This window comes from Theobroma cacao, chromosome 6, assembly GCF_053813885.1.
Source record: "Theobroma cacao isolate CCN51 chromosome 6, ASM5381388v1, whole genome shotgun sequence".
Taxonomy (NCBI): Eukaryota; Viridiplantae; Streptophyta; class Magnoliopsida; order Malvales; family Malvaceae; genus Theobroma; species Theobroma cacao.
In genome coordinates this window covers 2,050,631-2,122,719 of record NC_142644.1, presented here as the reverse complement: position 1 = coordinate 2,122,719, position 72,089 = coordinate 2,050,631, and the positions used below count along the sequence as shown (strand labels likewise).

Below are 72,089 nucleotides of genomic sequence, written 5' to 3'. Positions count from 1 at the left end.
ATGAACCCTTTTTGTTCCTTTTAATCTTATGAATTTTGTCATTCATATCAACAAAATTTTTTCTTTTATTGTACGAAACTGACTTGTTTGATTGTTTGTGTTCCATCACATGAAGTCTCAAGATTCTTTCCATTAGAATCCTTTTCTTTCATCTTGATAAACTTCTTCTTGTTTGCAATAATCTTTTTGTATTCAAAGATGATTACTAAGGTCTTCAAGAGACATTTCTTCTTTCTTATATTTTAGAGTTTTCTTAGTGTCTTTCCATGAGAAGGGGAAGTTTATCAATTATAAAAGACACTACAATAGCTTTATTCATGATAAGATTATATTACCTAAAGCTATTAAACATGCTTTCAAGCTCATCAAATTTGTTCATAATGAAATGATCATCTATGGATGTGACCAAACACTTCTTTCCAACCAATATGCATTTATTATGCATATTACATATAATATCATTCGTATCAAGTAAGGAAAGAAAACTTATCTTATAATTCAATGAAGCCCATTTTGCCACAAATGATTCTCATTCATAGATTCTTCTTTAAGGCAATCTAGCTTGACTATGTTGGTAGCCATCTCTTTTAGTGAAGTTATTTTAAATTTCAATCACACGAAAGATAAGTCTTAAAATTGTTGGTGCAAATGGGATTTAGATGGAATTCAAGAAATAAGCAAAATTAACTTCAAGACAAGCTTTTCAATAAATGTTATCTTTAAGACTTATTTCGACCTCACCACTAAGTATGCAAAGAGGAATAATGCAAATAGGGATACAATGAAGCCAACGTCTAATCTTTTCTTGCATTTTACAATAGTAGACTGTTAGATACACCCGAGGGTTTGTAAAGTTGTTTGACCTTAAAGCTTACTTTCTACAGTAAGTAAATTAAAAGGAATTTGATGTGAAATCTCACCTTGAGTAAGAGGATAAGTTAGGAAATCCTTAGGTGAGCGTATAGATTACATATTTTGAATATTAAACTTAGTTTTAACCTTTAAAAGAATTCATTTACACTTTTGGTTGTTTGCCACTTTTGAAGCAAACTTAGAAATTTGTGTGATTTTAATAGAACCCTTCTAAAAAAAAGATTGTTATAGTACAATCATTACCGTCATTTTTTTATTTTCAAAAGATTGTTCTATGAAAATCACATATTTTGACATTTTTAAGACTTAGAAAATTTTTTGCTTCAAAAGTGGCAAACAATCAAAAGTGTAAATGTATTCTTTTGAAGGTTAAAACTAAATTTGATATTCAAAATGTATAATCTATATGCTCACCTAAGGATTTCTTAATTTATCTTCTTACTCGAAGTGAGATTTCACATTTGGATTCCTTTGATAGATAATAAGAACTTAAGTATTTATATTTATCTTCAAAACATAACACTTCTATCTCTTTAATGTGTCTGCTCTTATTTTATTTGTTTTTTGTGTGTTAAAATAGTTGGTAGCAAATCATTTATATAGATTTGCAAGTGTTTCTTTTTAAAAACACATCCCTTTTATCAACGTATTTTTTTGTCTAAAAGACACCTTTACTTTTTACAAGATATAATTTTAAATAAATGTATTATTTCAATAATTATCTTGTGAAAAGATAATGACTCATTCTATAAGACACAATATGAAAAAATAACTTTTCATTTGAAAAAATAATTTTTTTATTTTGAAAATACTCCGACAATTTAGAAATGGATTATGCTACAAAGTGGATCATAGGGTGGCAACAACCTTTGATAGACGGCTGCTAGAGGTTCCGGATATGAAGAATTCAACTGGAAAGGACAAAGTAAAGTTATCTCTAGCCATTGCTTTTACACGTTGGAACATTTTGAATACCAGGAAAGAGGTTTTTGTGAAAAGAAAGAGTCCAGGTGTGATGACAACAATAAGAGAATCCAAGGAGCTACCGTAGAAATAAGGCGGAAATAATAAAGGAAGGAAGATAAATATAGAAGAGTAAACACAAGGGCATGCTAAGTGGAAAAGACCAAATGAAAGATGGGTCAAGATAAACAAATATGGTGCTTTTAAAAGAGATCCTCCAAAGGCTGCTATATGTAATTAGAGTAAGGGACAACAGGGGTAGTGTGCAAGGATAATGTCCACTAAGAAATGCAAATTGAAGCTTGGAAGTAGAAGCGATAGTAGCATAAAAAGGTATTAAGTTAGTTATCCTATGCACAACATCAAAATGGAAACAGATTCATAAGTATTTTACAAGAATTTGAAGACGAGTCAACAGTGCTCAGATTGGAGAATTTTACCACATGTGACAAACATCAACGCATGGCTTACAAATTTTAAAGGTATAGAACTAAGCTGTGTGCATAGGAAAGCCAATAAGGTGGCGACTGGGTAGCTAGCCCTATCAACTGAGTTGAAGCAATCCCATCCTCTTTAGTACACATTCTTAACAAGGTTGGACCTTCAGCTCCTCGTTACTGTTAGTAAAACAGGAGGGAACATAGAGGGGATAGAACTCCTCATTTTGTTACCCAAGTTGTCCAACAACAAACTATATGTTCTTCGTGTAATATACTGGATAAACAATGGAATATCTTTTTTGATTGACCAAAAAAAAACTTGCTCTTATTATTGTTTATGTGAATATAAATAAAATAAATAATTTTTTACAAAATTATTTGATTGAGCTAGTTTATGTTGTATTTATTTAACATATGTAAATAAATATGTGATTGAGTTAATTGAAATAATAATTTTATTAGATTAATTTTTAAATTTCATTAATGTAAAAAACTGAAATTTCTTTTTATTTAATAAATGACTTAATTGTCAAGAAATTATTTATAAATTTTAGATATATATATATATATATATAATTTCACTAAATAAAAGAATTTTTATTGATGTCATGATGGTTGTGGATAGCCTAAGATAAGGCAATAGCTTAAAAAATCACTTGTCTTATGGCCCATGAGAGTGGGCTTAGGCACATGGGAGTGGGCAAGCCCACTATACATCACAAGTTCCAAAATGAGTTGACACTTGAAAAATCTTCTTATAGCAGTCTCCGTGGATAGAGATTTGGTCATAGTCTTAATTGTGTGACGTGTGACCAAACTGGGCGTTCAAATGATTGATTGATGAAATAATTCAGTGGGTCGGACGTGATTATGCACCTCCATCAGAACTCTCAATTACATTTGTATTCCGAACTGGAGCTGATCTCCGTTTACAATTTATCACTATTTACTTATTACCATCTATACCAGACTTTATAGGTGTAATGTTAAAAGAAAATCTCTGTATTATTTAAAAAAAATTAAATAAATTTTAATTCTTTTATTACGTTCAATTAAATCTTTAAATTTTTATTTTGAATCAAATATGTTCTTATAACTAATTATTAACTAACTTTCATTAGTCAAAATATCTATTGTCATTTTATATTCACATACTATGAACATGACATTAATGTGAATGATGAAAAATACCTCATATCACATTAAATGTCACGTTATTATCAATTATAATATATCAATATAACATATCATGAATAATTATGATATGTTAACATGTTACATCACCGTTGCATGATATAGAATAATAAATAGTATTTTAATTAAGTCAATCATTAGTTATAAAGAGTTATTTGACTCTAAAAAAAATATAAAGACTCATTTGGTTCAAAATAAAAATATAAGTATTTAATTGAATGTAATAAAAATATAAATATATATTTAAATTTTTCACTAATTTAATGATTTTTTAAAATATTATACCGAATTTTTTTAAAAAGTTTTTTTTATTATTTCATTTCCTTTCCTTACCAGATGTTGAATCCTAGTCGTCAACTTAAGCATTTGGTTCAGTGATTAAGTACATATATCCCATTGTTTAAATCAAATCCTCTTTTCTAAACAAATAAAATAATTAAATTAATTACAACTCATAATTATGTGAAAAATAAATTAAACCCTTATATATATACTTAATGGAATTAATTGTCAAGTACTACTAGTCTTTGAAAATGAAACCAAAGAGTAGTAGCTAGAAAGTTGACGACCACAAATTTAAAGTTATCTAGATATGGTCGGAAAGTGGCTTAATATGTCAAAGGAAAAGGGCAAAGTGATCACTCAAAAGCTCCAAAAAGCTAAAGTAAAGATGGGGAGGTGGCCATTCTTGGTGACTTCGAAAGAATGAAAGAAATTCTGTCCCAGTAAAGCAACCATGCCTCTTAGTCCATCGTACGTGACTCTCTTTTCTATTGTTAATAGCATGTTGAATTTTCGTTTCACCCTTTTAGGCATAGAATATACACATGCTGAGAATGTGTTTGGTTTGATATATTGAAAATTGCTTTCTATAAATATGATTGTTAATAAAAAAATTAAAAGAAAATTATGAGATAAAAGACTGACAAGGTACAACAATAATTTAAACTAGATTAGTTTAAAGGTAATGGGACAACATATTCAAACCAACATTCTTTTACACATGTACTTAGTTGATGGTTCCTGGGGCTAAACTTATTGGAATCCATTCCTCGACTGCCAGTGTCATTGAACCAATCTCAATTGCAGTCAGTTATTAAAATGTTGATGGAAAGACTTGATCCAAGAAGAGAAGAGGAACATCAAGCTGAACAGTTCAAAGCCCTATCTAAGATTCAATCTCATATGTATATCCTGTAATCATGATTTGTATACTTATCAGATCATCATTTGTACCATAAAACCTTATATCATAATGAAAAATTTCAAGGCAGTTTTCATCAATTCATAGCTCTTTACTTGTTTTTTTATCTTAAACCAAAGTAGTATCAGATAAATAACTTGAATGTCTGCTGTTTTTTGGGTTAAATTTGCAAGAAAACCCTCTATAACTGTTTTTAAATGACAGCCATGACATGGTGAGAACATGAATCAACTAGGTTATTCACATGGTAACCAAGAGGCTTTTTTTTGAGTTATTAACATAGTTGATTAATGTTTGGTTAAAATATTTGAGAAGTCCCTATATTATGGTATTTTTTTCAATTTAGTCCCTCTATTAAAAATCGCAACATTTTAGTTTCTTGATTTTGAGAATTGTTTCAATTTAGTCGCTCTAAAATTTTTCATCTAAATTAACTGTTACGGTATTGATGTCAACATTGATATGGCACCAAATACTGACATGGCGTATGAAGTGGGTTTAGGTTGCTGATGTGACACTTTTATTCTTAAAGAGATGATGTGCTCTTTCTAAGGTTGAAACCCAAAGCCTCTTGCAACTATACCAAAGTCTTTACCACCACACTTAAGCCTTACTTATAACTATATTTTGCTTGTGTTTATTTTCTTCGTTTCTTCTCTTTTTCTTTCTTACTTTTTTCCTTTCTTTCCCCAAAATTACATTGTTTTGGAGCTTTTTTTTTTGGAGAAAAAGGCTCCAAAGAGTTTTTATAGCTAGGGTTTTTAAGAGTGTAAAAAGACTCTAAAACAACATAGATTTGGAGAAAGAGAGAAAAAAATAAGAAAAAAAAAGGCAAGAAAAGAATAAAAGAAACACAAGCAAAATATTATTAGATGTTAAAGTTTAGGCTTAATGGTAAAGACGTCGGTATATTTGCTAGAGGTCTTAAGTTTAAATCTCAATAAGAGCACATTAATTTTTCTAGAATAAGAGTACCATGTGTCAGCCACTTGATGTGCCATGTGACAATCTCTTGACATGCCACGTAATGCAATATAATTTTCAAAATTACCCATATTTATTAAAATGCAAGTTTAATATAGTTAAATTTTTTATTATTAATTTTTATATAATATCATCTCTTAAATATATTTTTAATGTCATTATTTTTTTTTATTATAATCTTATATATTTTATTTTTATTTCTTAATATAATTTTCTATATTATATATTTTACTATAATTTCTTTTTTCTTTAAAAGACAATATAAATTTTATTGACAGCCACCATGACTATTGAGAATAATAAAAAGATATCCTCAAAATCTATATTAAAAAAACAAATTATAACATTATAAAATATTTTTAATAAAGTAACAAAGTTAAAAGGTAAAAATATTTTTAAAAACATTGTAGACTGTAATGCAATCTGATTACATTGGTTTTGAACTGCAATAACATTACATTCATTGGTTGTAATGTGATTGCATTGCAATCTAACATTGCAGTGGTTTGTTACAAAACAAACACTACAATGTAATTTAATTGGACACATTGCAGGAAATGTGCTCTCACTTCCCTCATACCAAACGCTACCTTATACATTGACATGATAGTGTCATGTCAACAACCTAAACCCACATCAACGCCACGTCATCATTGACGTTAGTATCGCAACAGTCAATTTAGACAAAAAATGTTAGAAAGACTAAATTAAAGCAATTCCTAAAATCAATGGACTAAAATGTTATGATTTTAAATAGAAAAACTAAATTGAAGAAAATGTCCTATTATAAAGACTTCCTAAATGTTTTGACCATTAAGAGGCGTTTGGTATGGTGTAAATGGAAAACATTCCTTGCAATTTAAATGGCTGTAATCACTTAATAGCATTTGGTTGGTAAAAAGGTAATGTAATGTGCTTCCAATTGTAATCACATTAAAATGAGAGAAGGGAATGTCATTCCCTTTTCTCATGGAGGGAAAGTAACTTTCCCTCTACAAAGGGAAAGTTACATATTTTTTCTTTCCCAAACTGTCCATCTCACTTGACCCTCTTAACCTCCCAACCCTTATCTTCTCCTTTCAGCCTTATTCACTTTCTTCCTTCTTGCCTTCTTCTCCTTCTTCCTTCCTACCTTTTTCTCCTTCTTCTCACCTTACCTTATTCTCCTTCTTCTCACTGTCTGCAAGAAAGGTAGCTCGTCACCAACACATTTAAGTCAAATTTCACCACCAAATCTGAAAATAAGAGAGATTAAGACTTTGGGTTTTATGAAACTTTTATTCAAATTTTTAAGAAATTTGTAAGTGTTTGGAGAAAAATTTATGCTTTTGATGTCGAAAATTGAGAAAGAAACATTTAAATGGTTTAGAATCAAGAAAAGTTACTAAAGAATTGAGAGGATTTAAGAGGAAAATATGTATGGTGCCACGGTTATGAGAGAAAGAAAGCATCGGAACACTTAAAATTGATTATCTATTGATAGATGAAAACATCTATCGATAGATTAAGTTCAAACTTTTTACAACGGCTATTTATCTATCGATAGAATTTTCTATCTATCAATAGATTTGTCTTTGGATAATGTTTTTTATTTTTAATTTTTATAAGTTTAAGGTGAAAATAAATATTTAGTAATTTTACATATTTTAATATTTAAATAATTAAAATAAAAATATTATGTTATTTTTTAATGTTATTATTTATTATTTTAATTGCTTAAAGTTGAAAAGTCAAATTTTATATTAAAAATTATAAATTTATTCAACTTATATGTTTTTTATACATAAAGATAATTTTGTTAATTTACAATACATTCCCAGTAAAATACTTACAAAACTTTAATGTTTTATATTACACTACAATATAATCTTCTCAGCAATCGCATTCTCTGCAATCATCTTTTTCCCTTATTATACCAAATATTGTAAAATTATATTCTCAACAATTACATTCCTAGTAATCACATTCCCAATAATATACCAAACGCACACCTTAATATTTTCACCATGTCATCGCTTCATAGTACCACTCTTTTTCCAAGCTTTGAAACTAGCCTTGCAACACCCCATCCAATCCTTCACTTTTGCTTTCCAGTCAACAAACACCCGTCATAACCATCAATTCTGATGCTCACTTACCTGTAAAACTTACTCCTCAATCTCCTTCTTAGGGAACTCAATTCAAATCCCTCCTCATTGGCTATTAACTTATAGGTAATGTTGATGGTTCAACACCTTGCCCCCTACCATGACACATCTAAGGTATAAATCCTCCCATGCTTGTTTCTAATCCCTCATATGATTACTGCATTAGGTAAGACCAGCTGCTACTCCATGGGATTACCTCATCTGCCATGGTAAGTGTGGTTTCTTTCCTTGCTTTTACTGCAACTTCATTGGGTACCTAGAGAAAACACAACATACTCTAGCAATGCACATCCTTGTATGTGATTCAAGTCTTACAAACTTTCACATGTACCCATTTTTTTTTTGGTTAAGTCAACATGTGACATTTATAATTTCATAGATATAATTTTGCACTAATTATCATATGGCAGAAATCGAATTGATATGTATATATATATAAAGAATATTCTTTATTCAAAAGATTATAAAGTAATTTAATCTAAATTCATGCTGTCCATGTAGCTCTCCAAAATTGACAAAAAAAAAAGTTTTTTTTTTTTTTAGGATTTGAGGGAAAGAGATATTCGAATCCTGCTTTTGAAGTACGGATCATGCACCAATTAATTAGCCAAATGTTAAGTGTAAAAAAAAAAGTTTGATTCTTGGTAAACATATAAATTGATTGAGTAAAATTTTTAGGAATCATAATTAATTATAGCATCAACAATTGACTAATAACTTTTGAATCAGTAGAATATATTCATTATTTCAATATATATTTTAAAATGAGGAATGACTGAAATAATGACATATTTTTTACGTCAACCAAATGTGAGGCATGGAAATCCATGGTCGAAATTGATTCAATCCAGCTATTAGGGAGGCTTGGAGAGGATTCCTCCCAAGTCAATTATGTAGGGGATGGGCCAACACTCCTACACGTTAAAAAGATATATAGGATAGTAAGTCTAAATCATTTATATTTGTACTTCTTTTTAATATCAAAGAAATTATTTCTTCATGAATTTTAGATTTAATCCAAGTGATTTGGATGTATAATTAATATGAATGATGATGAAAATAAAGACTCTTCTAAATTTTCAACAAAAAAAATGTATTAAAATTGAATATAAGAACAAGTGAAGACGTAAATGAATTAAAGAAATCATTTATTCATAACATTCAAATAAATTGAAATGATATAAATTAGAGTAAAATTCACTCAGCATCCACAATCGTTTTGTAATTTTTTTTATTTATAATTAAAAATTTTTATTAAATCCATTAAAAACATCATATGAATATCACATAGATTTTCACACTATTTATATATATATATATATATATATATTAATTTCAATGCTGGAAATTAATATGGTTGAAAGTTTAAACAGTGATATGCCGGTGGTCGACTCGATTTCTTTGAATAACTTTTTTGTCGTTTAATTTCTTGCTCTTACTTTCAATTATTAGTTCTGCAATATACTTTGAATTTTAAAAAGAAAAATTAACAGATGCTTTATGTCTTTGGCTTTGTTGGAAAATATGGACCCATGTCTGATGCATAGCCGACTTAACTTTTTTGCCGGTTTCATATTAGTTGGGCCCGTGATTAACATTGCTGGGTTCACTCGGTTTAACAAACTACAGTATAGAGCTACTTGGTTAGTTTTCTCGTGTTATTTTCTGTTGATTAGTCATAGGAAAATATGGACCCATGTCTAATGTACGTAATTGTTGATTATTAAAAAATTATTAGAGTGATCATAAAGAAATTCCGTAACTGTTAAGTGGAAGATATTTTGAACACATAAATATATTAAGGATTACGTGACTTATTATCAATTGATTTTAAGTTTAATGTCTATTTTAAAAATTCAACATGATATTAGAACAAACGTTGTCTTTTTATTATCTTCTTAATATGGGTTCATTCCGTGATTGAGTTGTCATATGCTAAGTCCATTATGTCTGCATGTGAGAGAGTATTTGATTGGTGATAAAGAAATCTCACCTTTAGTAAGTTGGAAATATTATGTGCACATAAATATATAATATGAGTTACTCCAATTTTATCAATTAATTTTAAGTTAGATGTTTGTCTTAAAAATTTAACAAAAACATATAATGAAAATTATATAATATTGTTCGACATATTAAAATAAAGGTAAGAAAGTTTAATTTTATTGCATTCAAGCCAAATGAATCATTGGCATCTGACTATTTGGCTAATTAGTTGATATATGATCTACTGTTTAAAGAACAAAGTTCGATTCTCCCTTCCCTCAAATCCAAAAAAAAAAAAAAACTAAATGAATCAAGGGACCAAAAAAAATATATAAAATCTAAATGATAATTTGGAACCCTAATATAAGGACATCTTTTTCTTTTTCTTTTTTCTAATATCTGATTTTGAGCTAAGCGATTTTTTCCCTCGAATATCTAAACTCGAACTTGAAATTTTCAAATTAAAAATTAAAATCTCAACTATTGAAGTGCTTCTTCGAACACACGATCCAAAAATATTCTTGATATATAAACAAGTTGAATGCAACAGGACAAATATTCACTAATAAGTTGATTAATATAAACCATATGTTAATGTTGGGGTCTTGGAAGGTACAATGATAGTTTGATAAACATGCAAGGACAAGTCTTTATCTCCTAATTTATAAGTCGTAATTTTTATGTTTGGTATCTATGAGGATATAACACGTTGGCATATCAATGAAGGCCAAGTTTGCGAATGCAAAAGGCATTGCCATTGTGCTCTTCTTCATGACAGAATGTCGATTACCTTTATTGAGCTGTTCCCATTAATAATTTCCCCGTCTCTTTCTTTCTTTCTTTCTTTCTTTCTTTCCTTTTGATCGAATCATATCATTTTTGGTGCTTTCTTGCCTTGTTCTGTGGCTCTTGTTCTTTTCTCCATTTGTGTGCTAAGGGAAAAGATAGACTAATACTAATGTTTTTCAGCCTTCTCTCTCGTGAAGGTAACACGTTTTATACAATGCAATTTTTTTTTGGGGAAATATAATATTTCTCATTATTAAAAAAAAAATCGATACTGTCAATGACAAAAAACTTACAAATGATATAAGAAAAACACGTGACAATGGACGTGTCAAATAAACTGCAATAATAAAAAAATTAATATATGGTCAATCAATACGTGAAACAGGAGTTACCGACACATAAGATGTGTGAAACAAAAAATTGTTGAAGTGAATATTTGACTCAAAGTTTACATTTGAAGTATAGTGTATAAATTAATTCAATATATTATTAGTGAATCGAAAACTTTATTAATCAGTAAATTTTGGGAAATTATTAATTATAAAATTGAATAAAATAATCCAAAATCTTTAAATAAGAGGTTTAAATTGGGGTTTGAGCATATGTTTTCCCAAAAGCTTGCCGAAAAACAAGTTAAAGTCATGGACAGGCATGTGGAAGTGAAAAGGAAAGGGAAGATGCATAATTAAATACATAAATCCGAGATTTATTCTTGATTTCAATCTAGTCCCCTTCAGCTCTAAAGCTCGTATATTACTTATTAATGGCAAAGTAAAGCACTTCAAAGGTTGGAATCTTCTGCTTTTTTTTTCCCTTTATCTCGCCATGTGTTGTGAGTTAGATATACCTGTTCCAATAGGCAACAAAAGTTGTGCAATGCTTTCATTGTCCATACACAAAACTGTTGGAAAATAGTATATTTCATAAGGTTTAAATATCTTACATTGTCAAGATACATAAAAGGTGAATGTCTTATATATGAAAACCAACTATGGGCTTGTTGCAAGTAAGGAAAATGAAATGGACTCGCGCACACACAAGATTGAGCCAAACTTTTAAAAATTTTAGATTTCTCCCCCGCATGCGAATACACATTCGCTCACGTGGGCTGTGCCCAAGTGACTTTTTGTACCTTAGTATAAATGCTGACCAGATTTTTCTCAACTCCCTAATCTAGTGCAACGTTCACTTCACCCCATGCCCATAAATACAGTCTCACACCCTCACACACCAAAGCTTTTTCTCTCTTAAGCTTTCTCTACTAATTTCCTCTGCCTCCTTTCTTCTCTTAAGGTTTCTTTACTTCCTTTCTTTTCTAGCTGGGTTTTTTCCTTTTTGTTGTTCCTGTCATCCCTTAATAGTTTGTGCAAACTATAAGGAAGGGTCTGTTAAATCCTGGAGGATAACCACTACAGTCCTTTTGCATCGAGTTTTATACTCTGAAGAGGCGAAAATTATCCTTAAAGACAGTGATATCACGCCTCACACCAATTACTGTTTTTACTTGTTTTATATTCCTTTGTTGCTAATAATTTTTCTAACAAAAACAAACCCAAAAAAGTAAAAACAAAAAGAGAATGTGTTTTAATAATTTTAACAAGATTTATATTTGATGCAATGTCGTTATTTTATACACTATCGCTTAATCACATAATTTCATCTTTTTAATGACATAATTTAAGAATTTTTAAATGAAGCTAGTAGCATTTAAATCATTGAAAATGCATCAAAAATAAATTCTTTTAAATAAATTAATAAAACGATTCTCTCTTTTTTAAAAAAATTATTAAAGTGATGATTGGCACATGTTAAATTAAAAATCATTGGTATATAAATAAAAAATTTAACATGATACCAAAGTAGGTACTGCTCTCATTTTTTTATCCCTTCATGAATTTTTTTTCATTGGTTCAAATCATGTGATAGGTCCATGATCCTACACATGAGCCAGAGTATTAGCATGGTGATCATCGCATATTTATTAAATTAAGAATATCTCAAGCATATAAATACAATAAGGGTCTCTTCACTTATTATCAATTGATTTTAAATTGAATATCCATATTAAAATTTTAACATAAATATTCTTAGATTGGGTAACTTTTTACCGAGAACAAGAAATATATATATATATATATATATTATGTCAGCATTGAAAAAAAGAGAAATAAAAATAAAGAAACGGATAGGCTATGTCGAGTTTAGGTAGGATGAAACTCCAACTTACTTTTGAGCCAATTGGTGTAATACCAAGTATCAACTAAAATGCATATAAAAAGGAATGTCAATTGAATTGAGTGGTATTAGTCGACAACCTAATATAAAAGGAAGCTTCGATAAAGTTCTTCGACAATGTCACGTAGGTACATCAATAAAGAAATGTTGCAAGTCAAAAAAAGTAATTAAATTTTTTACGTGAGCCATCAAGAAAGAACTATTATAATATTTGGCCTTAAACAAGCCGCATCACCAGTGACCTATATGGGTGATGGGTCGTAATTAGCAAGATTTGCTAAGTCAAATTTTAGTAAAAGTAAAAAATAAAGGTGATAAAGGAACACAATTGGTGTACCAATGTTCCTGTCTCTAATTGTTCCTTTCTCAATTGTGAAGTCTCCTCCCTTCCCATCAAAACTTGAAAACCATGCTCTCTCAAACCAAAACCTTACCTGTTTCATTATTAAATAAAAACTCACAATTATTTTTTTATCCCATATTTTTCAATAACATAAAAAAAATTTGAAACTATTTAAAAAAATTTAAATAAATGCTTATAATTAATAATTAATTATTATTAATTAAAATATTAATTATTATTTTATACTAACATGATATTATTATTATTATTATATTTAATTTTTATGTATAAACGGAGACACAGGTATTCGATTCACCCTTTCATTATCTGAGTTCTGACTTCCATATTGCCAATATGTTCCTTCTTCGTTGGGGAGCCATACCTCGATTTAAGAGAGAAATAGTGGCTTTAATGCTTTATATTTGTAATAATTAATGTAATCCACATCTCCCGATTGAGAACCGAGTTCTCAACGTGTCATCTTCTCCTAAACACACTATAAATCTTCCCTTCAACGTTTTACCTTTCCCCAACGTCCACTTTTTCTCTTCATTCCTCACGTTACACCAAAAAGTCGTCATTTTCTTTTTCTTCTTCGCTCCAAACCAAACGCCCTGGAATCTAAAGAAGCCAAAGTTTAGACTTTAACGACAAGAAGAAGAGAAGGGTTGATAGTACAGGGGAATAAAATGAAAGCAGGTTTAGTTGTGGATGGCGAGTATATCTATGAAGAAGAGAAGCATCTCACTGTTCTCAAAACTTCTCTTTTTTTCGCCAACGATGGCTTCACTGTTTACGATTGCAAAGGTCAGTTAGTCTTCCGAGTCGACTCGTACGGCCCGGGCCCTCGTGATAAAGGTGAAGTCGTTCTCATGGATGCTCACGGAAGATGTCTACTCACTGTAAGAAGAAAGGTACATATTTTTCGTTCTTTTTTTTCAGCTTTTATGTTTAAACGAGTTGATTGAGTTTGAAAACTTTGTTTAGTGAAATGGCAAAGAATTGGGTTTGCTTTAATGGGTCTTCTTTTTTATGATCCGATTTGGATCAATGGGTATAGATTTGATTTCCACGTGATTTAAGAAAAATGTTGGTACGTAACTCTTTCATGGAGGGTTCTCACTTCTGAGTCAACTCGTCTGTGTTTTGATTCTCCCATTTATAGAAACAAACACAAAATCTAATTTAGAAAATCTAAATTTATGTGGCGTTTTACTTGCCATTTTAATTTATTTTTATTTAAAAGGAAAAATAAAAAGAAAAGAGAGACATTTTAGATCCCATTTTTACTGAGTTAACACAGTGGGTTGATAAAACTGTCTGAATTTTGCCTAAAACAGAGGCCGAGTTTGCATCACCGGTGGGAGGGCTTTCTAGGCGAAAGATCAGAGGGTCAGAAACCGATCTTCAGTTTGAAAAGATCATCGATAATCGGACGGTGTGGGATGACGGTAGAAGTGTTCAACAGTCCAGGTGAGGAGTACCAGATCGAAGGAAACTTCGGACAGCGCAGCTGCACGATCTTGAATGCAGGCAAGGAATTAGTGGCTGAGATCAAACGCAAAGTAGATGCTTCCACCAACGTGGTACTCGGTAAGGACGTTTTCTTGCTTTCCTTAAAACCTGGCTTTGATGGGGCCTTCGCTATGGGATTGGTGCTGGTTCTTGATCAGATCAACGGTGATGATTATGTTCAATATGATGGGGCTGAGATTTCCCCTACCGCAGAGGATTGATGTGCTGTGATATTTTTATTTTGGCATATAATTGTCCTTTTTTTTTTCCTTATCTAATAGGGATGAGGGAATCTTTGTTATTGGCCTTACAAAAATGAAATGAGGAAAAATGCTTGTATATGTTTACTCAAGCAATAAAATTTGCCCTTGATCATGTGAAAATGATTGAGAACTTCCTCCAATGAACACCAAAAAATTTTTATCATTTTTATCCCACCATTTTGCATTTGTTCTAATATCATTAAAGGTGACAATTGATTCGATTTGAGTCCGATTTGTCGTCAAATTTGATTTATTTCGAGTTCAAAGTGCTTTCAGTTGAAATCATCATAGATTCAAATTGTCTTAATTCAAATCATTTCGAATTTGGAACGTCTCGAGTTTGAACGGTTTTAGGTTATTTCGGAATTTATATGAACTAACAAATTGAAAATAAAAATATGATAAAATTTTAAAAAAGTGATAAATATTAATTAACCAAATTTAAATAACAAATCAATCTAAAGATTTCTCAAAATACCAATATATTGTTAAATATTTTGATAAATACATTAATATTCGTAATATATATATATATGTATATATGTATGTATTAAAATTCTAACTTACAATATTAAACATTTGACTTTTTAAAAGAATTTTCAAGTTGACTTTCCAGAACAAGCCTAAAACGTTTGACCATGTTAACTCAAAATTGCTCAATTGAGAGGAGAATACTTCCAAACGTTTGCCTTCTCCCTACCTTATATTTTTGCCTTTTAAGAGTTTGAATTTTGAATGCTGATTTGTTACAAATTTCAATTTAAAGCTAACCCCCAAATAATAATAATAATAATAATAATAAATTCCATTTACTATTTTTATGATTTCAACTTTTTTCGTAAGATACCAACTTCCTTCTCAATCAACATTTTGTGAATATCTTTTCACTCAATTTATATTATATGTATAATTTTCTGTTCTAACATAAGGTTTAGTTATTAATTAATTTTATTTAATAAATTATCAAAATATCCTCAATTTAAAGAACTAATCCATTTATTCACACTTAAAGGTAATTTTATAATTTTATGGAGAATATAGTAAGTGATAAGATCAATAAAAAAGTGTTTTATCCCCACTTGTTTGTCTATTAAGTATGTGCAACGTATTACCACAAAACAATGAGTGGATATAAGTGATAAATCAATAAACATCTTGCACAGCAAGTGGAACAATTAATTGAGTGCAATTAAGGTAACATTAAATGCAATTTAACAGAAAACTATAGCATGGGTTTTCTTCCTAATTGCTGACAAAGAAGGCTAGAATTTAAAGTCAAATGCATGGCTTTAAGAGGGATGAAGTTCGGTTTTTAGGTACAGTAAAAATATATATATAGTTTTAATATTATTACCCTATTCCAATGTAATATTTATTCTCCAATTATTGAAGGAAAAAAAAAAAACTTACCCTAAATTTTAGCATACCCAAAAAGAAAAGCTACTATAAATTTATCTTAATCAAGATTAATCATGATTGTATCGATATTATATATAAATATCATAATTTTGATGTTAATTAATATGCAAAATTGTAAAATTTGAAAGAAGTATTCTATTTAGTGAAAATTGTAAAAATTTTACTATTCAAGGTTGTATGGGGTTAGAAAAATAATTGCAAATATGTTGGAAATATTAAGAAGGGACATGTAATTGTGACCTTGGAAAGGAAGATGATCTTTTGGCCACAAAAAAAAATGTGAATAGGATTAGATATTTTCTTTTGCATTGAAAAATGTACAAATTGATAAGAATATGGATAGCAAATAATACTGACAAATTGGCCTCTCAATTCATCGGCTGCCAATCTTCCATCAAACACATCACCAAAATTCCGCACACTTGGGGCAAATTCCAATTCCACAATCCACATTACTTTGAAAATGATCCCTCAACCACTTTTTTTTCATCTTATCGTAAGTAAGACGTTAAGTGTTTCATAGAAAGTACATAAAGTGTTTCAATCCTGCATCGGGTAAGTAAGAAAATTTTAAAAATTTTATAAATATGGATACTACACGTCTCGTTAGATTAATTTTTTGAAAAAAAAATAATGAGTTTGTGATACAAACATCACGATGGTTGTACTTGAATGATATTTTAAGGTGAAAAATTTCAGCCGAAGCTTATAAAAAGTTTGAGTTTTTATTATTTAATACATTGTGTATATATTTTCTTATACTTTGTTATTGAACAAGACCTCTTAACTCTTGCAATAAATAAATTAGAAAATTGAAAAGCCTTTTTAAAAAGTAACAATGTCAAAATTTTAATTAACAAGACTATTAGATAAGACATTAAAATTATTATAATTAGATAATTATTGGATATTATCATTTAATATATTTGATTTTTCAAATTTCGTTTTAATTTAGTCAATTTTTAGTTGTGAATTTTACCAACTTCCTTTAAAAATTCAATCTTTGAGTTCTTTGGTCTTTGGTCCAATATTATTATATATAAGTTTTAGATTGGATATACTACTTGGGATGATAGATTAGTATTAACTTATACAGAACATATAGGGGGTTAAAACTAAAACATTTAATCAATTTCTCATATGAATTTATTGGCCCATTCTTTTTTCTTTTTTCTTTCCCCTTCAATGCAATTGGCCTTCTTGAATACCTAGAGCATTGCCATATTCCAATGGGTCTACAAGGAATTCCCACAGAATTTATGCACACCTTTCTTTTTCCCTCTGATATTTTATTCCTTGAGATATATCTCAGTCGATCTGATCCCCAATGGAATAATTAATATATAGAACATGGTACAAAGGCGACCACATGGGAACATGAGGTGCTCTGTCTTGTAAACATCAGAAAAGAATATTGTTTTTTCTAAGAAGAAAAGTTAATTAAGGATGCATCTCTTTTCGTTTGCTTTACCTTTATGATAGGAATCGATGGCATACATGTAATGAGAATTCTTAGCTCACACCTAGTAAAACTTTATGCTAAGAACAAAAAAAGGTAAAATAGTCAAAGACCTTTATTTTCTTTTTTTTTTTTTACCTTGAGTTGAGAGAATAATCAAAAATATTTTTTATTTTTTAAAAGAGTAACATTTGAATACCTTATTATCCTATAAAAAATTTTAAATAAATAAAAAAAACTCATGATATTATGATAATTTCTTCAACTAAACTCTTCACTTTTTATTATTCTGGAACAAATCCTTAAATGTAAATTTGTATCCAAACAAACATTTAAATACCCCAATGAAAAATAAAATGTCATTGTTATGAAATATAACTAAAATAACAACTATAAGAGAAATATAAGAAAAAGCATTTCGAGAGAGAGAAAGTATTTAGAGGGAATAAGAAAATCTTATTCATGTGTGTATTTACAAATGAAGTGAGTGACCTATTTATAAGCTAATAACCTCTTATCTAAATTTATTTACAAGATAAAGATAATACTAAGAGATTAGATGGATGGATTAAATCCTAATGTTGATTCAATCTAATTTACATCCAAATCTAGATATAGATAACATAAATGGATATTCACAAAAATATTCATGACACTCCCTTTGAGTATCCATTGTATCAAGAATATGCCTCGTTAAAACCTTACAAAGAAAAAACTTTATGAGGAAAAATTTGAGTAAAGGAAAAAGAGTATATAATTCCTTTGAAGAATACGCTTTTGAATTACTACCTCACTAAAAACCTTATCAAGAAAAACCTAGTGGAAAAAACCTCGATGAAAGAAAAGAGTACAGTACATATTTTACTCTCCCTTGCATTATTTAAGATCTTTAAAACAATATATTTCAATCTTTTATACCAACTTTTCAAATGAGAAGGGCTTTGGTGAACAAATTTATTAGATTGTCACTTGATCAAAGTTGTTGAATACTAATATCACCATTTTCTTGAAGATCATGAGTGAAAAAGAATTTTCACAAAATATGTTTTGTTCTATCGCTTTTAATGTATCTTTCATTTAACTGTGTTACGCAAGCAATATTATCCTCATATATTGTTGTTAGAATGTTCTTTTTGGTTGACAAGCCACATGTTTCTTGAATATGTTGAGTTACAAATCTTAACCAGACACATTCACAATTTGCCTCATGAATTGCTGAAATTTCTGCAAGTTTAGAAGAAGTAAAAACTATAATTTGTATTACAAAACGTAATGAAATAGTCATACCTCCATATATGAATAAGTAACATATTTGGGATCGAGCCTTATGTGGATCAGATAAATATTCTACATCTGCATAACTAATTAAATTTGATTTTAATGCATTTGAATAATATAAGCCCATACCCATTGTTCCACAGAGATATTGAAGTATAAGTTTAATTTCATTCCAATATTTTCGAGTTGGAGAAGAATTATATATTGCTAATAAATTCACAACAAATGATATATTAGGTCATGTATTGCTAAGAAGATACATTAGTACTCAAATTTATGGTACTTCAAGATCAAGAATTTTTCATTATTCTCACGAGGTTGGAAAGGGTCATTTTTCACATCTAGTGACCTTACAACCATTATTGAACTCAATATATGTGCTTTGTCCATATAAGATCATTTTAACACTTTTGCTATATAAATATATTGATGGACAAAATTTCATTTGTTAAATGTTCAATCTGAAGACTTAAACAAAATTTTATTTTTCCAAGATTTTTCATCTCAAATTTTTTCTTTTAGTAATTCACGACTTTTGATAACTCTTCAGGAATTCCAATGATATTTAGCTCATCAACATAAACATCAATTATTACAAATTCAAATCCCAATCTTTTTATAAAGACACATGAGCATATAGAATCATTTTTATAGCCTTCTTTCAATAAATATTCACTAAAGCGATTATACCATGTCCGTTCAGATTGTTTTAATTCATATAAAGATTTATCTAATTTAATCAAATAAATTTCTTGAGAATTCAAAATTTGTGCTTCAAGCAATTTAAATCCTCCAGGGATTTTTATATAGATATCATTATCAAATGAGCCATATAAATAAGTTGTAGCTACATTCATTAAACGTATTTCAATTTTCTTATTTATTGCCAAACTAGTTAATATAGAATTGTTGCATCCATCACAAAGAATATATCTCTTCATACTCATTACTAGGTTTTTGGATAAAACCTTGTGCTACAAGCCATGCTTTATATCTCATAATCTCATTTGTCTCATTCACATTCGCACAGATACTCATTTATATCCCACTAGCTTTACACCATTTGATGTACGAGCTACAAGTCCAAAAACTTCATGCTTTTTTAAGTGAATTCCAACTTGATTGCATCTTTCCACATTGGCCAACCATTTTTATTTCTACATTCTTCAATATAAGTAAGTTCAAGATCCTCATTTTCTTTTATAATATTGAGCGCTATATTATATGCAAAAATATCGTTAACATTTATTTCATTTTGATTTCATTTTTTCCCTTCATGACATAATTTATTAAGATCTCTCCATTTTCAATTATTTCAGGTAATTGAATTTCTTTTAGAATTTTATCAATTATGTCATGGATCCTTTCTAGAGTTTCTATTTCCTCTTTTTGACTATCTTGTATATTTACTCATTTTTTTTTTCGAGGATTTTATCTTTGGAACCGATTGTTCTCCCACGTTTTTGGCGTACCTTGTGTTATAAGGATATCAATTCTAATAAGAGTTTTTGCATATGGTACATAAGATTTAATTATTCTCTTTAAGTTAGTAAATACATTTGATAATTGATTTACTAAATATTTTGCAAAGAAAATTATATTTTGAACTTTCAGTTCACATTAATTTGTGTAATGATTAAAACTAGATAATGATAACATATTCAAAGATATTTCCTTTTCTAGTTGCTTATTTTCTCCCTCTAATATTGGAAAAATTATTTCATCAAAATGACAATAAGTAAACCTTACAGTGAATAAATCTCCTATTGATGGCTTTAGATATTTAATTATAAATGGAGATTCAAATCTAACATATATTCCTAACCTCCTTTGAAGACCCATCTTTGTGCATTGTGTTTTTGTCACGCCCCAGACCAGAGACATGACAGACGCCGCATACCTGTAAGGTATAATCCCACAGACATGCAAGGCTCTAAAATATATATCTTAAACCATTACTAAAAGAGACTAATATACTTGAAGAATTTAGTGATTTATAAACTATATCTGTTGACAGAATTTCCAAATATCATAATTTGACAATATTCAAAATTAAATCTCCAAAACCATAAAGCTACTGAGTCAAGATAAAAGTCTGAATACTAATTAAGATAGTACGATATTCATAATATTTAAATAAATCCTAGATAATTTAAGTGCTACTAAATTAAACATCACTCCCCAAAGTTCCCGCGTGGTTGACCAAATCACAACCTGAAAAAAAATTTGAAGGAAGGGGTGAGTCCAACTACTCAGCAAGTAACTAACATCCCTTCAGCCGGATTAAGCATGCTTAAAACATTCAGGGCAAAATATCATTTACAAATGCCAAGATAAAATATTGGGTAATCTTATTTGGAATCACATACTTCAAAATTTGCGCATTCAAATAACAGAACAAATATATTCACAATATTTAACTTTTAATGGTCTCCTGTAACATGCTACGACCACACTTAACCCCTGTGGCATAGGTCAGAAATAGAACCACAATTAACCCCAGTGGCATGGGTCAGAAGAAGCAACCATTGGCTGCACTGAACAGATATCACAAATACTACTATTCTGTAACCGATAGTGCGGTTGGGAGATCGATCTCTAATCACAGAATACATGTCGACATGGCCAACATTTAACCCCCATTGGCAGGGTCAGAGCATAGCCATACTAGGAGACAAAACAGAAATATATATATTTTTAGATTACCCAAAGTTCATAAACCAGTATATCAAATTTCTCAAGTATATCTCATACACCTCAAAAGCATATTCGTTTCAGACTAAATATTTATATTTATATTCGTGAAAACATATATGCATACATTATACAAAGTCATATCCAAATTTTCAATTCAGAAATCACGTTTTGCATAAACCACATTCTAAATCTAACATATAAACTTATATACATATACATTTTGCATGCTCAACCCAATTTTAATAAATCATAGGACAAAATATTATATCTCATGTACAAATTCAGATTGAAGCTAATTTTTAAGGTGTGAAAACACCGAAGGGATATCAGTCACTTACTTGATCTCGTAAATTTTACTTTCAAGTAGCAAATCCGAAAATCCTCTTAGTAGCCTAGTATTTCGAGAAACACAAAAATCAGAACTAAATTTGCAAACAGATCCTACAATGCGACTTTTCGTTGACCATCCTAAGCACTTAGGGTGTGTAGCGACTCCTATTACAATTTATGAACTTTTTTTTTTTTTTGTTAATAAGGTAATATATTATTATTATTTATATTTTTGAATTAAACAAAATTTCCAATAAGGTTGAGAATTAAACTTAAATCATAAAATCAGTAAGGACTTTAAATTTCAGATAGAGAAATAATACTAATTTCACTTGTAAAAATCATATTTGTAATTAATTTCATAAATTTTGATATTTTAATAAAATCTACTAATTTAAGAAATAAATTTATAAAATATAAAGATACATACTTCTTAACATAAAAATACAGTAGAAATCATATATCCAATATTTATGAAATTTACAATAGAATTTATCACATAATAATTAAAATCAAATTTTTAAAACAAATTTTTTTAAAAAAAAAAAGATTTTCTGTTTTCTGGAATTTCCAGAATCTGGATGACCATTTGGCTTACTTCAAGCTCTCATATCTTTTAACCCGAATTATTTCCAGTGATGAAATCAACACCAATTTAAAGTATGCATATCATACTACAAGACCAAAATTTGTTTCGATTAAAAAGACCACAAGATTCCTAAGTTTCGAAAGCCAAAATTCAAGAAATCATCACAGAAATACCCAGATTTCTGGGTTTCCAGTATCAATGAGCCTACTTTGAGGCTTTAATTCTCTTAACACAAGAAGCCTCTAACCAAGACATTGATGCCAAATTAAACATCTAATTTCATACTTCAAAAGCCCTCAAAGAAACGACCAAAAACGTCACCGGAATATGGAGTTCCGGTGACCCAAAGTCGGGCTGTCAAAACTGTTGAAAACCATATTTCTAATTAACTTCAAAAATTCATATATTCCTAACCATGAGGTCAAACAAAATGCTACAAAAACCATTGGAAAGATCTTTTCAAGACCTTTCCATTGGTACCCATCATGCTACCGGAAAGTCATCAGAAAAGTGCCGGATTTAAATAAAAAAATAAGAAAATATATCTAATTTAGGGTTTTTGTACCCAAATTATGAAAATATAATTCCCAAACTTACCTTAATCAGCAATCTCTTTCCCTCTCCTCTGTCTTTCTTCTTCCCTGATATTAAGCTTTTCTGACTGTCTGTTGTTTGAATCTGATGAATGAACTAACGTAAGTTGTTGTCTGTTCTTTTAAAACTTATAAACTACTTAACCCCACTAACTTAAATGGGATAAATAAACTGACCCTTAATCCCACTAACTTAAACGTGATAATAAAACTGACTTAATTAAACTTCTTCTTTTACTTAAAGACCCATTCTTCTATTTTTTTAATTATTAAGACACCCAAGGTCATAATTGTAAATAAATAAAATACTAAAATAATATCTACTTATTATTTTTATAAAACTATAGCTTAATAATTTTAATTTAATTTTTTTTTTATAATAAATACTTTGTGAGGGGTATTACAGTTTTTGCAATTGCAACATATGCTGCAAGTGCTGTTGCATACAAAATGGCATGCCCTCAAGCAGAAATTGAGACTTTAGATTTCATAAATAATGGTCTTGTAATCAATTTAAGGTGTTTAATAAACGATTTTTGCTAGACACTTTTGTGTATGAACATGAGTAACAAATTGTTGAATATTTATTCTAATTGACATGCAATATTCATTAAAAGCTTGAGACGTAAATTTACCAACATTGTTAAGATAAATTGTCTTAATTGCATAATCAGAAAAATGTGCTCGAAAAACTAATTATTTGTGCAAGTAATCTTACAAATGCCAAATTGCTAGGTGATAATAAGCATGCATGTGACTATCTTGTCGATACATTGATTAAAATCATAAAATATCTAAATGATCCACATGATGGATGTATGGATCCACATATATCATCTTGAATAAAAAATGTAAGAGATTCAGTCTCAACTTTAGCTAGTAATGGCCTTATAACTAATTTACTGCCAGAGCAAGCAGCACATGAAAATTCATTAGATTAAAAAATATTTTAGTTTTTCAATGGATGACTACATGTATTTTCAATAATTTTTCGCATCATTATTAATCCAGGATGGCCTAATCAGTTATGTCAAACATTAAAATTATTAATAAACTTCTAGTTTACTATAGCATGAGTTTTAATTATTCTAATATTTATACAATACAATCCAGAGAACAAAATGGGTAATTATTTTTATTCTTATATAATTCTTACCCGAGATAATAAATGCAATATAGAGATATCAATTGTTCATTTTATTTATTGTCTCAATATGATATCCATTCAAACAAATATATTTAAAACTTAATAAGTTTCTTTGAAACTTGGTAGAATATAATGCTTCTTTTATTATAAACTTTGTTCCTTCGAGTAATAAAATATTGGCTCTTCCAAAGCTTTCAATTAATCTTGTACTACCAAATATTGTATTGATATTAGCTTCTTCCATTTTTAAGTGAAAAAAATATTTATTGTCTTTAAATATAGAATATGTTATAACCATGTCTGCAAGATATATATTTACATCATGGTTCTTGAATCCAACAAGATGAATATCCATATTTTTAAAATAAGATATATGCAATAAAAAGCTTACAAGTTAACATAAAAAATTATTAAATATTAAAATACATATATAATAAGAACATATCATTTAAATATAATAAAAACATATTAATACATCTTCATAATATAATTAAACTAAAATATACCAACTACTATTAAGAAATTTCATTTTTGGATATTTTCATTACCAATCAAATGATCAATTCCTTTTTCCAGATAAGAAATCAACAATGGATATTTCCATTATTAATCATTTAATCAATTTCTCTTTTAGGTGGACAAACATCTTGATGTGTTATATCAACTTGGTCATGGTTAAAATCATCACAAAATGTTTTAGTTTTCAATGATGCTTGATAAAATTCAAGACATACAATAGGTACGTGACCAACGGTCTTTCATGCCACATCAATGATAATATGTTTTCCATATTTCTTTTGTTTCTTTCATTTTTGTCTTTTCATTATTCATCCACTTCTAAAGGATTAAAAATATCCATTCATTTTTTGTGGGTGACAAGTATCCATCCATTTCTTGGTGGGTTACAAGCATCCATGCACTTCTTGGTGGGTTATCCACTTTTTGTGGTAAAATTATCCTTAGAATTAAAATAGTGATAGTATAAATCATTATGGCAACCTCTTCCATGTCCATGATTGTAATTATTAAATGACACTTCAGGAAATGGATGAATTCATAACTATAATCATAATTATTAAAAGATGTCACATTCACTTCAAAGAATAGATGGATTTATGATTTTTATTAGTAGCTCATTTGTAGCATTCACTTTAGGAAATGGACATTCATGATTTTTTATTAATAACTATATAATAGTAAATTTACTTTCCAATCAAAGGATAAAATATAATATATATTACATGTCACGACCCGGGACTCCCATCAAGCCCATGACAACCGCCGCCAAACCTCGACAGACATTCTTCACCTCGAATGCTGATCGAAACCTCGCAAGGCTCTCGTATCAGCTTTCGCACTTCCCCGGTGAGCAATAGTTATCAAATATCATAATTCGAAGGATTACGAGTCATTTCCAAATCATAACATAACATATTGTTTTCTAGCTCATAAGGGCATTTTCGTCATTTTTCATCAAAAATCTCAAAACTTGCTAAAAATGTAGTAGGTAAGCAGAAAATATATATTTAGTGATTTAAAAACAAATTAAGTATCTAAAAAATTCATTTGAAGTGAAAATTTGACCATTTGAATATAATAAAAATATTCAATAAAATAAACTATTTTCTTGTAAAATAATTTTTATAAAGCTATCGGTAAATAATTCTTATAGCGTAAAAGTTAATTATATTCATATATACTATAAAACAAATAACCAAAGCATAAAATTACTTTTACAGCAACACGTGGGCCCCCAACTGACCAAGAAGGTGTAAAGCTACTAACCCTTACTTTCTAGGATGCAACTCCGAGATTAATTCTCGTCTTAATCAACTATCAACAAACTGTCCTTAGCCTGAAAAATGGATAGGAAGAGGGGTGAGATTACATAATCCCAGTGAGTAAACAATTACCATCAAAAGCATCTAAAGCCGAGTAGACTGAGATAATATAAAAACGTTATATCTCAATAATGTTCATAACGCAAAATTCGTTTCAGTTTATACCAAACAATTTCTTTTCATCAAAATTTTCCCGGCTTATGAGTTTCTTAAACTTGGCCCCTGCCAGAATCATTATCGCGGATACCTTCATCAAGGTATCCCACTGAGACCGCCAAGGCTGCTAAATGTCTCATACCTATAAACATGTTTTCGCATCTGACACACAGTCGTTCCTTGGCGTTGGTTGAGTCTCACTCTCACGTGGTGGCCCGAACGTGAGGTGCACTCAAATCTTACCTCAGGAGATACTTCATCCAACACCTCCCCCTCGGAGGTAAATATATAATTGGGTTACAGTGCCCCTCTCATAGGCAGTCCACGGAAACCCCTACCACTGTAGTGATTGTTTAATATACCATCAGACCTATAAAATTTTCAGTAGCATAATATGGCGAATAAAATTTAATCCAGTCTACCAAGACCAATCCAAAACTGTTCATATATTTCATGCAAATCTCAAAAATTTAACCATCATGCCACCATAGTGTCATAAGCCACAATTTCAATAACATATAAAATCATAAATTCAACACAGTCTCCATATACTCAATTTTTCCAAAATAATATTTGATTTCAAAACCAGTATAAATCTCAATTTTATAAAAAATATTTTAATTGAAAAACATAATATTTTATAATTTAAACTCACCATTCAAAAAAAGCATCAAACAAGTATAATTACTCTAGATATTTAAGACGATAAATTGTTCACTCACAATATTAGGAATGGAAATACTCCTATTTTTAGTCTGCGGGTACAGTCCTTTACCCGTATCCAATGGCTCACCACCTAGCCATAATCCATGACACATATTCCAATTAAATTGTGTCTAACAGTCATAAGCTATTTCAGGCTCGATATATATGCATGATAAGAAATGAAAAATGCACCGGTAGCCATCTAGACTCGGTATTGGCCTAAGTCGATTTTTCATCCAATAAATTGGCCAATGCGTCCAATTTCACTCCAACTTGCTCCATTTCTTTTCCAATCCCTCAATTCACCAAGCACAACTAATTAACACACAATTAGGTAAAATTTATCTTCACTTTTCTTCTTAGAACTTTCGGCCAACAATGGTACACTAACTCCGTGATTTTTCCTACTTAATTTTCTCTCCATAATTCATTAATTCCTACACCAAAAACTATTATTTCTTAATCAAATCACCTAGAATAACATCTCATTCTTCCTCATTATTCACTTAGAGAATTCGGCTATTGATGGGCACCAAACCTTTGGTGGTTTTCTTCACTTGTTTTCATGCTACACATCATTAATCACCTAAAAACACTAACATACCTAAAAATCAAACCAATCCATAATCATTCTCTCTCCATACCCATTTTGACCATCCATGAATTCACCATGAAAGCATGCTTTTCAACCATGGAAATTAAGGAAAAATGCATCAGAAAATAGTTCATAAACTAAAATCAAGAAATTTTACCTTTTTCCACTTGATTTCCTTAAAAATCCACACTTTTCTCTTGAATTTCTTTCCACCTTGGGTTTGTTCTTCCTTTCCCCTTTGTTTTCTTGCTATGGGCAGCCATAATGAAGAGAAAATGGTGGTGTGGGCTGATTTTTATAGTTAAATAATATAATAATTTAAACTTGCCACATGGCATTCCATGATTGGTCTATTTTTTAAGCTTTAAATCTCCACCACACATTATTCAAGGGTCAAAAATGATGATGGGTGAAGACCTTGTCCTGGAAAAATATTCTGGAGGTGCAAAATTACCGTTTTGCCCCTAGGGTGGTAAAATTACCATTTCACCCCTGTACTCCAAATTATATCGAAATTAAAATTTTTCACTTCTAAACCTCAAATCATACTCCAATAAGTCAAATGGGGCCAAAAAATCTTTTCTAAAAATTCTCATTTTGTCCCCAGGTGGCAAATGATCATTTTGCCCCTGAATAGCGAAAATTCCAGTTTGACTCCAAATTGATCTTCGAACTCCGAATTATCATTTTGAGTCATCCTTGGACCGTGAAACTCTTAAATACACCTTAAAATTCCTATTTGAACTAGTTCGAGGCTTAATCGACCTAATGGTACCATTAGAGGCAATATCGTCTTTTAACGATTCCTCGAACTTCCTAAATATGCAAACATTCTATTGAGCATGTAAATGACGTCGTAATTATTTTATAGAATAGGGTTTAACATTACATGATAGCAAAATTCATGTTAAGGTTGATTTTTAGATAATGAAAACACTAAAGATATATCAAGTTACTTACGTGATTTGTTACAATCAAAAATTAAAGACCAACCATTGAAATCCTTTTAAAGATTCGAGATATTGAAAATAAAATAATACCAACACTTATCTGATTTGCTAAAATTAGAAATCAAAATCTAATCATTGAAATCCTTTTAAAGTTTGAAGATGATGAAAATAAAATAATACAAAAACTTGAGAGATTAAATAATCGTGCTGATAACGTGATATAAAATATAACTGAAAGAACAACTATCAGATAAATATAAGAGAAAGTATTTAGAAGGAAATAAAGTATTTAAAGGAAGAAAGAAGATCTTATTCAAGTGTGTATTTATAAATGAAGTAAAGGGCACATTTATGGGCTAATAGTCCCTTATCTAGATAAAATTTACAAGATGAAAATAATACTAAAAGATTATATGAATGGATTAAATTATAATGTTGATCTAATCTAATTTACATCCAAATGATCTAGATATAGATAACATAAATATATATTTACAAAAATATTCATAACAGTCAAATTTAATGATAACTAACATTTTATGCCCATGTGATATATGACCTGACAAGTTGACGTAGTCACGTGACAGTTCATATTACGCGGTAGTTGACATAGCCGAATTGTACTAGATACATCAGTTTTAATTAACGGTAGATCTAACAATGTTTAATTTTTTATTAATATTAAAGAGTTTGCTCGGGTATAAATCAAACATTAGGAATTCGTTTGAAGACGATTTAGGAGAAAAAAAAATGATCCTGTTGTAGTAAAGCTAAGCCATTCTTTCCACTCATTGTCCTTTTCTTTTCTTTCATTTTCACCCTCTCTTTCTCCCAATCCTTTTCCAACTTATCACAAAAGGCTTTTAGAACCCATTTCCGGCCTGTCGATGTGTCGTTTTCTCTTTTAATTGTCTGCCCTTGGGTTCCACACGCACAACTAGTGTTATAATTCCCCATTTCTCATGCCATTAACCAACGTGTAGACTTTGCCAACAATCAAAAGTTGGAATGCATGTTTGAAATCTAAAGCAAACGTGAGTGTGACCGTTGCCCTGACTCCAAATAAACCACTCATTTGGCTACACTGTGTCTATGCCTTCAGTCCTTGCTGCCTTTTGTTTCTGTGTTCCTCATCTATGAGTAGGATGTTGTCAACGTTAGGTAGAACATTTCCTTCAAGTTGATTATTTCAAATAGAGAAACAACAGGTAGAGTATTCATTATTTTGAAATATCTTAATCCAAACATTATTATTTAATAGAATATCTAAATTTTATAAATACTCGATATCATCTTTGATTTCAAATAAAAATATCCGTCTTTAAGACCTTTTTTTCTAAGTATAATTAAGGACTCCGAAATTTGTTTTTGAGATATATATATATATTCACTAGATAGTCTTTTGTCCTCTCATAATTAGTCCGAACCCTCAGTTAGTTAAGGATCGATCAGTTCATAATTTTCGTTATACTATGTTTAGGGTTTAGGTGTACTACGTATACATGTAGTTTTAGCTTTTTATAATTCATGTAATAACTATAAGTGCCATAAAATTAGAAAATTAATTAATGATAGAAACTCCTCAACTTTGTTTTAAGTTATAAATTAATTAGTCAAGTACTCGAGAATTACTAGAGCTTGGGTTGGTGAATATTTATTTTTTTAATCAATATTCATAAAGATTGGGCATTTCTCGTATTGAATTAATTAAAAATTTAAAATATATTCAATATTTTTAATTATAATATATAATTAATATAATTTATATATTTTTTAAAATTTATTCACATTGTGTACTCATCAATCACAATTTGAGATTGTGTTTTGAATTTTAATTTTTTAAAAAAGTAAATTATTATATATATCTTACATTAATGAAGTACGTAACATTAAAACAAGTCTCATTAAATCAATTACAATTCAAGTTGACTATGGGTATCTCAAACCTAATTCAAACCCGAATTTCGAGCTTTACAATTTGAAATGAGCTCTATTGATAAATATATTTTGGGTAACTCACTTGATTCATTGCATATATGCTCATAATTTATTTTATAAAAATAAAAAGAAAAACTTTTATTGATCATCGTATGCTTATAACAAAGCAATATATATATTAGTACAAAATTTTCGAATGAAATGAATCACAACTTTATTCAATGATATACCCCCAATTGCTCACTAAGGAAATGAAGTAATGAGAAGAATGACATCCTCTCCCACTATCTTAGGCAATTAAACCCATAACAATGGCCAACATGGACAGCAACAAACTGGCTAAAACAGCAGAAGATGAAGAATTAGTATTGCCATTGGGGTCCGGTGCTGATCCCGAAGGAGTCGAGCCAGTGGGACCAGATGTAGGACAGGGGCTGTTAGGGGTGGTCGGAGTACTGGTGGGTGAAGGTGCTGGCAAAGGAGAGTCGGAAGAGCCAGAAACAGTAATGGCTAACTTTTGGCCAAATTGGCAGTGCTGGCCAAATGTGCAAATGAAGTAGTTTTCCCCGGCGGAGGTGAGGGTCACGTTGGCCGGTCCGACGGTGATAGTGCTTCCTATAGGGTTGTCGTTGCTGCATGCATCAAACGATGCCTTGGGGACTTGCAGCACGTCGTGTTCATTTGTTGCGAAATTGAACTCTGCGAAAATGTTAAGCCATGGAAATTAGATTGCCTGTAATTATAATGGTTAAAATAAACTCTTTCATCAAATTAAAAGATTATTATTAACATAGATATTATCCAAATGATATCGAGGATTTTATAGTATTTAAATTAAACATGATTATATTTTTTAAAAAAATCATATATATATATTAATAAAAAAAATACATAATACTAAAATAAGTCTTTAACTTAATGGAAACAGAAAACTTGTTTTCAGCCTTAAAGCACGTTGATCCTGTCATATCTCATGACCTCGCACCGTTGTTATACATTTATTTTTCTATATTATGTTTGTGGTTTTTTATTCATCTAATGATTAGTGACCTATTATTTTAAATATTTTTATTATTATTTTATACGTAAGAAGTAATTTAATTTTATAAATTTATATTCAATGTACTAATAACTTAATCTCCAAATTCTATTTGCTTATTTTATAAAAATTAGGTTTTACTAGTGTATTAAATTCTTTAAAAAATATGAAACAAATGTTGACTTTAATTGTTTTGCTGTGTCAAGTTTTTATGAAAATTACTTAAAAGAGAGAGCTTTCTTACCCAAAATATCTCCAACCATGAACCTCTTACCAGCCGCCCAAGTGCTGTATGCGGCGGCACCATTCTGGGGAACGGTCCATCCCATGTCGCCCCCCACCACATGCACCGTTTGCGCCGCCGCGCATTGCATTAGAGACACCGCGGCCACGATACCAACAACAGCCATGCACATGAACCTTGCCATTGATCTCTCGCAACTGTACTATCTCTCTAGCTATATCTCAATGTTAATTTTTAATGCTTTGAGTGATGAGATATACGAGAGGGTTGTAAGCCTATATAGAGAGAGCTAACGTAAACGCAGGGTTGACATGGAAGAAGAAGGAGATGATGGCGAGCACCAATGTAGACCAAAAGCATGAACGCCGGTCTGCTTTGTACGCGTGTGACCAAACTTAGAAAGTCTCAACCAAGACTAGTCTGCCATTAATTGTTAGACCCTCTCGCCATGACTTAGAACTTCTTCTGAAATTACAAGTGCTTTTCTTCATTGGAGAAATTATGCATGAATTATTGAGTCAAATAGAGGTAAAATTAGTAAAGAGGACGGTATGCAACGACTTTCCCCTAAACATACACATGTCCTGGTTAGAAAAATGTTAAACCAGGTCAAAGGCTTCAACTATGGAAGAAAAATTATAGTGTGTTGTATATTTTCCCTGTCATTTGGAGTCAATAAAATTTAAAAAAAATCAAATAAATTACTTGGAGTATTTTTATAAGTTTGAAACTTTCTCCGGTCATCTCAATCTCTCATTGTTTTTCTTCCTATAGCAAAGACTTTGTAGTACCGAACAAGGACGACTCTTTGCTCATAAATGGCAACGAATCTTCTTGGCTCTAACTGCATCTTGCCCCACTTTGACAATTCTTCTTCTTTGAAAAAGCATGTATTGTACTATTTTATTTATTTATTTTCCTTTACTTAATTCTTTGCATCGGATCTCAAGTCTTCAAAGTACCTGTTAAGTATAAGGTACCAGACTTTCAATTCAAAAAACATGTTTATTAGATAGAAAAACTATTACAGATGTAGGATCTATTGTATAGGAGGAGAAAAGTTTTTACATCTTTTACTTCATCGAGGATTCTCGTGACTTCAATCTTTCATTAATTGATTTTAAAAAAAAATTGTATTTGGATTCACTAAATATATGTGATTAAAATGTTTGAGATTATGAAACATTCAATCCAAATAGTGGATATCATATAGTTCTTTTTTTCTGTGCAATTGATTCTTCCTCTCTCTTTTTTTTTTCTTTTAATTTACAAGCTATATTGGTGATCAATTGCTGAAGATGTTAGAAAAGGGCATTAGCAATTTTGGGTCATCAATTAATTCAAGAATGATTGTTTATTACAAGAAGAAAAAAATTGAATTGGTTATTCTTGAATATTGCTATACAACAAGTCGTGTGACTATTTACAAGCCTAAACTCTGCAGTAGAACTACAGCCCAAGCCATGAAAAACCAACCTTGAACTGCAATATCCTGCAAGAAAAAACAATGTTGGGAAAATGAATTTGAGGAGGAAAATTCATTAAAAAAATGGGCAAAACATAACTCTGAACCCAGTCATGATTGATGAAATTGGAATGTTAGATAGGCAGTCAGAAGGAAAACCATACCTTAAAAGAGAGAAATGAGGAGGCTGCTGCAGAAGGTACAAGTCCAGTGAATCCAATATTATAGGCTATGCTTCCATCAGGCTTAAACAATCCAAAGTTTCTCTCAGAGGTTGGTCCCGGCTTGGAGTTTTCATTGAACAGGGCAAAAACATAAGCCCTCACAACCATCTTTGGCCTGAAGGGGGTACCCTTCTTTTTGGCTAGCCGTTTACGCAAATTCTTATTGTAAGTCTTTGCATTCTTAACTGTGGCACCTGCTTCATCTGGATCCCCACGAGAAGCCCAACCAGTTTCAGAAACAATGACCTCCATCTTTGGAAAACCAGCTTTTTCCAGTGCAGCATAAGCTGCATCAACCTGAGCTTCAAACATGTTATCATAGTGTAGCTTGGTCTTTGCATCATAAATGCCGGCATTATCTTTGAATAGGGCATAGTTAATGTCAATATGCTCAGGATCATTCTTATAGGCTAGAAATGGATATGCGTTTATATAAAATGGAGAACCAATCTGAGAGAAGAACTGCAGAAGTGGCCTCATGAATGGAAGAACATCAGGTCTGAAGATGCAGGCAGATGGTGGGAAGGAATTGGCAAATACAGCCTCTGAATGTGGACTTGAAACCTGAACAGTATCTTTTAAACCCAACCTGTAAAGAGCACTGTAAACATTCTTTGCTGCAGACAATAAAACCTCCCAAAGTTCTATAGGACCACTACCTAATATCTCATTTCCCACAGCTATTCCTCGAATACGAGTTCCCGGAAGGAATGCCTGTACATTTTCTTTTACCCAAATCATGGCTCGATCCTCCCCTATACTTATTTCTTTCAAATACTCATTGGGAAGTCCAACTATAATTTCTATACCAGACCCTTTAAAGGCCTGCAGAACTCCATGATCAGCATCATAGATTCGGACGTGATTTATCTTCGCAGCCTTTAGAAGGGTCACCACACTCTCGGGTGCCGGTAAATTGTTTGCTATTCTGCCATAATTTACTCCATAGGTCCATGTGGCTGAATGTGCTGCTGCAACTGCATGACATAACTGCACAGTCATTACAAAAGCTATTACTATTGGAAGGCAGAATCCTGCCTGCCTTCGTTTTAGGTTTGTACAAGACATCCAGATTAACCAAGAACAGATTTCATTAATGCTATCAGAACATTTCATGTGCATTACAATATAATTTTGAAAGAAGAAAAACAAGAATGATAGTGACAACAGAAGTACAAGATAATCAAAATAAAGCAATGATCCAACGACAAAAGAATGTCCAATACAACCCATGAAAGCCGGAGTAATTCATTAACTCAGCTGTAGCCTATATAAGTTATAATGAAAAGAGATTAACATACACTTTCCAAACGATATAATTAATGGAATAAATCAAAGCAACCTTGTTGGTGAACAAACTATATTATGATACTTACACCAATTATCTTAATTATTCAGTAAGTATTAACATAAGAAATCAAAAGAAAGGTACAAACCGGGAGAACATAAGACAGAGAAGATGAGGAGGAGCCAAAGAAAGAGAGTAGAACCCATGTGAGATGTAGCGAGGTAATGAAAGAAAGTGCATTCCATTTGTAGAAAGGAGGTGGGGATATATTCCAGTCTTTTGTGACTTAAAAGGCGGAAGCAAAAAGAATGCAATGCTTGTTCTGCAGGGATGCCCATAGACCACCCCGGAAAAGATTCTTAACCTTAGTTTAAAGATGATGTGCCAAACAGACCTGAGAAATGAAGAAGAAGATTCTTAACGTTAACCCAAAGATTAAAAAACTGATAGATTCTTACTTTACTCTCAAAGCATGCCTTTTTTTGCAGCTTTCTGTTCCTGGGTTTGTCTGTTCATAAACATGATGAGCTCTATACATGCAGATGGATAGTTGAATAACTATTGATGCATACCTTTCTTCGGAAAGGAGGAGAAGTGAATCATGCTTGATGACGGAAATAAGGTTGGCTTTTGCTTGTAGCTTTTGCATTATGGAGGTGAGGTGGCATGATTATTGAGCTGCTTAAGCTAGGAGAGGAATAGCTTTATAGGTGGATGCACCCGTTCGACAATGATATTTGAATATTCTAGTGATCATTAGAGCGATTATTTATCATATGGGGAAAAACTGACCCTTCGAATAGAGCAAAATGTAATTAAAAAATGCTGAGATCCTCTTCCTACTTAACGTCATCAGTTGCAGAAATCTTCAGCAGAAAGACCTAGTTCACTTCTTTTAAGGGCGTCATTAACCATGAACGTACCACTACGTATTGCTCTTGTGAAATCTTACCAATAATCTGTGTAGGGACTAATTTTTGTAAGAAATCGCAATTACGTCCATCAAAGATGGCGATGCTCAGGATCAAGGGGTTATCAACATTGTCTTTTTAACAATTATGTAAAAAGATCCTGAGAACAATAAGTCTGATTCTTACCCTTTCAACATGAGATTTAGAAAGGACCTAGCAGGAATATTGCCGGAGGGATACTTGTTACACGATTTACGCAGGAGGTTTCATAGCTGAATGTTTAAACAAGTGCAGAAAGATGAGACTGCACACGCCAGGAATGATGGAAATGATTCCCACAAGTCAGAACAGAGACAAAGACGATGTCACCTTCTTGCCACAGCCATTCTTTCTAGCACCATCGCTTATCCAGCTTTCTCCACATCCTATCTTTCCTTCTTCATAGTAATCATACTAAAATCTGCACAGCAAACATCTGCGCATATTGTCTAAACAGAAATATCTAAGTATACACGATGCTGTTAATCCATGCCACATTACATGTCATGTCCAACTTTAAACTTGAGCCACTAACCATAAGTTATGAGTTCCAGGTCCCTACTATCTAAGTTCTACACAACGTAACAAAAGCTGCACTGTTCAAAACCTACTTCTTACAGGGATATAGGTTGATTTCCCTACTTACAATCAAATCTAGCATCAACAGCATTAATGTTACAGTCATCCATGGAATCATAGAGGTTACACAGGGAAATACAAAAAAACAGTACCACAGGATAGCTACGATAATAGATGGTACATTTAGCAGCTTATGGCAGCAGGTCCCGGAGGCTGTGGGGCATCAGTTTGCCCAACCTTACCATTTTCAATCAACTCCCCATCCACTGCCTTGCCTTTCTCCTCTACCTGAACATTACACTTGCCAGAAACCTCCAGTACACCTTGTTTCTCTTTAGCCTCTCCCTCAGGTACAAAGGTTGCTCCATATGGATTCTCTTTCTCTACTCCCCCGTTAGCTTCCATTGTCACAGTTTCAGGGTTTTCAGATTGTTTCTCACATGTACCATTCTCTTTCTCTGCCTGAGTTTGTGGCACCTTTTCAATAGGGGCTTCGACCTTTTCTTCTTCAGTTGGAGTTCCATCAGTGCAACAAGCTTCTGCAGGTTTCTCTTGAAATTCCATTGACGTTGGGTTTTCTGCAGTACCAGCAGCTTCGCCCTTTTTGTCATCCTTTGCAGTATCTGGTATCTTAACATCTTTACCAGCTTCTTCTTCCCCAGGTTCCTCCATCTTGGCATCACTGTCCCCAGTCAGGTCAGCTGCTTTTGTTTTACCTCCATTCTCAACCTGTTTTACCTCCCCATCTTTTTCCTTTTCACCTTCTGCAGTTTCCTTCACAGTGGCTTGAGTATCTTGCTTTTCACTTCCTTTCTCACCCTCAGCTTTTTCAGGAACAGCCTCTGTTTCCTTGTTTTCCTTCTTTGCACTCAATGATCTTCGGCCTCGCTTCTTTGGGGGTTCCTTCTCTGGTGTTGGAGTAGCCTTAGCTTTTTCACTGATCCTTGCTGATCTTCTAGGGGTCTCACCAGTACCCCAATCAAACTCTGCAATGGGAGGATTACCTGGGTGTGATTTTAGATACTGCTCCAACTGTTTTCTGTTATTAATCTCCTCCCCAGTTGGTGCAACGAACATGATCTCAGTCTTCCTTGGTGAACCAACTTTCTTGGGAAAATACTGCAACAATGAGCAGGAAAAACATGTTATACAAGTAGGCACCACAGCCATCAATCAAATAAGATAAGAAGCACAATAACTTGAACACTGACATATGTAAATCAGAATGTGTCATAAGTCATATGTGTGTTTTATACCATATGGAGCAAGTGGAAGGCATGATTTGTTAAAGAAATGTTTTGAAGGGGACTGCAAAGACATGTCCTGCCAGATCTTCCATCCAAGTTCACTACAAAGCTATTTCCCCATTTTAAATCACAGCATACAATCAAATCATCACAAACTTCTAATAGCTCTCATTACTTCTCTAAAACTTCCCAGGATCCTTCAAAGTTTTTGTCTAAACTCCTGCTCTTATAACATCTAAAACTAAATGCGCTTTATGCTGCATTTTTTTCCTTAAATTCTCAAAACTGCCCAGTTGACTTATTGCTTCCATTAGTAATGCATTGCATGATCCTAATTGTATGGCAGAAACCATTCTAATATAACTGCTCAAGTGTCGGTTCATCTCTTGCACAATCAGCCCACAAAACCCACAATCGAGATTTCAATGAAGTCAACCCAATTTGCAGCAATAACTAATATCAAACCAAGTAGGACAACGAGAGAGAGCAATATGCATCTTACTAGCTAGCAACCTAGCATGACCACCAGCTGCAGCAATGAGCAAGGTCTCCCTAGTTCTCTTTTCCGTCGTCATCCTGATTTTGCCTCTTCTTTTTTCTCTCCTTGTTTGGGTTAACATCCAAACTCCAATTGCAACAAGCACCAAATATATCATATGAGTATAAATAAACTCTCCTAGAGTACATATCAAAAATATTTTGCAAATGTGACCCATGAAAGAAAAACAACTTTGCCTGCCAGCTGGTAGAAGTAAACACTAAACCGTCCAGTGATTGAAAAAACAAATCAACCCTAAACCAATCTGCTAATGTTTACTAAAAGGACCTTCCAATTGGTATGTGGTCCTTTATGAATGACAACTAACAATAAACAAAAGCAAGTTACAACATTAAAAAATCATAAACCAGGTACCCACATGAAACCGTAAATGTAAAACCACATATAAGTGCACAAGCTTTTGCCAACAATAATTAGAAAATAAAACACGAAAATAAGTCTTATATTCAGAAGGATAATTTCTCTAAAACCAATTGTTAATCTCACCCAATACCTGTTTAAAAATCCATGCCGAAAATACCTCTTAATTTTCGCAAGAGAGACATGCAAGTGGCTCAAAGGACATTTGCAAAGGTAAATAGGTTAAAACACAAGATACTAACCTAACAGTGATCATGAAGCAATTCAAAGCAGATGAAGCAGGGGACCATTAAATACAAAAATACCAGAAAAGGGTAGATTATTCAGACTCCATTTGGTTGATGTTTTTGTTAGTTGTCTTTTTTTTTTTTCTCTTTTTTTTTTATTTAATTTTTGTGAACAGAAAGCAAATCATAACAACATCAACCAAATGGAACCTCGGTGTCTAAACAAACAAACACACAGTGAAAAGATGTCAAAATTTTACATCAACTAACACCCTCAACCCTGGCCAAAAGTATAGACCACTGAATTACCAAATAGTAACTGTATTACATTACACTTTTAATATTATTTTCTTTCATACAATCTACATAAAACATGCAAAATATGAACAATTCACATCTAACGGATAGGATTTTAAGTATTGACAAGCTATATGTTGTAGCTAATAGGTTTAATAAGCATTATGTGCAAAGAGATGTGATGGAGCATTCTCACTATCTGAATATATCAGAATCAATATTGATTGGATATCAATAAAATTGCAACTAAAAGATGGCTCTAAAAGAGCAGTAATAACAGAGAATTACAAGTAAAGCTTCTTGATCTGTACACCATAAATTTTAAAGCTGAAAGAACAAAGGAAGCACCCCCACACCCCTTGTTTATCATTCTTTATGTTTACAAGACCATCTTAAAACTCAAGATTTACGTTTTGGAAAAACAAACTAAAACTCAGAATCAAAGAATGCTAACACAGGTCAAAATGTTGATCATTAAGAGAATAAACTTTAATGAGAGAACAAGGGAAGCAACCCCCACCCCCTTGTTTACCATTCTGTAAATTTACAAGACCATCTTCAAACTCAAAATTTAATTTTGAAAAAACAAACTAAAACTCAGAATCAAAGAAAGCTAAACACAGGTCAAAATGTTGATCATCAAGAGGATCTCCATACTTCATTGTACTCCAAGGGCTCCCTTCCTAACATATTGATTTTTCCTCATGTGGCTACATTATCAGCTATTTCACTACTTTATGGAAAATCTCCTAAGCAAGATGGCACAAGAGATGCATCAGCAGTAAGTGTAATTATTTCCATTTGATCCATGATGAACAGTAAACATGCTTAAAAATTAAAATCAGCAATTAGTCCAAGTAAAGAAGGTTGTAGCAGGGGCCAACTAGGTAGACTTCAGTTCAGTAAGTTCGAATACATGATAGCTCAAGAAAGATGACATATATTTTAAAGAAACCCATGAATTGGCTAAGTAAAAGAATTTTCTAACTCAATTCTTCATTAAAACAATGAACTTTCATTTTCATTGGACCATTAATACATGAAACACACATCAGGTTATAGACAGCACAACCAAACACTCAAAAGCACAGTTACAGCCACAATCCACTTTGTACAAACATGATTAAAAGTACAATTCATAAAGAAAGCCGGCTCACCGTTAAAATTCAAGACCTCTAACCCATGAAATAGCAAATTCATCACATTCTTAATAGGGGGTCATAGTTATCTCCAGCATTCAACAACAATAGGAGAACTTGGCGCATGCTTCCCAAGGAGAAAGAACAGGAGAACAAGTTTTGATAGATTGACTATTCAATCTCAAAAGCTAACACTTAACCCTCAGAAACATGATGAGAAAACTGTTCTTCCTTATGACTGGATCTAATGGCATCTAACCATACCATAGTTTGACTTAGAGAATACATGAACACACATCATGTTATAAACAACACAACCAACCACTTGAAAGCCCAGTGACATCCATAATCATCTTTGTACAAACATGATTAAAAGAAAGCCGTTTCACCATTTAAATTTAAGACCTCTACCCCATGAAATAGCAAATTCATCACCTTCCCGATAGGGGCTCATATTTATCTCCAGCATTCAACAACAATAGGAGATCTCAAAAGTTAACACTTAATGCTCAGAAACATTATGAGACACCTTTTCTTGCTTACGACTACATCTAAAGGCACCTGACCAAACTTTAGCTTGACTGAGAAAATAGATCCTCTGTCACCAAATAACCACTGTCAGCTCCATTTGAAACAAGATTCCTATACCAGAAACATTAAAGACTGGTGCCAAAGAATTGACATAGCAAAGGTTTAGAACATTTTTTTCTTTAGGCACAAGGCAGAACAAAACAACATCCCACTTTTAACTGAGTAGAAACAGCATAACCCAATCCACAATGGTGGTTCATCCCATCCAGTTAAAATATCTCAAAATCATAGTCCACACTTCAGAACCTTCTTTTTCCCTACAATCTTGATCGCTTAAAACTTCTAAAGTCAATCTCACGACATCCATGTCAATTTTTCAATTCCATATAAAAGTTTATCACCAATTCAAATTTTAGAGCTTTCTCCATTATTACGTATCTACTTCGCTTTTCTCAACAACTATTAAATAAGTACTCACAAAACATAATGCAGCAGAGTTCAGCTGGAAAACCACTGAAAACACTCATGAAGTTCATATATATTCCAAAATAGGACTCCCTTTCTTCAAAGAAATAACATTTTCTGTTTTGGAAAAATTATTCACCATGTAAGAACTAAACTTAACCCAAACATGGTTGAAAACATTAAAACTTTTACAAAGGAGCATAAAAACCCTAGCTTCAACTACCACCACCAAAACAAGGTAAAATCTTCAAAAATAACTCCAATGACAAAAATTACCACCATAAACACACAAAATCCACCTATAATACACAGAATAATCAATAAATTTCCAAATTATACCACAACACCAAAATAGCCCAAAATTTCAAGGAAAAAAGCAAACAGATTTAAAATTACACTTAGAAGCAAAATACTAAAGCAAGATACAAAATTTCCAAAGGAACAAGCAAATTAACGCACAAACAAAATGAACAAGAATTAAAACTTAGAAAAAAAAAGGGTACCATTTTCTTCCAAGAAGCAGGTGCTGGAAGCTCAACAGAAATAACCTCCAAACTCTCCATTGTTTCACCTGCAAATACACCAAATTTTTCTTTCAAAAAAGCAAAACAAAATTAAAAAAAAAAAAACCCCAACAACACTTTCTCTCTCTAAAATCTATTCCTTCAAAAAAGTTTGCTTCTTTGTTCTATGTTTTCTCGCTCTCTCTCTCAAATTTATGTGTTTTGTGTGGTAAGAAGAAGAGAGTCACAAAAACCGTTGAGGTTTTGGGATTATGTTCGGTTTTTTTTTTTTTTGGGGGTGGGCACAATCCAATGAGGGGAAGTGATAAAGTTACAGGTCGGGGTACGGAGAATTTCGTTGAGATTTGAAATGGTATCCAATGAGAAGGTGCCACCTGGTCTTTTAAAGTTGATTGTGCCTTGGTTCGAGTCGCTTCGATTCCCCGTTGAGTGTTAGCTTTCCACTTTTGGTTTTCAAAAAATAGTTTTACCTCTGATTTAAGGCTGACACGTGTCTTTCCCTCGAAGTTGGATTCGGGGTTTCAAAATATCCAGAGAGTACTGTTCGGTCCTCGTGCATCCTGACTAGTAAATTTGATCCACCCCCTAACGTAGCGCGTGGCGTACCGTAAAATTGATAATAAAAATTTTGTTTTTAGCTTTCTAATACTTATTACCACCTAATTTACATTTTTTATTATATTTAATTAAATTTTTATATTTTATTTTAAATTAATTATATATTTATAATAAATTATTATTAATCAAAATAATATTTATTATTTTTTATACCACGTGATAATTACTTGATTTAAAAATATTATATGATCATAACATCGTATTACATAATAATATCACATTACTATTCACTATGATATATTAACATATTTTGATTAATAACAATTGATTAAAATTTAATTATAAATACACATTTGACTCAAAATAAAAATAAAAAAAATTAATTGAAAATAATAAAATAATAATAATTTATTTTGAATTTGTTTAAATGATTATTTTTTAGGTATTATACCTTCTATTTTCAAATAAAACATTATGTTATGATATTTATTTATGAAATTAAAAGACATGAATATAAAATCTTTAATATAAATAAATTAGCATTTGTCTCAAAAAAATTAAATAATTTAATGATATTTTGGGCCAAGTCATAATTTTTTATTTATTCATTTCCTCATATGACAAATTCAATCAAGAAAGGGAAAATTAAAATTTTTTAAAAAAGATAAAGTCACAAAAAAAAGGAATTGTGCGTGCACGCGTTTAAATGAGAGAGTGAGGGTGAGGTGGTACAGGAAGGGGGAGGTGCCCCATCGCTCAGAACATGAAAAGTTGAGGATAACGTTTTATATTTAACTAAATTGGAATGTGAGTTTGGGGTCCGAAACCTGACGGCTACATGGCCACGTTTACATTTGTTAACCTTATTAACTAACTACCAACCGATGCTTACGCTTTGCATTATGTTTTTACCGTTTTACTGTACAAAACACTGTAAATGAAAATGATATTATTACTTGATTTCAGGGATAAGTAAATAGAGGAATTGAGTGATTTAGTACATCATATTTAAAGATCAAATAAATTAAATATTTTTAAAAAAAATCAAAATTAAAAGATCAAATCGACCAAATATCAAAAAAAATTCAATGGGTTTGATTTTATACCAATAGTTCAAATTTTTATTTTTTATTTTTACAAATTACAATATTTAAACTTATAAATTTCATTCATAATTATAAAATATACAAATAATCTAAATATAAAAAAACATGCATTTGTTCCTTCACTCACATAAGTATGTTTTTTTATAAAAACAGTTAAATTAACATTCAAGATTTAACATAATAAAAAATTAAAGATAATAAAATTAACATCCATAAAATAAAATTATTATGTTATAATGTTTTATATCAGAGTTTGTATAAATAATAATTAACTATAAACAATATATTGTAAAAATGAAAATGATAGTTAATAAAATTATTAAGTGTAATCATATAAATAAAGTCTATTATAAGTTATAATAATGTTTATGTATAAATTATATATATATATATATATGTATAATATATTATTTTATTATATACATACATATATGAAATTAATGACACAACTTAAATGTTATAATATTTTATATCAAAATTTGTATAAATAATAACTAATTATAAATAATATGTTATAAAAACTAAGGTGATAACTAATAAAGTTATTAAGTGTAACATATAAATAAAGTTTAATATAAGTTATAGTAATACTTATGTATAAATTAGCTATATGTATATATATAATAGATTTATACAATTATATATATTCATAATATTTTATATTACAAAATATTATTAAGGTGTAATAATTATAATATGTAAATATGTAAGATATTTACTATCATATATTATAATATTAACATATAAGTTATATTATTTAAAATATATAGCTTGTAATTTTATATTATTACATATTTATGAATAAATAATATATAATTAATATTAACTTGTTATGATTATAATTTGTATACGTACATATAATAAATTAATAATTTTTAAGTATATTATTAATTAAGTTTATTATGAATTTTTTAATATATATAAAAATATTATATATATTAATATATATAAAAATATTATATATATTAATATATATAAAAAATTAGTTTTATTTTTTGGATGGATTGGTTTAAAAATTTTAAAACCGAATCCAATCAAAAAATCATTTGAACTAAATATTTTGGATCAATTAACCCAATGGACCAATTAAATCGAACCGTTTTACGAAAATCCCATTTAATTTGAATAAGTAATCCCATTTAAAAAATATTAAAAATTGATGGACGGTGGTCGACCACTACCTTCTCTCCACCACTAGTTGAATTCTACCATAATAATGTCATAAAATTTGACCTTCAACATTAGATATTTAATAATAAATTTTAATTAATGATTTAAATTTAAATTTGTGACTTACAAACATAAATAGTAGGTAAGATCAGTCTTATTGTAGCCGTTCCCATAACTAAATGATTTATATAGTGAAATTTCACATACTTTTGACTTGCCAATGATGTTAATTAACGAGTTGCAGTTGTATCACACTAAGATAAAGATATAACAGTTAAATAGACGGACATAAATACAACAGTTAAGAAACGTTTAACTAGTAAGTTTTGTACATAATTAACTTATTTAAGTACGATCAATTTGTTTATAAGTGACATGAATAATCTATTTAAATTTAAATAATAAATTATTTTATATATTTTAAATGCTATAATAATTAAAGTTAAATGAGTCTGATATGTTGAATTATACGAATTAATCTATTAATAAGATTAATTAAATATTTAGTACTCATTGAAAAGAAAAAGGGTTTGGTTTGAAAGGTCCTTGGGTAGTTGTAACCAACAATCAAGTCAAGACAAAATGATTACCTCAACACCTTAAAGCCCAGAAATACCAACGCCCAAGTTTAAAAGGGCCCAACCCCAAGCCAAGCCTCTCCATGTGTAACTCCAAAGTTTCATCTTCTCCCTCGTCTGGCTGCCAAAACTCAAAATTGCAAGGCGGGGCAGACCAAAGGTGGTGGTGGTAGAAGGTAGTGGCCACCATCTCTCAGTGATTAATATTTACTATGAATCGAATTATTAACTTAATTTATGATTTTATATAATTACTTGTTTATTACCTTTTATACAAAATTTTAAATCCGCGTTTAACTATTTGTTTTACTGAAAACTTATGCTCAACATTAGGCTAGATTCCCCATAGCATCAGATTCTAGCTTTTAATGAAGGATTGTATGAGTGATTGGTAAATTCCAATCTTCATGCTTATCCTTTCTTTTTCTTCTTAATTTATAATATTTTTTCGTCATTAACGAGATAATACCATCGACAACTATTTCGTGACCGTTACATTTTTTTACCAAAATCCAACCAAAGAAATTCAAATTGTCAAGAAATGTACATCGAAATTCTAACAAAAAGAAACCATTCTTTTCCTCTTGCGTATTGATTTTGTGTATATCTATATATATATATATATATATTATATTTGCTTGTGCTTGTACGTTCGCCTCAATTCCGTACCACTAGTACTACAACATCAGGAGTGTTCATCGTAATAAGTCACATTTTGGGTGCTGAGATCAATGATTTTAAGCCCCAAACATCCGAATCCATCACTATCATATTTAGATATTTCAAAACCAAAGACTTTAATGGTTAGCGCAAGTCTGAGTAAGTCGCAGCTCATAACCACCCTGCTTGAGCCTTCTGGAGGTATTTAGACTCAGTCAAGTTTAAGTTTAAGTTCGATCTACTCTCTCTCTAACAAACGTCCAGATCTTTTTCATCATCTTGATGTAAACCTTACCTCCTTTATTTAAAGTGTTTGTCGTAACGTTTATCTTTTGATAAACGACGTCACTTAATTACGAGAATCGTAATTAATATGTTTCCTTTGTTTATCCTCAAATACGAATGCTTGAAATTAAAATAAAATTCCTTTTTTGTTTTTTTTCATCTAAACGTCATGCTGACGGCATGACTTCATTCGTACACAAATGGTTTCAATCAATCCTCTCCAAGATTAATCTCACACAACATATAAATTATAGCTTAAAGCTTAAACAAATGGTCTAAACATGTGTTTTTGCATTGCTTTTGGATAAAAACACTTTAATCATGAAATTATATTTAAGAGAAACACAGTGGGGGTTCACATTTATGTTTCGTGGTCATTAAGGTGGAAACGTAGATTTATGGTTTAAATGTGCTCACACTCCTTTAATATCTTAGTCATGTTTTCACTTGTCTGGGAAGAAAGTTTGGGAGTTGAATCGTCTCACAAAAGGACATTCCTACACCTTTCTTGGACCCTTCTCTAATAGCTACAGGTGGGAGGAGCAATTTACATATATATAAAAAAAAGAAATTTGAATTTTTTCTTTTTAAAAGAGATTATATACTATTTAATTAACCAAACATTCGAGTACAAGTGAAAGGAGTAGTTGTTTATGGAGCATAAACTCACCATTTAATTTTTTGTTTGTAAGATTATTTTTTTTAAGACCTTTCTAGAGCTTGAAGGTAACCATTTTTTGTCGTAATCAACGTGCTTTCATAAGGAAATTTTCTCCACCTGATAACTACTTAACAATAACATGATGAATCTCTTTGAAAGTTGATGGCTATACAAGTGCCATGGGAATAATTAAATTTTTAAAAATGGAGATGATGGATTTGATTCCTGGTAGATAGATTTTGCTTTCCTTTGTAAGGTGAATGGGGAATTAAAAAAAAAGAAAATAATGATTGCTTGATGAGGTTAATGGAGTGATGTTTATCGATTCTTTAATTAAGTGATAGTATATAAATATTATGTCGATGCATTTAATATATAATATAAATGAGTCGTTATATAATTTAGTTTAATGGAATGAAGAAAGGGCAATAGCCGCCTCTAGTGACAGGTCACTAACAAAAGCTCAGATTGGTTGTTAGCTCTTGACTTTATGTAACTGGATTTTGAGTTCAGACTACTTTTTCCTGTAGAAAATATGTCCCAACAAAGCATATTGTTTCTCAAATCCAAGAAGAACCCCCGAAGCAAGGTTGGTGGCTGTGTCTTGCAGTGGCATGTTGGGATGGGTTGTTTTCAATTTTTACGTTTACACCCAAAGATCTTTGTGAACTTCAATGATCAAAGGATCAGATCAGCTAGTTCAGGAAATAAATAATAAGGATATGGCAGAGCTAGAAATGTTTCTAAATTTCACTGGTCCAAAAGCAAAAATTTTGATTAATAGGGGGTTATGGAGGAACGGGGATTGACTCTGATGACCAACCTGCCAATGGGTGATGTAACACTTTCACCTAACAAAAGGATGCAGATGCTAAGAAGCCCCATCTTCTGATCTTCCCTTCTTCTCCACTCTCAGAGTTCACAACCACATGCCAAATGAAAGAATTTTTCTATTTATTAAAAAATAATTGAGGCAAAAAGACATCCCAATAAGAATATAATAAGTTGACAGTCAATAAAGGAAGAGATTTTACTACCGGCTCTGTCCCCCCCTGCCATCTCACTCTTCTCATCTCTACCCCCCAATTTCATACGGGAAACAGAAAATATGCTTGTATAGTTTCCATGTTGGGTTTTGCTTTCCAACTTCAAATCTTCTATCTTTTTAAGTCTACAAGAAGAAACCCAAGCACCCAACTTTGCCATACCAGCTGTTCTCGGACTGATCCAAAAAAATGAGGTTGGTCGTCTGTTGTTCCTGTCCTGGCTCATCTTTCCTTTCCTCTTCATCAGGCATCAAAGACTATTTGAAAGCTTTTATGGATTTCTAACCCTGCTGGTAAGTTGTTAGTACAGTGAAAACCCATCATTGGATCACTTACTATGCTATTTCATCTCTTTTTATTCTCAGAATGCTAATATAGTTTTGCTTTTGCTATTTGCTTTGCTTACATCGTTAGAGTGTTTGAATATCCGTACGTTTGTTCTTCCTTTAGCTAGTGTTGTCTACTGAATCGAAAGTGTCACACATCAAGCTCTTTAGCTTTTTTTCTCTTAAAATTTGTTATCCGTTTTCAGAATTGTAGATGTAAAGGGTTCCTGCTTTAACTAGGCAGCAAGCCCATTTTCCCACTATTACACTTCCATCTTGTAGGATATATACCCAATCCCAGAAAATCTTTCTTTTTTCTTTTTTTTTTTCTGTGTGTAGAGATCTTTTTAAGTTTTAACAATCTTCTGGTAGCTTGAGCAAAGTCTTCAAATATTTGTATTTACAGGAATTATGGGGTTGTTCAAAGCCAGAATCTTGTGCTTTTGTCTACTCCTTGCCTTCAAAGTCTGTATTGCTGTCGATCAACGTGTTGGCAAGATATATCCAGGATTCCGAGCATCTCAGATGCAATGGGTAGAACATGATGGCAGGTTCCTCTTATCCAAAAATAAAATATTTGGTTTTGGCTTCTATACCGGCCTGGATCCTCAAAGTTTTGTCCTGGTTATCATTCATCTTCAAACCTCCCAAGTTGTTTGGACTGCTAATAGAGGGGGCTTGTTGGTTGACAAATCTGATAAGTTTGTGTTTGATGATAATGGGAATGTTTATTTGGAAAGAAAAGATAAGGTTGCTTGGGCGACAAACACAACTGGGAAAAGGGCTACAGCGATGGAATTGCTGGACTCAGGTAACTTGGTACTTCATGGGGACAATGGAAGAACTCTTTGGCAGAGTTTTAGCTATCCCACCGATACCCTTTTATCTAACCAGGAGTTTGTGGAAGGAATGAGCCTTAAAAGTTTTCCCAGAAATTGTAAGAGTGACTATCTTGAATTTAAGTCTGGGGATTTGGTCTTGTACACGGGGTTTCAGACTCCACAAACCTATTGGTCCTTGTTAGACGAAATCCAGAAATTGAGTAAAAATTTCACTGGCAAGGTTCATTCTGCACGTTTAGTATTCAACTCATGGAATTTTTATGATCAAAATAAAGTCTTGCTATGGCAGTTTAACTTCTCTCAAAATTCTGATGTGAACGTGACATGGGCTGCCAAATTAGGAGCAGATGGAGCAATTGTGTTCTATAATCTTCGTCGGAGTAGAGTGATTGCTGAGGCAACAAAGATACCACAAAATCCCTGCGACATTCCTGATTATTGTCCCCCGTTGATGGTGTGCTATTTTGAAACTGTGTGTCAATGTCCTAAACATCTTCGTGTCCAAAACGACTGCAGACAACCAGTTGTCTCACACTGTGGTTCAGTAGATCTACTCTATGTTGGTCAGAGGCTCGATTATTCTGTGCTTCAGTTTGTCAAACCCTATTTGAATTCCGATATAGATGCTTGCAAGAAAGCTTGCCTTGGAAACTGCTCTTGTGCTGCACTGTTCTTTGAAAACAGTACTGGGAAGTGCTTTTTGTTTGACCACATAGCAGGTCTGAAGCGTGCTGAGCTGGGTTCTAGTGGTTTTGTTTCATATGTGAAGGTCTCAAAGAATGAAAATGGTGCCAATAATAGGCATGTTATAATTATTGTGATAATAGTAGTAGCAACAATCCTGGTTATTGCTGGTCTACTTTATGTGGGATTCTGTTATTACCGCAAACAGAAGCAATTGCTGGAATGTGCTCAAGAAAACTTGGAGGAGGATAATTTCCTGGACAGTTTTTCAGGGATGCCTGTTCGTTATTCTTATGGTGAACTTTGTAAGGCAACTAAAGACTTCTCTACAAAGGTTGGCCAAGGAGGATTTGGCTCAGTCTACCGAGGTGTCATGCCAGATGGCACTCCATTGGCTGTTAAAAAATTGGAGGGAATAGGACAAGGAAAAAAGGAGTTCAGAGCTGAAGTCAGAATCATTGGAAGTATCCATCATGTGCACCTGGTCAAGCTCAAAGGCTTCTGCTCTGAGGGTGTTCACCGGCTTCTTGTTTATGAGTTCATGGGCAAAGGATCTCTAGATAAATGGATATTCAAGAACAGTGAAGAAAGTAATATTTTGGATTGGGATACAAGATTCAATATTGCACTGGGTACAGCAAAGGGATTGGCTTATCTCCATGAGGAATGTGAATTGAAGATCGTGCACTGTGACATAAAACCTGAAAATGTTCTTCTTGATGATCATTTCAATGCCAAAGTTTCAGATTTTGGCTTGGCTAAGCTTATGAGCCGTGAAGAAAGCCTGGTATATACAACACTAAGAGGTACAAGGGGATACCTTGCACCAGAGTGGATCACCAACAACCCTATATCAGAGAAGAGTGATGTATACAGCTATGGTATGGTCTTGCTTGAGATCATCGGGGGTAGGAAGAGTTATGATCCTGGGGAAATTTCTGAGAAAGCTTATTTACCTGCTTTTGCCTTCAAGACGTTGGAAGAAGGAAATCTGAAAGAAATCCTTGATCCTAAGCTAGATGTTAATGGAAATGATGAAAGGTTTGTCACTGCGATAAAAGTTGCATTATGGTGTATACAAGAAGAAATGCGTTTAAGACCACCAATGACTAAAGTAGTTCAGATGCTTGAAGGTCTCTGTGATGTACCACAGCCCCCACTCTCCTCGCTTCCAGGTGTTCGGGCTTACTCAGGTTGTCTTAAGTGGAGCAGTGACGGGTGTTCTTCGTCAGGACAAACAGAGTACAATAGTGATGCATATTTGTCTGACGTTCGACTATCAGGTCCACGGTGAATGAAGCCATTATTGTAGTTGGAGATGTATCTACAAAGTACAACTCTTTAAAGTGTAAAAGATTCCAGTTTTGGCTCCAATTCATTGATTATTAGGCTTGAAATGCCCAGGTTCTTATGACTTTATAATTGTACATGTTCTCTTCAGTATGCATGTTAAGTCCAAGAGTTGCTCTGCTTTCTAAATAGTTTTCCTTCTTGTAAAGCTTTATACTTAAATGTCATGGCAATTTTTGTTTGGATTCTTCAAGATCCTGTGCATAATGGAACTAGAATTCATTGGATTGAATATATATATGAAGCTGGAGCATAGATCTGAGTTAAAATCTTTCAAGTTTTTGCATAGTGCTTATTCTGGACTTATATTTCCTTCTCTCCCAGCCCAGCATCAAGTTTAAATCATGTGATTTTCAAAAGTCTATACTTTACACTAAAGTTACTAGTAATGACTGACTTGATTTCTTAAATGTGTTTAATAAATCAAAGCGCATTCTCATCCAATCGAGACTTGCTTGGCCTTTAAGTAACGATCCTGACAAGGGCCTCGAACATTTAGCTTAGTGATTGATGCATAATCCTCTTGTTTAAAAAACAGAGATCAAACTTCCTTTCCTCTAAACAAAAAAAACAAGAGTATTGATCCTGGCAACTGATGGGATATTCTAAACAATGAGCTAATGTAATGTTAAACAATAATTCTCTGGGAAATCAGAGATTGGGGTTGTGAAAAGACTATAATTCTCTTCTGCTGTTAATGTTAAACAATGAATTCTATTGAAGATTGCAGGCAGAAATTGTGTACAAGCATGTTAAGGTGATGAAGGTGAAATGCAAGAATGAACTCCTTACTCTTTTGTGGAGTTAATAACAGCATGAGGTTTGGAGAACTCCTCATCCAATGCCAAAACTGATACTGCATCCTCAGCGAGGGTGACGAGTCATTGATCTTGAATTCATGTTCTTTATCAAGATTCTTTCTCCGATGTCCATTGTAGTTTTTCACCTATCTCTTGTATCAGACCTGATTATATAGGGTTTGGGTTTGGATATTTTTTTATTTGGATTTAGGATGAGTCCGGGTAAGAATTTTAGTACTTGTCACAAGTTCGGGTAAAGTACAAATATCAACCTTTGGATACAAAACACCTGAACTTGATTATATAAATATTTAGACAATATTAGGTACTCGATATCCTAAACCCTGATTTTATATATATTAATTTGTTAATTACTTTCAATAGTAATTAAATTATTAATAAATTGAATATTTTAGATATGAAATTTAATTTCTTTCTTCTTTGGGTTTGAGTTTGGATTACTTAATTGGATTTCTATGAACAAATTAAAAAAAAATTGACTTGTTTATTTAAGTAATTAACCAATGTGAGATTTAAGTGGTCGTATGAGTTGCATTTTCAAATTTTGTCTGAATAATTATAAAATTTGTATACACTATCATTTAATGGAGTTCGAGATTGTAGATGTCCAATTTTGGTTAATTATTATTTACAGTATTCTTGACAAGAAAATTATGTTTAAGGGTGTTTCAAGCGCAGAAACACCAAGAGCGTTCCAAGTGCAGAAGCGCCCAAAGGTGTTCCAAGCGCTGAAGCACGTGTTCCAAGCGTGGAAACGCCCAAGGAGAAGTGCCTAAGGAGTTCCAAGCGCGGAAGCACCTAGGGAGTTTTAAGCGTGGAAGCGCTCAAAGTTGTTTAAAACGTGGAAGCGCCCAAGGGCGTTTCAAGCCCAGAAAAGCCCAAAGGTGTTCCAAGCGTTGAAGCGCGTTTCAAGCGCAGAAGTGCCCAAAGAGCGCTACAAGCACAGAAGCACACAGGAAAAAGCATAAAATAGCTATTTGTACGGAGAAGTGAAAGTAACTCAGAATAAGTGACAGGGTTCATGAGTTACCTTAACGTTTGGGATGTTTTAGAAAATTTGGCTTGGTGACTCAGATATGAAGATAGTTAAGAGGATTTCCTCTTAACCTTTCCTTGAAGTACATGTGCTTTACCCTTTTCTCTTTCCTTACTCCTTAAAAATACATGTGACGCACTTTCAAATGTTACTGCTCCATTTACCCAAAACTTACGCCCACTACTTAATTACGTGATCATTCTTTTAATATCCTGTAAACTGTTCTTTAACTGTTTTTCCATGACAAACACGTCCTTGCATGATTGAACGTGCTCTCCTAAACAACTCTTAAGAGAGCGTTCCTACTCAATATAAATATAAGAACTTAAAAGGTAAATGGGATCTTTTGGGGGAGACCCAGCAGAGATTACTCTAAAAAGCTCTCTCCAGATTCCTTCAAGCATTCTTTCTTTTCAGCTTTTCTCATTCGCCATTATCCGCCACCTCTTCCATCTTTTCTCATCTTTCACCACCTGTCACCCAAAGCACTTCAAGGACTGCTCCAGTCTTCCTCTCTACTGCCTTTAGCGCATCCCTATTCACTCATTGCAGTACGTCCTCTTTCCCTAACCAAAAGAACCCTCTACAGAAACAAAGTATCTCAAAGTTGCTCACAATTATTTAAGCCAGTTACTTCATTCGGGTCCTGGCATTGTTAGAATAGGTAATAATTGCAATGTTTTCTGTCTCTTTTGATTAAGAGAGAGGCAATATTACATGAGAGATTCCTTTCAAGATGGAAATAAAAATGTTCTGTGTGACTATGATATCCAACCAACTCTTGTACTAATAATCCACTCAAAGACCTGTTCTTCCCTTGACAATTTTAGCCAATCGACCCTTCTTTTTTCCTGTTCAAGGTAAAAGTTTCTGGCCCTCCTGTTGGAAACCCTCTACAAACTTGGACTCACTCTGTACAAAGAAGAACAAATTGAACAATAAATGTTGGATAAGTTTCCAATGGGAAAGACTGTTGCTATGGTCATTTTGATACCCTAGGCCAGTTTAGTCCTGGTGGAGAGGTTTTATTTTCCCAATTTGACAGCAATATTTCACATTCAAGTGGGAGAGAAAATGGTTAATATACATAGTTGACAAGTTGGACTCTAGCTATACTTTTCTCCTGGCATGCAAGAGCAATAGTTCTTTCTTTTGGCCTGATCTGAAGCCAATAGCATATTAGATACATCTAAAAGAGCTGATAAACATCTGTAATACTGCAATATTAGATGGATCTTATTTAACATTTTTCTTGTTCTGGCCAATTCCCCTGGTACAATTCAATTGTTTCTTTGTTACAGAGAAGAAACCAATTTAACTTTCCCATGTGGAGATAAGGCATGATGATGGTCAGTCCCACCAATGGAGCCAATCTTGTAATCTGGAAAAACCAATTGCACAACAGATAAAAGGTAGTGTGATAAGATGGGTCCAAACTTTTAGATGATTCCAAGCATTGCAACAACCACTGTGAGGCACTGTTGAATCATGACATATTTGCCTCTGTTGCTCCATACTGAATAATAACTACAGACTGTGCCAAGGGACTAAAAGAAATATGATATATTAATGTATGTTATCAGCTTATCACTGCAATCTATGAAAGAGCTGGTCATCCATGTAAAGAGCAAAAGATAGAAAATAGATACCAGACATACAAGCCCCAAGCTAGGCAAGAATATCTCTCAAAAGGAGTTTTGATAGGAGCCCACTTACCTGACCTCCCCTGTTTTTTTCCTTTCTTCTTCTAGATATCATGCAGGATGATGTTAATCAAGATGCTAGGCATGTGCTATGTTATAATTTGGCTGAATGACTTGACATCTTGTGTATCCTAAGGTAGGTGGTACTGCCCAATCAATGGTCTTTGGGTCTCTTCCTCTAGTTTGAAAGTAATGAATTTCCCGGTATCCAGATTGAACCAGGAAACATGAGACGAGGAATCAAGGGTCTGAGAAGAACAACCCCAAATTGTGTAATTCATGTGGTAAGCTGAAACTTTTAGTATCAAACTAAAATACAGAAGGCAGAAACAAGTATATCATTCAAGATAAGCACTGTTTTTTGTGCTAAAGATGGCTGAAAAAAACTCTCTTAACCAAGTAAATCTTTGAGGTTACTACATAATGCTGAAAAGATTATTCATGAAAACACTTTAAGTGACATTCTTCTCTGGGCTGCAATTTAGCAATCGATGACTAAGAGTATGATCTATTCATAGTGAAATAAAAATTGACAACAAGCTAGTAGAGATACTTGTGCATAAAATATTTGTCATTCAGATCAACCATTACCCCTTTCCCCTATAGTTGGTTTGGAGGAAATCACCGTCTAATTTACACAAATTCTTCTTGTTTTGCATCCTTCTTGGTTTGAAATTAAATACCCAATCTGACCTTAAACTCAAACAGGAGTTACTCTGATCCATCATTTTCCCTTTCTCAACTAAACATATCCTTTTCAACTTTTTCTAAGTACAACATATGGGAAAGTAACACAAAAGACATCAAAAAGATCATTTCTTGTGCCTTGAGGAATACAGATACTCAACAAGCTCATAGCCTCATATTTCCAGAAAATATCCTCTTTTCACTAATACAAAAGTATACTTTTATTGTTTTTTTAGGCAGAACTATTCTTGCAAGATACAGTCGGGAAAAGAACAAAGATATCCGCATCTACTTCATTCTCTAGCTAACCTACTAAGTCAAAGCTTTTGTACATACATAAGTTAGGAAGCTGCAGTTATGGGAGGGTTGTGAGGAGGTCGAAGGAAGAAATCTGGATGAGATATACTGCTGTGCTCAGTTTCTTGTCTGCTCTGGTCATGCTCTTCTTCTTCCTCTTCTAGTTCTTCAGCATCCCAAAGAAATTTTGCATATGAAGCCAGGACAAAACTGCAGACAAAATTGAGGATCACACATTAAGTTTCAGCTGTATATAAGTGATTCTGAGTTCTAACAAATGAAATTAGAGCTGGTACAGATTAACTATAAAGACTTCTTTGTTGCGAAACATGGTTGATTTTACAAAATCCAGGAAAATTTATGACTAAGTTATAGATTCAAGGAATCCATCAAGGTAAACTTAGTAAAATTTCAGGCAACACATCAGTTTGATAAAAACAATTGGTTGTTTGATACAGAACAAAACTAGATACAACAAATGTAGCCATAAAAGTTAAACCTTTATTTGAACGCAAAGAATGTTGATAAGTTAGCACTTGGTATTTTACCAGTCATCCGGGGCAGTTTTAACAGCTCGATCAAAGTAACTTTTGGCTCTATGAGCATCCTTTTGGTTTTGCCAAATTAGATCAGCATAGAGAGACAAAACATTCCCATCATCTGGATTCATCAGAATTGCTCTTCCGCAGTACTCCTCTGCTTTCGCAAAATCTCCTCTAATCTGTGAACAAACAAAAGATCAATCAGTTATGTTCTAACTAAATCAAAAGAGAAAATAAATTGATCAGATTAGTCCTCTTCAGAGTAGTTTTCCATGCCTACCAGGAACTAGAAAAATCGATGCAAAAATATAATGTAACAGGTGAAATTTTACCAGATAAAGGAAAGGTCAAAAGGTTTCCTTATGTAAGGAAGCAATATAAAATAGTTACATTAGGTTAAATTGAGTGGCAAACATTAAACGTTGTGAAACATTAGACTTTTCACTGCCTCAGCAATGACAGAATTATCATCTCTTTCCCTTCCTCCAGTACTTCTACACCAATAGAGAATTGCAAAAAGTAGCTAACAGTTCTAAAAATAGCAAGCTAACTATCTTGTCTTAAGAGTTTATTACTCACCTCTTTTAAAAACTTGGCATAATTCCCAAGCAAAAGCGGATTGCCAGGATTTGCTTCAATCATCTTCTGATAGTAGACATCAGTGCTATCACTCCCATGATTATTGCTCTCAAAGCACCCTGAGACACCGCCATCATCTCCAGCGTCTGACCCTCCTCCTCTTCCACCACCACCACAGATTTTACCACCATCATTTCCTGCTCCACCACCCATCACTGGTGTCTGCATCACAATACTGTCTTCGCCATCTTCATCCACTATTTTTTCTCCCAACCCAGAACTTGAAAACAGTCTTCGGATTGAGCAAGAGTTGGGTTTTGACTCTTTGACTTGATCACTTTCTTGCTTTGCATGTTTGTCAACAGAGTGAGATGTTGGTATTATGGCTTTGTCCTTCTTTTTTCTTGGTTTCGGTGTACCATTTTGGATACTGATATCAGCCAAGGTTTGTGTTAGTTTTTGCTTGTGGTCATCTAAGGGAGAAGGAGAGTAGACTGATCTGTTTCTTTGGAGATTTGGAAAGTCTGGCTCTGGTGATGAACAGTCTTTCGAGTGAGGTAACCACGAGTTTAAGATTGGTGTTGATGAGCTTCTCAGCAGCATTTTCATATGTTTTTTAGAATCACAAGTCCAACTAACCAAAAGAACAGAACAGAAGTAAAGAAAATCTGTGCAGAAAGTAAAGAAGGTAAGAGTTTTGTAGCAGATTGAAAAATTATACTTGTAGAAGTATCGGTTTCAAAAAGAGAACCTTTTGACAGGGAGGTCAGAGGACGAAGAAACTCCCCCACTAGAAGCAGTAATGAGCTAAATGGGGATTTAAAGAAGAGCAAAGAAAACTTCCAATGAATGAATCTGGCCCGTCGGATAAGCTTAATTCATAAACGACAAAGATCCCAACAAGGGCATACATAGTTTTGGGTGTGTTGGATTCACCACAAAAGTCCACGGATGCAATTGGCATCGGCACTTGTAAGCTTAAAGGCCTCTAAGGCAGAGACACATGGACGGTCCTGGATCCATTGTGGCACCGATAGCAATGGCATCAGCAGCAGCAGCAGACGCATTGTCATCTTAGCCTTTGCCTACGTTTTCCACCAAACCAACATTGACGCGTGCTTTGCTTTGGAGAGAGAACGAGACACAGAGAGAGTGGTGACACCATTTTTTTAACTTGTTTCGAGGGGACTGTCACTCACCGCTGAACATTAATGCAGCCAAAATGCCAAGATTAAGAAGGGAAATGAAATAAAGGAGATGTGCATTGATGCAACCTTCCAATCAATGGCATCGTTATTATTATTATAATTAATACAAAGTGATATCCTCACCGTCTACCTTCATTCTTTTGTTGAGTTCACTTTCTCACGATAGACAGGTGAAGGCAAGTGTACCCTCCTCTTTCGTCTTCTGATCCAACTTAAATCAATTCATCACGGAAAAGACGTAGTTATATTATAAGATCAAGATACCCATTTAATAAATTAGAGATATTTTTAATAATTAAATATTTTTTTAGATCCTACAATAATATTATGTTGGATATTAAAACAATTATCCAATATCAAACCAAATTGATTATAAACAAAGGGAGACTCTGATTCAATTATTCGTGCAGATACCTAAGACGTTAAAAATTTTTTTATCACCATTGTAATATCAACCATTCATTAATAGATAGACTGAAAAAAAAAATCAAAGTCTTAAAACTTTATAATATGGCATTTGATCAAGTTGTAGCGTTAATCAAAATGGTTTTTATATTAGTATACTTAACTTTCTAAGTGTTCAAATATACACCACTTTCTTGATTGCATTTTGATCTTCTAATCTATTCAACAAAATTTCGATCCTTGTCTGTTTCCTCATATTCTTAAAGGGTGGATGTCAATGGAAGAGTCGAAATTTACCATGTCAACCACTGTTTTTAACCAAACCTTATAGTTTTGGTACTGAAAGCCATTTTCCCCACAATACTTGTTATATTTTGTCACTAAAGCTATTTCACCATAACTTCAATGCTAAACTACCCAAATCTACAGCATTCTCTTTATCTTTTACCTTTTTTTTCTGGGTGCTATTACAAGCAAAACACAAACCGACAATAGATATTTTTGCTGGTTCTCTTCAAGGGTTTTCTGCAAACTTCAATAAGGCCAAAAATGTCCCAGATTAAATTTTAATTAAGTCAATTCAATGTCTTGTTCAGTAGAACAGGGTTGAAGCCTTACTGCCTATACCTTCAAGGCAAATTGAAGCCACAAATTAATTTTGGACATCATACTGGCTCTTCACTGTCATTTTCTTCACAATATTATTTTTGGACATCAGGCTGTTTTGACAACAAAAGAAAAATCTAAACATCTCATGGTCTCCACACTCCTTGCTCTTCCAAAAGCAAGGAGAAAAGGAAGTGAAATTCAAGCCTGTTTTTCGATATAGCTATAGTCTACTACAGAAAGTCGTTTATAAGCTTTCTATGGAAAAGTTCAGTTTTCAGATTCTTAAGTCAGTCCAAAGTCCAAACACCATTGATCTATAGACCAGATTCTTTGGTCAGCTAAAGTATCTGAATTGGCGACGTAACTTTGCAGAACCTAGTTTCACGCCTCTAGTTTTGAGGAAATGAAACAAATTCAAGTGATCTTACCTCTTTGAACCAAAAGGTGGAGATGAGAAAGAAGTCTCAGCCAAAGTTGATTTTTTTTCTCAATATCTGACTGGAGCAAAAGATTTGCTTTTTTTTTTTTTTCAAACCAAAGCTGAAAATCGTCTATTACTCCAGGACCACCTAATAATCACAATTCAACGAACTGACACCACCCCAACAATTCTCTGATTGAACATGAAACAAACATCAATTCTCTGAAATTGACGACGGCCCACCTCCTACCAATAATTGAATCTAATTAATTGTATGAGTATCTCGTCCGATGTACAAAAATGTTGCATAAATAAAATTTTCTTATCCAAAAGTACAAAACTTATTTGGCCCGATTAAAACTACACTAAATGCACATTTGGTACAGGGAATAGTTGTCTATTCCCATGTGTTTGCTTTACCTCTGTTTGGTAAGCAATGTCACAGGGAATAGTTATTATCTAGTAATAAATATTCTTTATGACAAGAGAAAAACTCAGGCTTAACTACATCCAAGCTTCTTCATGGATTTTGCTATTCCATGACTGAAAGGATATTCTTAAAATATGATAAAACTAAAATGCTCCTCATAACTTAAAAATATTACAATCCTAGACTTATAAATATTTTTTTTTTCATTTTCCCTTATTCTTTCTCTCTTCTCACGTTCTTTCCTCTCTCATTCTCTCCCTAACTTGCATTCATCACCGGAGATAATGTTGGCGGCAGCGACGACGATGGTTTCACGATCGCATATGGTTGAAAAGCGTCAATCTAGTCCTTTTCGACAAGATTCAACCGAGATCTAGCCAGATCTGACCACGAAAAGCACCTGATCTAGTGCTTCTCGACCAGATCCCGTGACTGGATCTGGCACTCCACGACCAAATCCAGTCGCGGGAAGCATCGATCTGGCACTCTAGTGGCTAGATCCGATCATATGGTGTACCAGATCGACGTTTCATTAGACCAATCACCTTTCCGGTGGCTGGCCCATGGAGAAAAAGAAAGGAAAAAATAAAAAAAATTATTTATAAATTTTAAAATATTAATATTTATATATTTTTTAAATATTATTAATATTAATATGATTAAAATATTATAATATAAATATTTTAAAATATTAATGTTTTACTTATTAAATTATTAATATATTAAAATTTTAATGATATTAAATAAAAAATAAAAAATTATTAATATTTTAATTAAATTATAAATTATTAATATTTAAAAATAAAATAAAAATAAATAATTATATATATAATAAAAAATATTTTTATCTTTTTATTTCTTTTTTATTTCAAAGTTATTGTTACCAACCAAACACTGCAATAAGTCATAATAATTATTTATACTCTATTCCATTCGTCATACCAAATTATATAATATATATTCTATTCTATTCTCATCTCATTCTATTTTTACGTAATAATTATTCTATTCTATTCTTATTTATTCCGTGAATCAAACATGCTATAAAAATATGTTGAAATACAGATTTTTGAAAAGTATTGTTAGAATTAATACTATTTGCAAAATGAAGAAATTTTTTTGTTCATTTAAAATTTTATTACAGAAGCCTATCAACTTCTTGTCGTCGTTCTTTTCAACTTTAATTTGGAGTTCCAAATATTAGCCTCCAGAAACTTTCTCCATCTTCACAGAAACTAAAATGGAAAAACTATTCTTCCAAACTCGAGGTAGCCCATACCTAGTTTTCTAGAATAGAGAAGCTACTCAAGAAGTTGGGCCATAAGAACTTATTAGCAACCATACTCCAATATTATGCAAGAAAGACAACAAAGTATATCAATTCAAAAACTGGGTTAGATATATACTACATTTTCCTATTATACTAATGGGCATTAATCAATACTAGATATTGTCGTAACATGCGGATCCGAGAACCCAATCACTAGATGTGAAAAAAATTAAGAGTTGCCACAATCTTTTTCTAAGTGTGATTGGTCACCTATTGACTTAATTATAATAAACGAGATCTTAAATTAATTTTAAGTTTGTCGAGAGAACATTAAACTGGTTTATGATTTTTAGGATTAGGTTCGAGAGTACAGTTACGTCCGGAGAAGAATTAGCACCCCATGACATCCATTCCACGAATGATATCATTTAATTATAGATTATCCTATCGAAGCCCTAATTCTTAAATTTATTATGTTTCTTTAGTTATTATTCATTTGTTTTATTTTTTATTTTATTAAAATATTTTATTTGACCTTACGAGTGTGAGGTGTACATGATGCATTCGTGAAATGTATGGCATAAAATTCAAATAATGTCAGACGAAAAACTTTTTATTGAGGATATTTCCTAGATTCGCCCATCATACTAGTGAGATCCGAAATATTCTCTCACCTAGAGAATTATCCAGGAAACTTATCTTTGCAAATTTGATGAATAAATCCCATCCTCGGAGTTATCGTATGTGTTTTAGCAAAAATAATATTTTCGTGAATGCAGACCTATTACGAGCAAAAGCCTTTTTATTAAAGATATTCTCTGAGTCTTCCCGTCGTACTGGTGGGACTTAGAGATATCTTTTCACCTAGGAAACTTTTCGAAGAAAACTCGCCTTGGCAAGATCCTTCGGAAACTCCCATCATCGGGACTTATACTCGTTTATATAAATATCTACATGCCATGACATTTACAATGCAATAGTGATGTGTGATATGCTCATGAAATTTTTTTTTTTTCTAAGTCCTCTTATATCTTCTTTGTTATTTCTTTAAAATTTTCCTTTTTTATCGTTTCTTGTTATAAATATGTATATTATGAATTATATATTTTTCTATGTTATTTAGATGTATATCTATTTTACTATATAAATTTTCTTTTTACTCAAACTCTATAGTCTTTAAGCAAGATATCCTATTTCATAATTGTATATATTTTGATTCGACTTTTTCCTCTTTTTACTATCTATCCTATTCTGTTTTTATAACACTTATAAATTTATTATTATATATATTTTATATAACTAAATATTTAACTTTTATACTTTAAATGTATTAATCATTATGAATTTCCCATCATTGAGTATTTATTTATTTATATATTGTCATGAGTATTATATTTTTTTCAAAAGTTTATATTTATATTTTGACACCTTAAATGAATATATGACATTTGTTCTTTTATATTTATTATATTTATATTTATATATTGACTAATTTATTATATAATAATTTTTATTTATTAAAAATTAAGAATATCGAAATTTTAAAATTAAAACCCTCTTACCGTACTGGTGGAGTTTTAAAGTTCTAAGTCATGTCGAAGTACCAGTCATAGATTTCTTTGACCAAGTGACACGGAATATCAACCCAGCTCCCTTTATCTTAGTCGAGACCTTCAAATCGTTAAATTATTGTCGACGCAAAGGTGAAAGACGTCCTATCGAGTGTGCTCAGCTTCTCATTATATAGATCAAAAGTCACTTTGAGTGTAAAGTGAGTAAATTTTGAAAGCCTTTTTTATCTACAAGTTGTCCAACCTTTGAATTCTATGAGAGTGAATGGTCAGTTTGCAAGAGAAAGGAAGAGTGGATTGTCAAGCTTAGAAACTTGATTAAGTGTCGAGGTGACTTAGAGAGTCCCTTGGATGCCCAAAATGCAAGTAATGTATAAATACGGAGATAAGCCATGGGTACCACTAATGGGATCTTGGGGGTAATTAGTTACGTCCCGATAATGATACGAAGGCAATTTGGGTCCGAGCAATTTGTGCCCATGACTCACTGACTCAATCAATTAGAATTCGCATACGGGGAGCCAAGAACTTTGAAGAAAATCTAAGAAATTGTACAAGATTGGAAAAAGACAAGTAGAGTAGATCAAAGAAGATTGACCGATGAGATTACCACGAGATATCTAGCATGGCATGCTCAGAGGGTGAAGGATGTTATATATCCTCTAGAAAATGCATAGAAACTCCCAGTAAATCTAGAACTCAAAAATGTCCTCTTAGAGAGTGAATTGGTTAGGAAGAAACTCGAGAAAGAAATGGCAAAAATGAAACGAAAATATGAAGATGAGTTAGAGGAGGTGAAGAAAGAAACAAGAAGAAAATTACGAAGGACCATGGAAGAGCGAGATGAATGGAAAAACAAGTTCGAGGGATCCAATGCAACAAATTCTTCCTTGATGGCCAAAATTCAAGAGATTCAAAACATTAATGGTACTCTGCAAAACCAAATACAAAGGCAAAAGCAAACTATACAAAGGCTGAAGAATGACTATAATTTAATGGAGACCGCCATGGAAGGTTATAAAGGACAATATGAAGCTGTTAGGCGGGAATATTTTCAAATAAGAGAAAAAAGTAACTTGTGTGAACAAAATCTTCAAAGAAAGAAAGCTGAAATGAAAGGTATAATAAGGCAAATGAGAGAAACAACTTTCAAGGCAAGAGAAATGACGAACAAGACAGAAAAGCTTTGCCAAGAGATCTTTCCGAATGACGAGTTGAGTGAGCTACTGATCAATCATCTTAAGATGGTGCGAGATCAGTATGATAACGTTGGTTTTTCCTTTTGAAACGCAATGATGTCAATGTTTTGAACATGGATGTAATCAGATATTCAGTTTTATAGATACGGATTTCTTATGGTAATTGTTGTTGGATGGCCAATATTTTTCTTATTTTTCTTTTCAATACTTTTCACTTGTAGTACAATCACATGATTCATTTAATAAAGGCATATAATAATAATAATAATAATATGTATTTGTCAATATTTATTTAATCAAATAAAATTCTAACTTATGTAAATGAATGATTATAAAGAACAAAATTTTAAAAAATCAAATCCTTCACTGATACAACACGAGAGCCCACTCAAAGGTCATGGGAAACGAATACTCAGAAAGGATGGACAAAATTGAAAAGAAGTAAGAGGAAATCATGGGTCAATTAGCTAAGATTTTGAAATTAATATCAACTGATAAAGAAAAAAGAGTGATGGGGAGTTTCAGTACGCCAAAAGAGGTACAACCTTCAGAGGCCAATGCAAAGCCTACACATCCGTCAAGGTTTACTCCACCACCAGCAAGAAATGCTTCAGTCCCTATGTCACAAGTGAGTCCATATCCATTCTTCGGAATATCTTTACCTACGAGACCACCTCCGACCTATGTTCAACCAAGGTCGATTAGAGGGACGAGTCCTTCAGATCCTATCTTTGTGCCTGATTTGGATGATCCAAAAGAAGAAGAAAAACTTAAATTTGGTTTCGTTGAATCAAAAGATAACCCTGATACCCATCAGAAGTTCGACCTGTTGGAAGAAAGGTTACGTATGGTAGAAGGGATGAGTACGTACTGTTCCATGGACGCAATAGAACTTTGTCTTGTACTAGATGTGGTCATCCCTCCCAAATTCAAAATTCTAGATTTTGAAAAATATGATGATACCAAATGTCCGATCACGCATATCACTGTGTCGTAACGTGCAGGTCCGAGAACCCGACCACTAGACGCAAGTGAAAACTCTAAAAATTAGGAGTCACCACCAATTTTTTTTACTAGGTGCGATTGGCCACCTATTGACTCGATTCTAATCGATGAAGCTTTAAATTAATTTTAAGCCCACCGAAAAGAATCCTAAACTGGTCTACGTTTATCTAAATCTAAGTTCGGGAGTACAGTTACGCTCGGGAAAGGATTAGCACCCTTGAGACGCCCGTTCCATGAATGGTACCATTTTTAAATTATCCTATTAGGCTTTAATTTTTAATTTCACTATATTTTCTTAATTATTATTCTCTTATTTTACCTTCTATTTAACCTAAAATGGAATGCAAATGTGAGGCAAGATGAAATGCATGGCGTGAGATGAAAATATGTCGAACGAATAACCTTTTATCGAGGACATTCTCCCAAATTCGCCCATCATACTGGTGAGATCTGGGGTGTTCTCTCACCTAAGGAATTATTCGAGAAATTCGCCTTAGCAAATTCGACGAATATATCCCGTCATCGGGGTCACCGTACGTTTTTCTTTAAAAATAACGTTTTCGTGCATAATGAACCTAATTCGGGTAAAAGCTTTTTATTAAAGATATTTCTCGAGCCCTCCCATCATACTGGTGGGACCCGATGACATCTTTTCAACTAGAAAACTTTTCAAGGAATACCCGCCTTCTCAAGACCCTCGGAAGATCCCATCATTAAGGCTTAAACTCGAAAACAGAAATATTTATATGCAATGATATGCATGATGCAACATATATATATGTTATGCTAATGCAATTATCTATTTTTTCTCATTTATTATTATTTAATTATTATTTTTTATTATCATATTTTCTATTCTTATTCCTTATTATTATTTTTTCATACTTTACATTTTTTATTCTAAGTTCTTATATTTTCCTTTTATAATTAGATAAATTGTTTATAATTCCATGTTATTTTAGTGAACAAAATTTTATTTTTCTTTTACATAACATTTTATTAATCTATAGTTTATACCATTAGATATTTAATACTCAATTTTAAATTACTTATTGTTTTGGATTTTTTATTTATTTGTCTATTTATTTAATGTCATGTATATTACATTTTCACAAATTAATTATTTATTATATATTTGAATCATTTTTTTTATTTTTTTATATTTATTTTTTTATTTATTTAAAATTAAAATCTCGAAACTCCAAAATCGAGGCCCTCCCATCATATTGGTGGAGCCTTGATTAGAATTCCGAACCTAGGGAATATGGCTCGGGATTGTGACTTCTCGCATCTCAACCAATCATCCCATCATCGGTATTAAATTAATCAATTATTTTATTAATAATTATTTATCTTATCATATTTTCATTCCCTCTCTCTTTGTGCCCATTCTCATTCTTTTTCATTTATGAAGCTATCTTTTTAAATACTTTGACAATTGCACATTTTATTCTACTATATTTTCTATTTTTATCATTTTATTATTTTTTTCAAGTTCTTTTCCATTCATGATTTCCCCATATAGACTCTCTTAGTTAAGTGTATTATTATTATGTCTCACATTTCAACTCTTCCTACATTTTATATTTTCTCTTACCCATATTCTTAATCTAGTCATATATTTCCTTTTTTATGTGTATATTAAATAAATCCATTCATATCACTAAATGCTTACTTTTCCATGTACAATGTCCCGCTAAACCTATTTACTATATTATTAATTTTTAATTAAATGTTCATTTATTTTCCTACATATTTTTATTCTTGGATCTATTTTTATAACTAAATAATCTTTCTACCTAATTATGCTATTATTTATTTTCATATAATTGCACATATATTTTATATATTTTCTTATCTATTCCAATCTCTCTCTTTTTCTTCACATTTTTACATTTTTAAACATCTCTATTATTATTATTTTTTATTTACATATTTTTGTATTTTTTTATTTTTTATTATATTTTTTCCTAATATGTTTTAAAATTCATTCTACAACATTAATATACTTTATTTATATTATTTTACTACCCTTAACATAAAGCTACATAAAAAAAATTCTAACTTAAACAATCAACACAAATACTACAATCATAACCCAATAAATCAACGATCCAAAACTTACCCCAAAGCTTTAGCGTAACCCGGCTCAAGGTGAATCGGGCTGACCCGAAAAGCTTGTAAGCCTGCTTCAAGAATTCAGCTCCCTGGTGTCCAAAACGGTACCATTTCACATGCCCCAACTCTTAGCTATTTAAACTTAATTTTCTTCCTTTTTTCCCATTTTCTCCTTTTTGTCTCTCTCTCTCTCTCTCTAGGACCCAAATCCTCTCCCTTTTCTCTACCAAACTGCCAGCCAACCCCAAATCGGGCTCTCCCTCTACCGATCTCTTCCCACCTCCAGCCAATAGCCCACGCCGGACCTCCCTCTGCCGATCGCCTAGATCTGCTCTCCCTTTGCCCAAATCGAGCTCTCCCTCCACCGATCTCTTCCTTTGCCCAAATCGGGCTCTCCCTCTACCGATCTCTTCCTATCGCCGGCCACTAGCCCACGCCAGACCTCCCTCTGCCGACTGCTTAGATTTGCTCTCCCTTTGCCCAAATCGGGCTCTCCCTCCACCGATCTCTTCCTTTGCCCAAATCGAGCTCTCCCTCTACCGATCTCTTTCTATCGCTGACCTCTAGCCCACGTCAGACCTCCCTCTGTCAATTGCCTATTTTTTTATTTTTGGTATTTTTTGGTATTGTGGATAATTGTGGTTGCTAGAAAACTAGGAATCCTTTGATTTTGGTTGCTTAGGGATTTTTCTAGGGTTTTTTGGTTTGCAGGTTGTGGCCCCCTTGATTTTCTTGGCTCCGACTCTTTTATACTGGGTTGAAGGGAGCACGCTCCCACTACCCTGCCAGACGCGAATTTCTCGCGTCTAGTAAGGTGAGAGAGGTGCCTGGCAGGGTGCGTCCGCACCCTGCCAATCGTTCCCCACTCCCATTTTTCCTCTTTTTTTTTTCCTTTTTTTGTTTATTTTTCATTTATTTTTAATTAATATAATTTTATTATGATTTTTTTCTTTTTTTATAGTGTCTACACTATGTATTGCATGAGAATGGCTCCGTACGCACATGATGATAAGCCTTTGATACATTGCTTCCGAGACAGGCTCACGGATGCTATAGTAAAATGGTATGTCCGATTGGACCGAAACCGAATTCACACATGGAAAGACCTTGCACAGGCATTTGTAGCCTAATATAACCGAATTTGCCCCCTCCCAAAGTACCAAAGGAAGTTAGAGGTTTTTTGGGAAGATTAAATTACATAGCTCAGTTCATATCACAACTCACTTTCAAATGCGACCTAATTTTCAAGCTTCTTCGCAAGCATGATCCAAGAGAATGGAATGAGGAATGCCATATTGTTTTTGACAAGGTTAAGGAATATCTTCTAAATCCACCAATACTGATACCACTAGCAATTGGAAGACCTCTCATTCTATATCTGACAGTAAATGAAATATCCATGAGATATGTGTTGGGACAACACTATAAAACGGGCAAGAAAGAAATGGTTGTTTATTACTTGAGCAAAAAGTTCACCGATTATGAGTCCAAATATTCCCCGTTCAAAAAGATGTGTTGTCTATTAGCTTGGACAGCGCATCAACTCTAACAATACATGTTGTATCATACCACTTAGCTCATAGCAAAATTGGATCCTATTAAATACATTTTTGAAAAACCATCCTTATCAAGGAAAGTGGCAAGATGGCAAGTTTTGTTATCTGAATATGATATTGTATATGTGTCTCAAAAAGCTATCAAAAGAACTGCGATTGTTAATTTTTTAGCAGAAAGGGTAAAAGATGATTATGAGCCAATGAGGTTTGAGTTTCCGGATGAGGACCTGATGTCAATATGCCAAACAAGTGAAGAGGAATCTATGGAGAATGACAATTGGAAGATGTTTCTCGATGGGGCTTCAAATGGTTTAGGATATGGCATAAGGGCAGTATTGGTATCAGTAGAAGGAGATCATTATCCGATCATAGCCAAACTCAACTTTCACTGCACTAATAATGTGGCTGAATATGAAGCTTGTATCATGGCTCTTCAAGCAGCAATTGAGAGGAAGATTCGCAACTTAGGAGTGTACGAGGATTCTGCCTTGGTCATATACCAATAGCGAGGAGAATGGAAAACACGATATTCAAAGTTATTTCGGTACCAAAAATTTGTTACAAAGCTGATTGAAAATTTTGATGAGATCTACTTCACCCACTTACCTCGAGAAGAAAACCAAATAGCTAATGCACTAGCCACGTTGGCAGCAATGTTCAAAGTAGGTACTTATGTCAAGATTCAGCCCATCATGATAAACGGTGCCGTTTATTTAAGGAAGATGTTTTGGTTGGGTTAAGAAGGGTTTAAACGATGTCGTTTCAGATATCTGTCATTATGACAGTTAGTTAACCTGATACATTGGCATCTCTAAAGAGCTACCTAATGTGAATATGCAAAATCCCTCAAAAATTTACACTAACATACAATCCCACTTTGCTACACAAGGGAACAGGATTCTCATTTACCCTATCATAAAAGGCTCAAATGTCACAGTTCATGACCTTGATTGTCAATAATTTATCAAGCTAACATGTTCAGACAAACCGTGGGAATTAAAAACAAAATACAATTTGTTAAGGATTACACATCTTCAAAATAAAAAATCACTGTAGAAACATAGATTATTCCTCTTTGTTATCATAAAGAGGACCCCCAACATTGTCATGAAATGCCCTTATGTCATAATTCATGATCTCAATGGCCAATTATACAATAAATAGAAGAAACATAATCTCAATCATAATCTAATTGGTTAGCATATACACCACACACTCAAGGGCACAACAAGCATTATAAACATGCAATTTATGCATTCAATATGTGGCAGTAACAAGAAAATATCATATTTCTGAAAAAGGGCAATGTCTTATAACTAAAAGTTTAAGCATGTAACAAATTGCTCTTATGCTATCTAATTAGGTATAGCTACATAAGAGTAACTATCACTGGGAAATGTTTTACTCAGTAGACTACACCCACATCAACAAACCTTGGCTCTTTTCTGCCCCACAACCACAAAGAGAGAAAAAAAAAAAGAACAATTTTTGAAGCTCTTAATGACACATCACTTATTGTATGTTAATTCACAAAAAAAAACAGTTAGCAAGTCATGCTTACCCTATCCTTTATCTATTTTAATCCAACTATGTGGCATCTCACCTTTATTTTCTTCTTATAAGGTGAAAGAAATCATTGATTCACCAAGATGTTACACAAAAGTGTTTTTCTAACATAACTAAACCAATTGGAAATGAAAGAAAATAAAGTACATGCTCGATATCTATATTTGAGTTTCCTTCATGTATTTCTAGTACTACTCTATCTAAGTCTCATATATATATATATATATACAGAATCAAATTCTTACTAGGTTATCTTCTAAATCGAGATCCTTTGTCTGGTCTACCAGAATTATTCCGATCCCATGCAGAGGCCCAGAAGAACAGAGACATCCAGAAAAGAACAGCAAGGAAGATCTGTGCGCGATCTTGAAATCTAGATAACTTTCCAGCAAACCCTGTTAAAGGAAAAAGATTATAAGACACCAGAATGATCTTGAAATCTAAATAACTTTCCTGCAAACCCCGTTCAAGGAAAAAGATTATAAGACACCAGAACAAGCCGCATCCAAAGCAATTTCAAATGGAATTTTGACTTCAAATGAAAGGAGCAAACAAGAAAAAAGTTAAATCCCACTTTTGTTGTGTAATAACTTTTAACACACTTCTATTGTATCACCGCGTAGCAACAGAAATTTCTTATCAGTTGTTCTTATGCTCTGCAATTTACAGATGATGCCTAAAATTATGTACTAATACATAATTTTTTCAATAATTGCACTACTTGTTCAGTTTGGTGTTCATGTTTGAATAATAATAATAATATTCCACTTTTGAAGAAGCCAAATGTTACTCATAAATTGAATGTTACTCTGTTCTTTTTTTAATTATTTAACCCTAAAGAAAAGGACTACTCACTGATTACTATCTTAGATAAGATTCCCACTTTGCCTATGTTTCTCCCAATTTAGGAAATTTCACTCTCTTTGTCCTAAACTAAGCTCTAAATTTACATGATATATTTTCAATTTTCAAATTAAATTCAAAACAAAGACAAGCAACTTCAAATTTACAGAATTATTCATAAAAACAAATTAATCTAATTCAAAACGCATAAACATGATCACCAAAGAAGGAAACAAAAAGCAGATGAAAAGATGGTAGAAACCTGGGGGGCGAGGAGGGTCGGAGTCAGGCGAGGAAGCTGGGCCGGGGCCGGCGGAGTGGCAACGTGGCTGGCTCGTATTAGAACTGGAACGGAGGCGTACGGGGAGACACGGACGGTTGGGATGAAACGGGGAAACGATCAACGGTCGAAGTGAATCCGGATTGAAGCTTTTGGAGTTGAAATAAGTAAAAGAACTGCGGTGGGAGAACGCAGCGGCCATTTCCATTTCTGGCAGCTATTCCACCAAATCACAGAAAGGCAGAGACCTATATGATTTATATAGTGGTGGCCTTGGACCTTGGACTGTACGGCCCAATTTGGGTTTTGGATTCTATTTTCTTCTCTTTTTACAAAGTAGTATTGAATTTTAGTGATCATTAGATTTGATAATTCACGTTGTTGTCGTTTTCTAATTGTATCGTATTTAAGTAGTGTTAATAATCATATAGATAAATATAAATTTAATTAAATAAATTAGTATTTTAAATGTACATATAGATATGTTTAATATTATTAAAATATTTATTATATAAATCAAATTAAATTTTATATAATACGATACGAATATAACGTAATTAATTTGTTTAAACACATATCATAAACGTGTTAAACGAATTATGTTATATGAATCAACATAATAATGCTGTTAATTAAACAGATAAAACCTGTTTTACGCAAATTAAACAAGCTTAACTCATTTAAATTTTGAAAAATGATACTTCTTAAAAGAAAAAAAATACAAAACATGATAATCCTAAATTCAAATCCGTTTAATTCCATATCATTCTCATATTATGTATTATGTTAACAAGTTATATCTAAAATCATCAGGTCTTGGCATTTATTCAGAAAATGTGAAATTCGTCAATAACTTACCCACAAAGGTATTCGGTTAGTAATGGGTCCAATCCGTCAGTCGATTTC

At 32.3% G+C, this 72,089-nt stretch overlaps 6 protein-coding genes, 1 long non-coding RNA gene and 1 pseudogene across 9 annotated transcripts; 2 read left to right on the top strand and 6 right to left on the bottom strand.

Annotated features, from left to right (window-relative positions):
* The first annotated feature begins 13,704 nt into the window (after positions 1–13,704).
* On the top strand, positions 13,705–15,076 carry LOC18595258 (LURP-one-like protein (DUF567)). The gene is made up of 2 exons (XM_007023126.3): positions 13,705–14,072; positions 14,499–15,076. The coding sequence occupies exons 1-2, from the start codon at positions 13,848–13,850 to the stop codon at positions 14,892–14,894; spliced, it is 621 nt and encodes a 206-aa protein (XP_007023188.1). The 5' UTR covers positions 13,705–13,847; the 3' UTR covers positions 14,895–15,076.
* Positions 15,077–21,223: 6,147 nt separating this feature from the next.
* On the bottom strand, positions 21,224–23,394 carry LOC148761964 (uncharacterized). The gene is made up of 3 exons (XR_016027185.1): positions 23,306–23,394; positions 22,128–22,181; positions 21,224–21,306 (listed from the first exon to the last, which is right to left on the bottom strand). It is a non-coding gene; the product is annotated as an uncharacterized LOC148761964 (long non-coding RNA).
* Positions 23,395–30,758: 7,364 nt separating this feature from the next.
* On the bottom strand, positions 30,759–32,395 carry LOC108662379 (umecyanin-like). Its single transcript, XM_018122595.2, has 2 exons — positions 31,917–32,395; positions 30,759–31,332 (listed from the first exon to the last, which is right to left on the bottom strand). The coding sequence occupies exons 1-2, from the start codon at positions 32,098–32,100 to the stop codon at positions 30,923–30,925; spliced, it is 594 nt and encodes a 197-aa protein (XP_017978084.1). The 5' UTR covers positions 32,101–32,395; the 3' UTR covers positions 30,759–30,922.
* An 852-nt stretch (positions 32,396–33,247) lies between these two features.
* On the bottom strand, positions 33,248–35,547 carry LOC18595256 (glucan endo-1,3-beta-glucosidase 14-like). The gene is made up of 4 exons (XM_018122594.2): positions 35,466–35,547; positions 35,042–35,287; positions 33,546–34,582; positions 33,248–33,408 (listed from the first exon to the last, which is right to left on the bottom strand). Exons 2-4 carry the CDS (start codon positions 35,229–35,231, stop codon positions 33,340–33,342), a joined length of 1,296 nt encoding a protein of 431 aa, XP_017978083.2. The 5' UTR covers positions 35,232–35,287; positions 35,466–35,547; the 3' UTR covers positions 33,248–33,339.
* Positions 35,548–36,288: 741 nt separating this feature from the next.
* Positions 36,289–42,033, bottom strand: LOC18595255 (uncharacterized). Its single transcript, XM_007023123.3, has 2 exons — positions 41,751–42,033; positions 36,289–37,541 (listed from the first exon to the last, which is right to left on the bottom strand). Exons 1-2 carry the CDS (start codon positions 41,808–41,810, stop codon positions 36,606–36,608), a joined length of 996 nt encoding a protein of 331 aa, XP_007023185.1. The 5' UTR covers positions 41,811–42,033; the 3' UTR covers positions 36,289–36,605.
* Positions 42,034–47,368: 5,335 nt separating this feature from the next.
* LOC18595254 (G-type lectin S-receptor-like serine/threonine-protein kinase SD2-5 pseudogene) lies at positions 47,369–51,306 on the top strand (annotated as a pseudogene). Its single transcript, XR_016027108.1, has 2 exons — positions 47,369–48,128; positions 48,568–51,306. The product of XR_016027108.1 is annotated as a G-type lectin S-receptor-like serine/threonine-protein kinase SD2-5 pseudogene (transcript).
* A 4,174-nt stretch (positions 51,307–55,480) lies between these two features.
* Positions 55,481–57,498, bottom strand: LOC18595252 (uncharacterized). The gene is made up of 3 exons (XM_018123735.2): positions 56,703–57,498; positions 56,130–56,302; positions 55,481–55,791 (listed from the first exon to the last, which is right to left on the bottom strand). Exons 1-3 carry the CDS (start codon positions 57,309–57,311, stop codon positions 55,626–55,628), a joined length of 948 nt encoding a protein of 315 aa, XP_017979224.1. The 5' UTR covers positions 57,312–57,498; the 3' UTR covers positions 55,481–55,625.
* A 1,518-nt stretch (positions 57,499–59,016) lies between these two features.
* On the bottom strand, positions 59,017–71,434 carry LOC18595251 (uncharacterized). Of its 2 annotated transcripts, XM_088807457.1 has the most exons (3): positions 71,166–71,434; positions 70,306–70,455; positions 59,017–59,591 (listed from the first exon to the last, which is right to left on the bottom strand). In XM_088807457.1, exons 1-2 carry the CDS (start codon positions 71,389–71,391, stop codon positions 70,310–70,312), a joined length of 372 nt encoding a protein of 123 aa, XP_088663583.1. In that variant the 5' UTR covers positions 71,392–71,434; the 3' UTR covers positions 59,017–59,591; positions 70,306–70,309. The 2 variants fall into 2 exon arrangements, with proteins under 2 accessions (XP_088663583.1, XP_017979226.1); XM_018123737.2 differs by lacking the exon at positions 59,017–59,591 and having other exon boundaries at positions 70,087–70,455; positions 71,166–71,433.
* Positions 71,435–72,089: the final 655 nt, after the last annotated feature.

Coding starts and splice junctions, on each gene's coding strand:
- LOC18595256 (XM_018122594.2), bottom strand. CDS start 35,231: ATGGGCATCCCTGCAGAACAAGCATTGCATTCTTTTTGCTTCCGCCTT. Junction 34,583..35,041: donor CTCTGTCTTATGTTCTCCCG/GTTTGTACCTTT, acceptor TATGTCATGCAG/TTGCAGCAGCACATTCAGCC. Junction 33,409..33,545: donor CCTCATTTCTCTCTTTTAAG/GTATGGTTTTCC, acceptor TTTTTCTTGCAG/GATATTGCAGTTCAAGGTTG.
- LOC108662379 (XM_018122595.2), bottom strand. CDS start 32,100: ATGGCAAGGTTCATGTGCATGGCTGTTGTTGGTATCGTGGCCGCGGTG. Junction 31,333..31,916: donor CATGGTTGGAGATATTTTGG/GTAAGAAAGCTC, acceptor ACATTTTCGCAG/AGTTCAATTTCGCAACAAAT.
- LOC18595258 (XM_007023126.3), top strand. CDS start 13,848: ATGAAAGCAGGTTTAGTTGTGGATGGCGAGTATATCTATGAAGAAGAG. Junction 14,073..14,498: donor TACTCACTGTAAGAAGAAAG/GTACATATTTTT, acceptor TGCCTAAAACAG/AGGCCGAGTTTGCATCACCG.
- LOC18595251 (XM_088807457.1), bottom strand. CDS start 71,391: ATGGAAATGGCCGCTGCGTTCTCCCACCGCAGTTCTTTTACTTATTTC. Junction 70,456..71,165: donor CGACCCTCCTCGCCCCCCAG/GTTTCTACCATC, acceptor TTCCTTTAACAG/GGTTTGCTGGAAAGTTATCT.
- LOC18595252 (XM_018123735.2), bottom strand. CDS start 57,311: ATGAAAATGCTGCTGAGAAGCTCATCAACACCAATCTTAAACTCGTGG. Junction 56,303..56,702: donor ATGCCAAGTTTTTAAAAGAG/GTGAGTAATAAA, acceptor GTTTGTTCACAG/ATTAGAGGAGATTTTGCGAA. Junction 55,792..56,129: donor AAAACTGCCCCGGATGACTG/GTAAAATACCAA, acceptor TTTTGTCTGCAG/TTTTGTCCTGGCTTCATATG.
- LOC18595255 (XM_007023123.3), bottom strand. CDS start 41,810: ATGGAGAGTTTGGAGGTTATTTCTGTTGAGCTTCCAGCACCTGCTTCT. Junction 37,542..41,750: donor CTGCTTCTTGGAAGAAAATG/GTACCCTTTTTT, acceptor TCATTGTTGCAG/TATTTTCCCAAGAAAGTTGG.